The 71,237-nt window shown below is 46.3% G+C and overlaps 7 protein-coding genes across 7 annotated transcripts; 2 read left to right on the top strand and 5 right to left on the bottom strand.

Moving 5' to 3' along the window:
- Positions 1 to 7,349: 7,349 nt before the first annotated feature.
- PtA15_9A282 (uncharacterized protein) lies at positions 7,350 to 7,820 on the bottom strand (the record flags this gene model as incomplete). Its single annotated transcript, XM_053172475.1, has 2 exons — positions 7,350 to 7,479; positions 7,723 to 7,820. The coding sequence occupies 2 exons, from the start codon at positions 7,818 to 7,820 to the stop codon at positions 7,350 to 7,352; spliced, it is 228 nt and encodes a 75-aa protein (XP_053023712.1).
- Positions 7,821 to 7,981: 161 nt separating this feature from the next.
- On the bottom strand, positions 7,982 to 8,390 carry PtA15_9A281 (uncharacterized protein; the record flags this gene model as incomplete). Its single annotated transcript, XM_053172474.1, has 2 exons — positions 7,982 to 8,267; positions 8,365 to 8,390. 2 exons carry the CDS (start codon positions 8,388 to 8,390, stop codon positions 7,982 to 7,984), a joined length of 312 nt encoding a protein of 103 aa, XP_053023711.1.
- A 2,374-nt stretch (positions 8,391 to 10,764) lies between these two features.
- On the bottom strand, positions 10,765 to 12,272 carry PtA15_9A280 (uncharacterized protein; the record flags this gene model as incomplete). The annotated part of the gene is made up of 7 exons (XM_053172473.1): positions 10,765 to 10,935; positions 11,019 to 11,096; positions 11,164 to 11,307; positions 11,371 to 11,481; positions 11,542 to 11,706; positions 11,772 to 11,992; positions 12,050 to 12,272. The coding sequence occupies 7 exons, from the start codon at positions 12,270 to 12,272 to the stop codon at positions 10,765 to 10,767; spliced, it is 1,113 nt and encodes a 370-aa protein (XP_053023710.1).
- A 42,044-nt stretch (positions 12,273 to 54,316) lies between these two features.
- On the top strand, positions 54,317 to 55,940 carry PtA15_9A279 (uncharacterized protein; the record flags this gene model as incomplete). The annotated part of the gene is made up of 4 exons (XM_053172471.1): positions 54,317 to 54,739; positions 54,799 to 55,133; positions 55,228 to 55,518; positions 55,607 to 55,940. The coding sequence occupies 4 exons, from the start codon at positions 54,317 to 54,319 to the stop codon at positions 55,938 to 55,940; spliced, it is 1,383 nt and encodes a 460-aa protein (XP_053023709.1).
- Positions 55,941 to 56,398: 458 nt separating this feature from the next.
- On the top strand, positions 56,399 to 60,280 carry PtA15_9A278 (uncharacterized protein; the record flags this gene model as incomplete). Its single annotated transcript, XM_053172470.1, has 11 exons — positions 56,399 to 56,559; positions 56,656 to 56,779; positions 56,856 to 57,870; positions 57,956 to 58,095; positions 58,163 to 58,254; positions 58,324 to 58,633; positions 58,712 to 58,793; positions 58,880 to 58,935; positions 59,017 to 59,103; positions 59,230 to 59,412; positions 59,483 to 60,280. 11 exons carry the CDS (start codon positions 56,399 to 56,401, stop codon positions 60,278 to 60,280), a joined length of 3,048 nt encoding a protein of 1,015 aa, XP_053023708.1.
- A 3,074-nt stretch (positions 60,281 to 63,354) lies between these two features.
- PtA15_9A277 (uncharacterized protein) lies at positions 63,355 to 65,165 on the bottom strand (the record flags this gene model as incomplete). Its single annotated transcript, XM_053172469.1, has 7 exons — positions 63,355 to 63,963; positions 64,067 to 64,238; positions 64,316 to 64,418; positions 64,529 to 64,632; positions 64,742 to 64,800; positions 64,888 to 64,995; positions 65,073 to 65,165. The coding sequence occupies 7 exons, from the start codon at positions 65,163 to 65,165 to the stop codon at positions 63,355 to 63,357; spliced, it is 1,248 nt and encodes a 415-aa protein (XP_053023707.1).
- A 588-nt stretch (positions 65,166 to 65,753) lies between these two features.
- Positions 65,754 to 67,948, bottom strand: PtA15_9A276 (uncharacterized protein; the record flags this gene model as incomplete). Its single annotated transcript, XM_053172468.1, has 10 exons — positions 65,754 to 65,921; positions 66,035 to 66,635; positions 66,705 to 66,755; positions 66,849 to 66,941; positions 67,041 to 67,093; positions 67,198 to 67,450; positions 67,557 to 67,577; positions 67,658 to 67,701; positions 67,770 to 67,783; positions 67,858 to 67,948. The coding sequence occupies 10 exons, from the start codon at positions 67,946 to 67,948 to the stop codon at positions 65,754 to 65,756; spliced, it is 1,389 nt and encodes a 462-aa protein (XP_053023706.1).
- Positions 67,949 to 71,237: the final 3,289 nt, after the last annotated feature.

The raw sequence follows: 71,237 nt of genomic DNA, 5'->3' as shown, positions 1-71,237 counted from the left end.
CGCCCCTTTGATCCCTATTGTCACACAAACATACAGGCGTATGTTAGTGTGACGCGCAACTATTCAAGTCAACAGCTTCAAAACCAAAATAAGTCAAAAAATTAATTCAAAAAATCACTCTATTTTTACAATAGAAAGAAGTCTGAAGAGGAAAAAAATAGTAACACAACTTGGGAAGACAGCAATTCCCAAATTCCAGACCAATCAACAGTACTTCAGAATCAAACATTTGGAGCAATGTTGATTGTAAGTCAGAAATGTAATTTTTTTTATTTAAAAATATTTCTTGAATCAGGGAAACAAAAATGATGGAGTAAACCATAAATAATGTGAAAAAAATGTGATCCTTCTGGAAAGACAGTTTTTTTATAAACTTGGCATCTAATTCACTACAAAAAAAACTCACCAAACCAGAATTCACGCCTTGAGTATCTTGAAGATTGTGAATCATCATTCTGAATTGAATCAATCCATATTTTTTTTGGGTCAGCCTAAATGCACTCCAAAAAAATCCCAAAATCACTCCAAAAGTGAGTGTATGGAGTGTGCACTCCAATGATTGTTGGAGTACAGACTAGAGTACTCCAAGTCAATTGGAGTGCAGAACCGGGACTCAAGACTCTTTGGAGTGCACCACAAAGAACTCCAGTGGCCAGGAAATGTAATGAGTGCCCGTGAGTCTCACTCCATCAGATTGGAGTGCATTCCCCCAGCACTCCATTCCTGATATTTCTCCTCCTCAAAAGGGGAGTGCAGTACTGTGCCCTCCAGCCAGAGCTGGAGTGCCTACAACTTCAACTGGGCTATGTACAAACACACTCCACTTGATCCTCCTGATATCCATGACCGGTACAGACCGGCATTGAGCGGATTAACATCTCCTCTCAATGACCAGTCTGTACCGGACCGCCGGTCATTGAGGGAAATCACAGAAATCACACCTCTTGATGACTGGTCTGTGCCGGTCATCAAGGGGAGTAACATCTCCTCTCAATGACCGGTCTGTGCCGGTCACCGAGGGGACTCACACCTCTTGATGACCGGCGCGGACCGGTCACACCTCCCGATGACCGGCACAGACCGGTCATTGAGGGGACTCACACCTCGATAATTGGTCACACTGGTCATCAAGGCTAATAACACCTCCTCTTGATGACCGGTCATCACCGGTCATCAAGGTGAGTCACATCTCTCGATGACCGGTCAGACCAGTCATCAAGGGGAATAACACCTCCTCTGGATGACTGGTGTGTACCAGTCATTGAGGGGAGGTGCTACTCTCAATGACCGGTCATTGAGAGGAGGTGCTGCTCCCCTTGGTGACTGGCACAGATCGGTCATTGAAGGGACTCACACCTCTCAATGCTCCCGATGACCGGTCGGTCATCAAGAGGGCTCACACCGCTCACACCACTCGATGACCGGTGATGACCGGTCATTGAGGTGAGTCAGATCTCTCGATGACCGGTCTGTGCCGGTCATCGAGGGGAGTAACATCTCCTCTTGATGACCGGTCAGACCAACCGGTCATCAAGAGTAGCACCTCCCCTTGATGACTGGTACACACCGGTCATCAAGAGGTGTTATTACCCTGGATGACTGGTCTGACCGGTCATCAAGGAGGAATTGAATAAAACTTCTCTATTTCCGAAAAGAGAGCCAGTTGCGAGGACAAATCAGCAACAGTCTCCACCAGAACAACAACCGCGTAAAAAAAGGTAACTTCTTCGGTGAGCACCTGCACATCGGGAAGGATTCCACCATGGAGCAGTCCGTACCTGCTAGCCAAGGAAGGCTGCTCCAGGCGGACAGCAGCTATGTGTATTGGCTGGCCGGACGGCGGAAGGTGTCTTTGCTCGCCGGGCCTGGGGAGAATATTGCTCCTTGTAATTCACTTGGCTCGCCAGGCCCGGGGGGAATATTGCTCCTTACAATGCACCAGCTAGTCTACATCCTTGCCGAGGTTGCTCCCCGGCAATCACCTGCACATATGCTTGCCAAGAATGATTCATTCCCACCGGGCAGAATCCTCGGCACTTGTACATGCTTGACAATGAGACTGGCCATCGAATGGAGTAAACACTCCCTTCGATGGCCGGTCCGACTGCACATCTAGAGGAGGAGAGTCCTCTCGATGGCCACTGTCTTCTCCCTTTGATGACCTATTACATCGGCGGCCATCGGGAGGGGTAACTGAAGGCCGAGGGGGCATTCTTGCACCGGGAAGGGGCTGGGTGGGACAATCTTTGCAAGATCAGCATGTGTGGGTTCTCAGGCCCTTTTTTTAGCAATTAAAGAAGTTTTATTCGGGGGTGCGTCATTGAGAAATGTGACTCACCTTGATGACCGGAGATGACCGGTCTGACCAATCATCAAGAGGTGTGAGTCCTCTCGATGACCGGTGGTGACCGGTCATCGGGAGGTGTGACTGATGACCGGTCCGCGCCGGTCATTGAGAGGTGGGAGTCCCCTCAATGACCGGTAAAGACCGGTCATCAAGAGTAGCACCTCCCCTCGTTGACCGGTACACACCGGTCATCAAGAGGTGTGACTGATGACCGGTCTGCGCCGGTCATCGAGAGGTATGAGTCCTCTGGATGACCGGTCGTGTGAGTCCCCTCAATGACCGGTCCAGACCGGTCATCGAGAGGTGTGATTGCTGTGGGCACTCCAAAAAAAAGGAGACTTGGAGTGCACCCCAATGCACTCCATTTGGTATTTGCCAGCTGGAGTGCAAAGCCAAATCCTTCACTGAAAAGGTGGAGTGCTTGGGCTTGCACTCCATTTTTTTTGGAGTGCATCTAGCTGCACTCCCCTGTTGTGGTCAATTTTGGAGTACCCAGTTGTGTACTCAAATAAACATGGAGTGCCCATCTGGGGACTCCATGTTTTGGGAGTACAAAATCAAGGCACTCCAACTTTTTTGGAGTGCTGGCCCCCCAAAGCCAAAAATGTGGAGTGCACGAAGTAAAAGTTTGGAGTGCATTTAGGCTGACCCTAATTTTAAATGGACTGAATTGGGGATTGGCAATACATGCATTCACAACTTCTACATCATTCTCAAATGGAACTTAACTATGAAATTTAAATATGGTCTGCTTCAATTTGAACACAGGTTCAGCCACTACCAGCCAGATAAAAAAGCATAGTCTCTTTGAAAATCAGCACCATTCAAAGACCCCATTCCGCCAGACACACTTGAAGTAAAAATTGGAATTTGAAATCAACTTGCATGTCAACTCCCTCTTCTTTTTAAATCAATCACAACCAGATTTTTGAGTCTTGGGCAAATTCTTTCTGTAAATACAAGTGAGCATAATGATCTGAGCCTGAGGGGTACATATGATTCTTCTTCTCATAAATTTCCAAAGACATATCATGCTATATGTTTAAACCCTTGAAAATCTCAAAAATGGTGAGCTAGATCACTTCTGGGAGGTTGATTTTGACAATGACTCACAGCTTGTTTGCTTCCATGAATTGTTTTGTAAAGATTTCAGTCACCTTATTTTCATCCTTCATAATTGTTACCCAATCGGATTTAAGCCTTGTGATATTTTTCTATGATCTGTTCATGTAACAGCTAGCCTTGAAGAATCAGACATCCACCTTGCCAGCAAAAACTATTGTGGGTTTACCCTGTTAACCAAGGTGATCTTCTATTCTTCTTCAATTCCCTTGTGTAATGAAGCACGTCTGCTAGTTGCAACCTGATGGTAAGTTTTCTGCTTGCATCTTTTTCATTTGTTCTTGCTACCAAGCTCCTGAGAAACCTTGTCATGTTTGCTCTTGTTTTGGGTAGGCTCCTTCAAATGTTGAATTTCGGCCAAAGAAAACTCTAGCTGAGGTTCTTGGAATTCTTGCAGAGGTGATTTCTTGAAGGCCATTTACGCAAAATGTCAAGCAGAACCAATATAGCATCTGCAGGTGGGACAACTGGCATGGGAAATGATGCACATTCAATTAATAGCAAATATTTCAAAAAACTACTCCCCACATCATTCCTGAAACAATCAAAGGGGACAAATCTAGAATATGATGATTCAATATAAAATCAGTCCAGAGAGCAAAATAACTTGGAGTAAGATTAAAATGTTGAGATTGAAATTGATACAAGATTATCCACTCATCCTGTCAAGCAGACCCAACCTGGGAAATGCATACATACCGGAAAGCTGGCACAGAGAGTAATGAAGATTCAATCTCAAAGAACTGTTAGAGAGGAATTTAATTTTAGAGAAAGCACACCAAAAATTCACTGTTAAATATTTAATGCATCCAACTGTTTTCAAATTTACTACAAAATCTTTGTGTTCAGACTGAAATTCATTTTAGATAGACACTAGATAAATCAGGAATTCTGCCAAAGAGTTTGTTATCAGAATCCTCTTTTCCAAGCTCACATATCAAGTTTATCAACAGCTTGGTGTATTTTGTATGAAAAGACTCTCTGTAAGCTCCAAGGATTTATCTTGAACAATTTTTGAATCTCAGAAGGGTGAATCTCACTCTTTTGCAAGAAGTTGAGGCATACCTCCCAAACATTTGGGCATTCAAGTTGACAAGATGTTCTCATGGAAAAGTTTCATTTATCTTCAGGAGAGCCTTGGAATTCAATCTCAAGCCAGCTTGAACACATTTGAAACTTGCCTTGAGCTAAATTCAGCATTGATTCAACAATAATTCAGCATGAATTGACCCCAAGTTAATTGAGTGGTGTCAGCCACAGAGTACATGTCACAGTACCTTACATGTACCAAGTACCTGCAATTGTTCACATTACTTATAGTACATTCCTTTTACACCTTTATTACATATGTATATCATTAGATACAAGCTTAAGAATGTACTCTTGTTATACATCACATTACAGATAAACCATAGTTAAATACAGTTACCATAATGTACTGTTTTTATAAGAGTTAAGTTACGTGCAACAGTAAGATTACAATACATTGTAATATTACTGTACACGTGAAATACCCAAGACAAGTATCACTCATTTATCCCTGTTACGCCTCAGTCCCCATTTACATAATATATTGGTTATGCTATAAATACATAAAAAATACATGATGTAATCCAATTCAAAGAGCACTGAATGGAATCACTGATTGGTTATGATCAGCTAATGTGCACAGCTACTGATCTAGGATCAGTACTGATCATTACACTGCCTTGATCATTTCCAATGTTGATCCTCATGAGGATCTGCTTCCTTTGAGCGCTTCCAGTTCCCCCCTGGTCCTGAAGCGCCTTCAAGCGCCTCATATCCCCTCCTGCTCTTTCCCCTCTATATAAACACGCCCCCCAGGAATGTTTATCCCTCAGAATATTATTATAGCAAGGTTTAACACATACATAGTTAAACAGTGCCTTCATTCTCAACCATCTTTCAATTCAGGAATAACTTCAACTCTTGATTACCCTTACCTTTCTGTAGGTAAAACCACAAACCCAAGTTGAGTTATTCCTTGGATGCCTATTAACACCCTGTGTTGATCTGGATGTGCCTTAATTGAGCAAGCCTCTCAGTCAAGATTACTGATAGAGTGAAAACTTTTACAGGTCTTACCACAAACCCATTGGCCCATCCTGCGCATCTTACACTATCATCTTGCTAGTAACAACCCTCTCAGACACGGTTAGTTACCTACAGGCTGACAAGTGCAAATTGAGTGTACCTTGCTGATAGTGTTCCAGCAGAAAGTTTAAAAGGTTAAAAACATTATTGAATGATTGGAATTGCATGCAAGTGCTGAACAAGCTCCCCTGGTATAACCCCATGATTAATCAAAATATATTATATAGTAGTAATAGAAGAAACTATTGTTTTTTCCAAGCAGTTGACAATTCCTTGCAGTGTGGTTGTAAATCTGTTTTTAAATGGTTAAAGTAATTTATATGGTCAAGTTGCAGTTGTTATAAATATGATATCAGACCCTTTGCAACATGACTTCGTAAACATTCAGCATAACTTCAGCAAAAATTCAGCACAAAATTACACATCACTTGGAGCCAAGTCCTTAAAGAGATCTTAAAGGGTTCCTAAAGAGAGGGGTGAAGGCACTTGCACGCAAGTGCTGAGCAAACATCCGTGGTGTTAATTTATGATTTAAATTTATATTATAACAACTAGAGGCCAAGGCGGCTTCGCCGCTGTGGGGCCCAGAGGCCGCACAGACCAATGTTCGCCTAACAATCTACTTGAAATATATGTATGGCTATATTTTGATACTATTCATCACATTCCTGATGTTAAATACATAATTGATCCTCAACATTCATGTTAATGTCTATTCAAGTTTTTTTTACAACAGGCATGAATTTAAGCCCAAATTTTTGAGTTTAAGTAGCTGGCAGACTGCTGTTTCTCCTTAACCAAGATCTTAGCAAAGAGTGAGTGATTTGATGTCTTGGATGCCCATGCTTATGCCACATCAATTCATATTCAACTGTTAAGGTCTCAGTCACATAATTAAAAATGCCACTGTCAAATTCAAAGTCAAATGACACACAACTCTGGGTCCATGTTTTTAAATTTTGGGTGTACATGGATGACACAATAGTTCAAGAGACATGTGCAGCGCGCCGCTTTACATAAAAATCAATCAAAATCATATCAATTCATGCAGAGAGGATTCTTCAATCTGCACAGTTTGTTTTCAGTGACTGAAACAAATGTGTTTATGTATGTACTCAAATCAGGTTGAGAATAAATAGTGAACCTAAGACAAATACTTTGCAAAAACCCAAGAGGCATGAGGGTACATGTCAGTCAAATACAATGGTATGAGATTTTAGAGAACATATCTTGGAGACAATTTTTTTTTCTCACACGGATGATGAGGTTAAAGGGTGATTGGGAGAGTTTTGCGTTGACAGTTACCTGAAAAGTGTGTGCTGGGTGAGGAGGTGGCGCCGGGAAAGGGTTGGTGATGCTCACACTTGGGGGACAGATGGGCGGCGACTGCAGGGGCCGCGACGTGGAGGGTGCCAACAAGACGGTAGGCTCGGTCCGCGACACCAGCCCCACAATCTATGCATTAAATCCATGTTTTTCAAAACTGGTTTCATTCCTGCATAGAGAAAGAGAGATACATATGTTGCCTCCTAGCGGCTGATTGCAGGGATGCTTTGCCGTGCTGGCCCACCTTGAGTCTACAGATGACTCTTCCTCGCTCGCGCGGTCAAGCTAGAAGGGGAGGTTCTCAAAGTAGAAGTTTGCAAAGTTGTCGGAGGGTCTGGCGCTCCGACAAGCTCACCATCAGAAAGTACTTGAGACCGACGTGAAGAGCGGCCAGGATACCGTAGGGCACATCACATTGGGCGCTCCAGGGGACAGCGGGTCAAGTGGGTTGGAAGGAGCTGGCTTGAGTTGTTGGGTTGTTGCTGGGCTTGTCGATTGTGTGGTGAGTGGTGAGCCCGCTGTTGTGCCATTTGGACATCAACCACGCCAGATGAGCTTGGTGACGAAGCCTAAGGGCGCCCAACAGCTTGACGGCCACCGTCAGCACAAACAACCCAAAACAGGCTCCGAACGTGGCCCCGCCGGTGGACGGCGTTCAGCCGTCAAACCACAGGGGTACAGTGGGTGTACCGGGTACAAAAACCGTGTTCCTGTAACCATTGATTTACCCGTTAGTAAATGAGCCTATCGTGACACTATCGAGGCTTCACACATGTGCAATCGGGACAAAAGGGAAAGAAAATGCTGCTTACATCATCATTCCCATGCCACTATGTTCTGGTTTAGGTTGGGACATTGGCTCCATCGAAATTCCGGACATGCCATTGTGGTCCATTGGGGGTGCGGCCATGCCGGCATACTACTGTGATCCATGAGTGCGGAGCCTTAGGAAACGGGGGTGTGATTGGGGGTGTTTGGTGGCGGCAAGGTTTCAGATGGGTGGACGGTTGGAGGTGCAAACCGGCTGGGGGTTGGAAGAGTTGCAAAGCTGACGCAGGGGCAAGCCAAGATTTAAGAGTTGAGGTTGCTGTGGGTGACAATCAAGAAGAAGGTGCGAGGCTGGTCGGCAAGAAGGGCTGCGAGAAGGAAGCGGTATAACACCCATATTGAGGAGCTGGCTGTATTCAATTTGTTGACCTTGATAGAGCAACGGGGCAGGGGGGCATGATGGGGGGAGCGTGTGGTCGGGCCAGTTGAATTAGGGATAATGGTGGCGGCTGGTTGGACCAAGGTGTGATGATGAAAAAGGAGAAGGGTCCAGGCGCGGTAGTGACAACGGATGCAAAGGGCGATGCCACTAAATTGAGTAAAGAGAAGTTTAGCGGTGAGCTGCTGGCGAGCTGAAACAGGATTAAATTCTGAGTAGCCCAGCAACTGAGGTGAGTTGTTCTCACCGTGAATTGGAATAACTGTCTGCCATGAAGGTTGCTAGATGATGTATCCTCGGGGGGAACGGACGCACCTCGCAGATGGAATAGGCAGCCTAATTGGAATGGGACCCAAGCAAAGAAGGCGATTGCCGAGTTGCAAGGGCCAAGCGGGCAAAACAAGGGTCGACCGGCGGTTACTGTGACAATGGGGCGTGGCGAGCGCAATGGTGGAGATGATTTGTGGTCCATAGTTGCAGGTATGTACATATGGAGTTCAAGGGTGATTTGACGGGAGGCGTGGGTGGACGGTCAATTGCTTAAAAGGCACCAGTTGTTTTTTGATGTCCCCCAGGGCGATTGGAGATGCTGCAATTCCAGCTATCCATCTCCCTCAACCCTTCCGCTGCTGCAAGTGCGCAGTTTGAAGGGCAAAGAGTGGGCCCCCCACTGGTCTCCAGCCTTTGCTGAGGGCCGGGGGCCTTCACGTCCAGTCCTTTTGACCCGTGCGCTTGACGCGGGCTGGGGGCTGAGCCTGTGGCACAGCACTTTTGCTGATGTTGGAAGGCTATTTGAGTTAATAGTTGCGGTTGTTGCTTTCTCTGTTTATAATTTGGGGGAACCCATGATTTTTTTTTCTCACTTTTTTAAAGTTGTAGGGGGAACCCATGATTTTTTTTTTGAAATTCAGGCAAATCTGTGTCTTTAATAAACTTGGATTACTATGATGATCTTACTATTTAGATGGGTGATGGAAGCAGAAGTAATTTCTTAATATTACTGTTTATGCTGGCATGGGGAAGAAAGGGAACAAGAAGGGGCAGAAGAGGGTTCTTATGTAGTAAATAAAATGGTCTGAGAGTGGATTTTACAAGTGTGAAATAGTATACTACATTGGGATGCTGTACAGTTGTAGTGTGAAATAATAACCTATATTGGGAAGCTGTACATGATATTTGTGAAATAGTATACTACTTTGGGTTATGATCACTTGGCTTGTTCCTCTTTGGGGTGAAAACATTGTCTAAGAGTAGATTTTCCAGCCTGTGATAATGGAATCTTTCAGAAGTGTCCCCTTCAGTCCTAGAGTAGATTTGTACTATGTAATGTATGTGATTTGTATGTGAAACTAGGATTCTACTATGTATTTGATTATGTGATTAAGTAGTCTGTTACTGGTTTTCTGGGTGACAATATAATTAGGAGATCTGTGTAAGATGTTGGTTGTAATATATTTTGTACTATAAGGATTTTATTTGTACTTTATAATATATTATTATCTTAATTTTTCCCTATTTTTGATGTGTTTGTAAGTGGATTAGTCTTACCACAACGGATCCAATTTATCACTCTGGGAAAGGAAGATAAAAATGCACCTTTGCCCCTGTCACTTGGAATCCTACCTTGAAGAGCCGCTATCAAAAGAACCTGACAATGAGGAACTGCAAGGAGCATTAAGGACGTGCAGCATTCTCAGCAAGGCAATCTCTAACGCCATTTTCATGAGTGTAATCAACGACGATAATGAGCAAGACCCTTATCAGATCTGGTGCGACATTAAAATCATCTACACCACGGGCGCACCAGAACGTCTGGGGACGGGGAAACCCCGCCGTCCCAGGACAGGGCCACCCCCGCAACAATATATGGCCCATACACGGGCCCCGTGCCAGGTCTTTCGACAGCACCATGCAGCCGTCTCAAGACCCCACAAGAATTCCAACAGTCTCAATTCTACGTCACCAGACGGGAGCAGCCAACGTAAGCCCGTCCGCTTCAGCACGCCCACCAAACGGGGCACTCCCCACCAACGGCCATATCCCAGAAGTACATTGAGCACACGTCGCGCAAGCCGTTGCACGGCACAGGCACGGCATCCTGCTGCACAAACCGCAACACGCCGTGTAGAGCAAGTACACATTTCCCACATCATGGGATAACTCAGTAATTATGTAATGACAGTTGTATTTAGTATTGCGTACGCATTGGGGGAAAAAAGAAATATACACATGCCCAACACACACTACACAAAATGAAATATTCACAGTAAGGGAAACTATGTAGGAGAAACAATAAAAAAAAACTATCTACAAATGTGTACGAATTTGGGGGAAATAGGCACCCATCAAGAACAACTTTTGCATGTCATGCTCAATGGGATCCGGTGCTGGCCGTTGGCAAAGGTTGGGTCGTGTTTTCTTCTGCAATGATCACCATCTTGGCCATCACTTTGAGCTCGGTGGGGAGCCGGGTATTCTCCACGTCAAGCCAAGAGAAGAATTGGTCTCCGAATGAGTTTCAATCCAGCTCAAGTATGAGCTTGAAAAAACTGTATGCAGATAGTCGTGGTTCAGTAGCAATACAAGCGCATGAGCCATTGCGTGCGCCAAAGGTCACTCACGCTTGCCTGTAAGAACCGCACCATCCTCAGAGGTCCTGTAGTTGCTTGTCAATTAAAGCCCACTGCCGATTAATATCCCCCGGCACCCAACGGGCATAGTGAGAAATCTTCTGAATCCTCAGATAAGCAATGCACGCCCTGACCCGAGTGTTGGTGTGAAGGTCTCCCTTGGAGTTAGGCAACATCCGAGATTGCATCTGTAGTTTCAAAACAAGAAATCAGTTAGGACAGGTTAGGACATGCCACTTTTTTTGCACGGTTGACAGTAGCCTTAACTTACATCAATAATCAATTTGGTCAAGGTGGGAACTGGGTGTGTCAACGGTTGGCCCGAAGGGCTGTGAACCATGCTCAGCAACTGGAAAATGTCACAACGAGTGAGCCCCCAACAATTGCTACACACGCGACGCACGTAAACTACTTACCAAATTGCGCATTGCACCGCGCTCGTGTTTCAACCTATCACGCAACTTGGAATTGACACTCGCTACTGCTGCCGGGTCTCTATCCATATACCCGGCGGGCAGGTAATCTTGTTTAAACTTGTTTGATTGGATTCTGACATGATCCTGAATAAGAGGATGTCAGTTCAGCGTCCATCGCGCAATTATCAGCCCGTTTTGCACCTGCACCTGCTCCAGTAGACTGCGTCCCGCTGGTGGTCCATCTTGAATTGGGTCACATGAGTACACCTCCAAAAAAGGATCCATAAGGATTTCCTTTGCACGGTTCTGGACAAAGGCCTACAGAAAGAAAGTCAACTGTTGACAGCACATCAAACTCAAAGAGGCAGGAAGACCCACCCAAAGGTGACGTGAATAGGAAAACAACCGCGCCTGAACAGACAATGAGGCCGCCGTTGGAGTTGCCAAAAGGGCCATGTCCTGGGAGTGAATGAGCAACTCAACAGACTGTCTCACAGATAGAATTGAATACAGCAAAATGGCATATTGTTGCGGTCTGGGGATCTAAAGGTACGCAAAAGGTCAGCTGGGTTGTTTCTTGAATGCAGATAGGTTACTAGAGAATGAACCTGAATCAGTTCCTCAGCAAACTCAGTGTATGGTGCACGTAGGTCATATGTGCGGCCCATGTTATCAGTGAAATTCTCACTGAGGTGCTCCTCATCTACTTCAAATGGTACTATTGACAGAGGCCAAGGTCGGTTAACACCCCCGCGCGGGCCCCCATAGTTTGTGGTGGTTCCAACCAGTCGCCTTACAGGGCTGTCCTGTGCATGGCCTGGCAAATGAGCTATACAATGGAGTTAATGACGGCATCTTGAGCAAGTATTCTGGAATTTGGACTCACCAGGCCTTGCGGGACCATCAGCCAATCCTTGAGTCTGATCAGGATTTGCTTGCAAACCTTGCAGAGGCGGCGCATAGGGGGCACCACGACTAGCCCGGTGTCTTCGCGCGTTAGAATGATTCAAGGCAGAGCGAGAAGACGAACGTGATTCCGCACGGCTGGCCTGTTGAGGCGTTTGGCGTGAGCTTTGCGCTTCATTGTTAGACTGGCTGGATGAGGACATCTTGCAGGTGGTGTTTGAATGAGGATGATTGAAGTATGTACGTTGAAAGGGAAAAAATGTGCTTGTTGCGCAGCCGTGAAATCAGAAGGGCCTGGTGGGCAGAACTCCCACACAAGCAGATGCCTTTATACCCTGGCTGCGTGATGATCACCACCCTGCTGCAGTCACCAGATTAGTGGCTGGGGTGTGATAGCTGAGCACATCATCCACGCCGGCAATTGGAACTAGAGATGGCCAAACGGGTACGGGTACCCGCGACGGGTGCGGGTACCTGCTACAAATCTGTCCAATATTGGACACCCGGACCCGGACACGGCACCCGCCGACGGGTACCGGCGGTACTTGAGGCGGGTACCGCGGGTACCCGCCTCCAAATTTTCACCTCCAATTTGGAACCTCCGATCAGGCTGATGCACTGGGCAGAGGCCCAGCATTTAAGTTCACTGATTTTGAACTACCATCAAACTGGATGGGTTCATCCGTTTAGGATGCCTCCAAGCCTCGGTCTTTATGATTTTGCCCTGTTGAATACGCGATGAACTACCCACAAATTGGAGAAGTTTCTCTCTCTGTTTCCATCCACCCCATGTACCGCGCCTCTACGCAACACTGGGTAGCTCTGAGGTAACGTAGCGCCACTAACGCGCCAACGCGCGGCAGCGGGTTTTGCCGCCTGCGGGAGCGTTGTGGTGCAGGCAGGGGCTTGCCCTACGTTTCAGGCGTAGCATCGACTGCACAGTTGTACTGTTGGATTTTGCAAAATCCAACAGTACGACTGAATTGGTACTACTACAACTTTGCCGGAGCATTATGGTGCAGGCACTCTACGCGACGCTGCCCCTAATGGGTCTTCCAATGGGTAATTTCATTCCACGAGTTTATTTCTCTGTTTCTATCCACCCCATGTACCGCGCCTCTACGCGACACTGCCCCAAATGGGTAATTCCATTCAACAAAGCTCAAAAATTGGCGTGGTATATTTGCTGGTTCACAAAATCCACCGCGCCTCCACAGGAGGCCCATTCGACAATCAGTTTGTGGTTGATAGTGAGAACGCCACCTTTGGCAGCTTCAGGGAAAATCGGTCTGAGTCTCAGTGATTCACCCCAACCAAAGTCACGATTCCACTGCGATTCCAGAAATGGTGCGACATTCAAGAGCCCGGATTGAACACAAAGTGGATGAGAGTGAGTCTGCAGCATCTGCTAGATGAGCCGGTGAAGTGAAAGTTGTTTTGTTTATTTTGTTTGCGCTAGGCATATTTTACCAACGCCCTGGCAAGCAGGGTGATAAATGGTTCTGTCACCTATGCAGTGGAGGAGGGCAAGGGTCCAAGAAGGCTAACCTGCGTAAACACGAAAAGACCCCTGCTCACCTGGCAGCTTTGAGAAATCGCGACCAACCAAACCTGCAAAGCGGGCCATCAACCCCACTTCCCCAAACAGACAATATGATATGGATAACCGCTCACAATCAATCTCCCAACGGCGCCGAGTCAGTCAGCTGTTTGAAAATGATGTCTTAATCCAAAGAACTATGGACTATAATCACGCCTGCCACATGGACAACACCAATAATTTCCCCCAACCAGTCAATTCTAAAGTACTGGCGGCGGAGAAGGCTTTGGTCCCAAGGGGATTACAGGACCACCTTGCAGGCTGGCAGCTGATTCAGCTGAGCGCAATCAGATGGAACTCTCATCAGATGCTCAAGCAGGGTTCCTTTGTTTTGGTGAGTGAAATATAATTTTTTCATCTTTAGTGTGAGTTCCTGGATTTTGATTGGCTAACCCACAACTTCTGCAGGTGCGGTCAGCGGATGCAAAGGCCCAACACAATGTTGGGCGCATAGACCACGTGTGGGAGGCGAAGAAGAGGGCGCGATTTACATTTTGGATCTGCTACACCGAGTTTGAAAGGGGGGGAATAAATTCTTATTACCAAATGCGCGGCATCGTGAGGAGCGGACCACAAAAATTTGTACGTGTGAGGGTGAGTCTTGACTCTTAGCAATTTATTTGTGGGCGGAAGTGAAAATGATGTGTCCATCTATGTCAAGGAGGTGGTGTCCACCCTCAATGTGCAGCACGACTGTCACACTGGAGGGTGTGAGGTGTCAGCCACTGGGGGTGTTTGTGTTGAACGGCAGGAATCCAAAGAAAACCACGCCACCGTGTGTAAGAGGCCGCTACAGAGGGGCGGGGCTCTTCACTGGGGCAGGACTCAGGGACACAGAGGCAGGGCCTCGAGCGGTTTCTAGAACCGCGGCGGGATGAATTGCTGACTCAGGAGAGATGTCAAGACGATCTCTGCGTTAGTCTAGATAAATGATATAAGGGGAGGGGAAGAAGAGGTAGAAGGGGATTGAGCTTACCTGACTCGGGAGAGATGTCAAGACGATCTCTGCCGAGTCAGGAGGGGCGGGGGAACAGCAAGACTATAAGCAGGATCAATATTTGGAATCCTGTGATCCTGCTTGTGACACCTCCGGGGGGGGGGGGTTACACTGTGGTACACAAAGATGCAAATTTTTTTGTGGTCAATTCTGGCGAGTTGCCCAGGAATCAGGAACTCGTGAGCTGGGTGGATCTGCCGAGTGGGGAGGAAGACATCCAAGATGTCATCCCAGGGTTGGAGGATGGGCTTGCGGCCTGGGTCCGGGCTGGAGGAGCGCTTGACAACGAGGACAAAGATTCTGATCCCAGTGTGGGTCCCACAGACTCGGAAAGTGTTTGATTACTTAGTTTTTGTACTTTTCAATATGCTTTTCAATAATACATTACAACGTATATAGTACTATAGAACTAACTGGTTGCGGGGGGACCCTAATACGTGTTGTGCCGGTCCTCTTGCCCGGTGTAGCACGGGGCTTGGCTTGGTGGACGGTGTGGGGGCGCTTTCTGGGAACACCGTCGGGAGGTGGTGAAATTGCCGGCTTGGCAACGGCAAATTATTCTGGACGGGGCTTTGGGGTGTGTTGTGTGGAAGACTGGCATTGCCTCGTCGCGGGACGCCAATATTATTTCTGGGCTAATTGGGACCAATATTTGCCATAGCTGCGGCCCGTCAATGTTGAAATTTGGCCTGCGGCCGTTTGACGGCGAACTTGGAAATTTATGCGCCCGTGGTGTACGCCTCCGATTCACTTCTCTCCGTCTTTCAGGTATGGAACAAGTGGTTGGACATCCAGTTCAACAAAGACATGAACACTTATATCACCAAGATGGAAGAGAGCCTGGCCAAATTCAGCTCCTTAGGCTTGAAAGTACCCAACGTCTTGGTTGGCAAAATAACTAAGAAACGGCCCATGCTCATGCAAGCACTATTTGCAAATCTCAAAGCTCTCGCCAAACCAAAGAAAATCATTGCAAAACTTCGGGATATCGGCCGCCATGAGACCACCACCAAGCGCAAATTTGTCAATGAGGCAGATCAACCCTTGACGGCCCTAGCCACAGGAACCAGCCAAAAGCCCAGAAAACCCAGAGGCCCTATTATCAGATGCAGTGGAGGTAAACATAACCCAAGAGCGAAGACCCACACAGAGGACACTTGCTGGACCATCCATCCAACTACCCAACCACCAGAAAAACCCCTTCAGGAGAGGGAGCGTCCCCAGAAGCGGCAGCGCAACTCCTATCACACCACCGCCGATGAAGGAGATGAAGAAGCCCACCATACAATAGCCAAGCCGTCGTTCACTTACAACACAACAACCCCTCAGAGCACGTTTTCCGGCATTCTAATTGACTCGGGCACCAGCAATCACATGCTGAACTCGCTCAGCTACTTCGCCTAAACCACTCCTGTCAACATTGTGATAGTCACCAGAAGCGGCAAGTCTCAGCTGGTTGCTGTGGCAAGAGGAACAGCCCATATCTCCTTACCAACTGGTCAAACCATCGCCCTTCAGGAAGCTCTCTTTGTCCGCAACTTATCCAGAAACTTAGTCTTGTTGGTACAACTCTTCAATTGCTGAGCCTCCATCTACAAAAGGGACGGAATTTTTGAAGTCAAAATTGACGACAAGAAGCCCTTTCACGTGAACATGGCCAACAATCTTCTGGAGCTTGTTGGTGTGTCTCCCCCAACGCGCCTAGCCACCGGTCTCAACACAACTGTGGGACTCCAATTGTCAGACTACCAGAAGTGGCACAACCGCCTTGGCCACGCGATCTCTGGCCGAATTCCGCAAGCCGTTCCAGACCTCAGAACACTGACCAAGATAACCTCATGCAACGCCTGCATGCAGGGCAAGCTCAATAGACGCCCATGCAATGGACACTTCAAGGATGCGGATCCCTCAGCATAGTTCACGCCGACCTAGTCGTTCCCATCTCACCGCCTACTAATGGTGGTGCGCAACATTTTATGACGCTTGTCGACCAATTCACCGGCTACATACATACGGTCATCTTGAAAGAAAAGAGTCAGGCCACGCAGGCCATCATTGACTTTCACATCTTCTTTGAGAAGCAAACGGGGTGTGAGATGAAGACGCTGATCTCTGATGGCGGCGGCGAATTCGTCAATGGCACACTCAATGAACACCTGAAGAGCGCAGGCATCAAGCACAATGTAGCCCCGGCTTACACTCCCCAGAACAAGAGATTCTCTGAGAGAGCAAACCGGACTGTTATTGAAATGACAAGGTGTCTCTTGATGCAGGCTAACTTAGCCCCAGAATGGTGGGCTGAAGCTGTCCAAACGGCCACTGCTACCACAAACTGCCTTCCCTCGCTGGCAAAAGGACGAGCCTCCCCAATTGAATCAATGTTCAAGCTAAAGCCAAACATCAATTTCTTTTGACCCTTTGGCTGCCGAGTATGGATCGTCAAGTCCAAGCCCAAGAGAGAAAACAAGTTCTCTGCCATATCATGGGAAGGAATTCTGCTGGGGTACAATAACAACTACTCATCCTATCGCGTTTATTGTGTTGAAGACAGGGCCATCATCACCATCAAGCACCTTCAGTTTGACAAGACCACCTTTCCAGATTGCCCAGCCCTTAACAAAATCTATACCACACTTGGATCAAACAAACTCCCAAGCTTCACGCAAGACAAGTCACTCCCCTTCAGCGAGGAAGAGACTCTCCAGGACCAAGAAGAGACTGAGAGGCAACTGGAGGAAGAGGAAAATGACATCAATCACATTGTCCAAGAACTTTGATCCTCCGCCACACCTGTGCATTCCCCCAATCCAACTGCTCCCAACTTGGCCCAGGCACCAACACCCTCCACGCAACCACCCATCTATCAGAGGTATGCATGGACGCTAGCACCTCCGGCCCAAGAAATTTCAAGCTTGATTGATCCCCCAAACATCGTGGTTGGCAAGCGCACTAGGCAAGCCTATCTCATCAAAATTGAGCTCAACCCCAAGACTCATCAACAGGCTATGACCAGCAAAGACCAAAACAAATGTATCCAGGCTGAGCTGAAGGAAATCACCAATATGCTGAAACATGAGGTCTGGACCGTTTTCCCCAGAAGAGACGGAGATGAGCCAATTCCTTCCACTTGGGCCTACCGACGGAAGCTGGGAGCGGATAACAAGATACTTGAGTTTAAGGCCCACATCTGTGCGCAGGGCTTCCAGCAAGTAAACGGCAGGAACTTTCACGCAATCTACGCTCCCACAGGCAAGGCGGATTCACTTTGCCTGCTCATCTCATTCGCGGTGAACAAGGGTCTCCTCATCCATCAACTTGACGTTCAGAGCGCCTTTCTCACGTGCCCGCTGCAAGACACGGTCACCCTACTACCGCCAAAAGGCTATGAATGCCCGCCCAACTCAGTCCTTGAGCTGAAGAAAGCCATCTACGGCCTGCGGCAAGCGCCTCTTGTGTGGTACAAGAGGCTCACCTCCTATCTCCAATCACTGGACTTCCAAATCTCCAAGTCCGACCCATGCGTGTTCTTGAGACGCGAATCAAGAGGCAGGCCTGCCACATGGCTCTTCGCGCATGTAGAAAACATCGTCATCATCAGTAGCAATCCCCTCGTCTTCAAGCAGGAAATGGAGCGCAAGTTTGACATTAAATATCTAGGCAAAGCTGAATTTCTGCTAGGAATGAACATCAGGTGATTTGGCAACGGCCTCCAGATTAATCAGACTCAATATGTAGAACAAGAGCTAGCGGAATTCTTCCTCAACAAAGAACACCCCACTTCCTGCCCGCTCAAACCAAGAGAAAGAATGAAAAAGGCCACACCCCCCAAGATTGAAAACTTCAAAAAAGCTTGACGTCAATTACCAAGCCCTGATTGGCTCACTGAACTACCTTAGCATACTCACTTGGCCTGACATATCATTTGCGGTCAGCCAACTTTCCCAATACCTGGAGAATCCCAGTATCAAGCATTACGAGGCAGCCGTTCAGGTATTCAGGTACCTGTCTGGCACACAGGATGTAGGACTCACCTCCAAGAAATTGGACTTGGCCCACCTGTAGGCTTTCACAGATGCTGATTGGGGAAACTGCCTCAACACTAGGCGCTCAACAACCGGATTTCTGGTTGCGGTCGGCAACCATCTGCTCAACTGGAAATCAAGCAAACAGCCAACTGTGAATGGTCAAACTAAAGTGTATTTCTAGTAAGCAACATGATACAAGGAAATACAAAAGAGAAAAATAAAATATACCTAAAGGCAAAGACAATAATAAAAAGGGACACAAGCAAGGATACACAAGAGGACAAGGAAAAAGAAGAAGAACTAAGAAAGACAATGTTAGCCTGAGTTATTTGAACGATCGCAAAAAGACTTGTCAATGATGAACATACTGAAGTGAGAAGTCACGGTTGATTGTTGTTGATGGATCGGCGGAGAATTGATAGGAAGGGAAGTGACAGCACTAGATTATCGGCGGAGTATTGAAAGGAAGGGAATAGCAAGAAAGAATTGAGGGGATGTTTTTGAGGGAGTAGAGATACGCAAGGATGATCTCAAAGAAAGGTGTCAATTGTGGAGGAACAGCAGCGCGAGAGATGATAAGATAGATAGCGCCAAAAGCAGACAAGTAGATAGAGTTTGTCTGAGAGTTCCCCGAGGAAAGTGAGAAGCTTATAAGGTGGATGGCGAAGGTTTGAGCGGGGATTTTGCAAGGGAAATCTTGAGGGTCAATGTGGAACTACTCAAAGGGGAGAATAGAGCTTGGAAGGGAGATGGATAGCAACACTAGTACTAATGTAAGCTATGCAAGGGTGCTGATGAGGCTGCCTTCCTGACTAATGCTGAGGGGATGAGAGTAACACTAAGAAAAAGAAGAAAAAGGTGTGGCTGATTTCTGCTTGATCTTAGGAGCTAGTACTATGAGCTTAACTACTGACTACTGAGGGTAAGAGAGTTGGAGCAATGGTTGAAAGAGGGGGAAAAGAAATGGGCAATGGTTCAATGGCAATGGGTTGATGAGAATGGGCACTTATAATTTCTGTATCTAAAATTATCTATAAATTCTGCATAAGGTACAAGTGAGGGGGGAAGGACAGTTCTTATATGAAGGAAGGATGAGCACAGACAATGAGGAGTTCTCTGGCTATGGGAATAAAGGAATGTACAAATGGGGAAGAGTGATGTGAACATAGTAACAGTATGTAATGATGAGCAATGCTGAAAGGGGAATGCTGGTTATGGGAATAAAAGAATGTACTAATGGGGAAGAGTGATGAGAACATAGTAACAACTTGTAATGATGAGCACTACTGAAAGAGGTAAGCACAGATCCAATGATGTAATGTGTACAATAGGTATAGTACATAATGAGAAATGTATGTAAAGGGTTTAGTATGTGAGAATAATTATGTAAAAGGAATGTACTGTAATGATTCAACTAAGCTACTAATGGAATGAGTGTTGTAACTAATGAAGACTGTAAGGTTTCTGTAAGTCTTATATCCTCTATAACTACTGAACCATTGAAGATAAGGGGGTACTATGTATGAGTGACTATAGGTAAAATTTGGCGTAGAATCTGAATATGCAATAATAATGAGGTATTTCTGAAGGGTTATGGGGAAATGGGCAATGTGATGATGAATATGTGTAAAGGAAAGCAATAAAATACTACTTATGGTTTGGAATGGAGCACCACATCCTCCCCCAACTTATTGTCTGTCCCCAGGCAATGCACCAAAGAGAAGGGTGATCCAGAAAGAGTTGAAGAATATTGAGTCCAAGAGTCCAAAGTCCAAAGTCCAGTGTTCCTCCTCCAAAGGTGAAATCCAAAGTCCTGAGTAGTAGTCCTAATCCAAATTCCAGTGTCCAAAGCCAAAGAATCCAGTATCCAAAGCCAAATAGAACCCAAGTATGATCCAAGTCCAGTATATCTGAGTCCAAGGTATCCAAGTCCAATCCAAAGTCCAATAGTCCTATGTATCCAGAGTATCCATAGTCCAGTATCCAATCCAAAGAGTCCAGTATCCAAAAGAAGGTCCAATTATCAATGAGGGGTGAATGTTTAAGAAGATCTAACTCTGCTGAAGGCAATATCCTTGAGACAGACACATATTAGACTAATTTCCACTCTGAAGAATACAATAATTTTCCTGCCTAACTGAGGCCAATGGAAGAATGCAATGATTGATGATGAATGATGGGGTTGATAATTGTAATTTCTGAAGGTTGTGAATGATTTGGGGTTGAATGACTGAATTTCTGAGTATCTGAATATATAATGTAAAGTTCTGTGAAGAGAATTTGAAGTCCAAGGAGGTTGATAAGCTGTCCAGAGAATGTTACTGATCCAATTGGGTGGTTTCTGAAAGTGTCCCAGCTGCTACTAGAAGTTCAACTAAGCTTTTAACAGACCTAGAAAAATCTAAAGGGATGTAGGAATTATCTGAAAGCCATATGCCAGTATTACCAATTTGTCTAACTAATCCTTTATGTTTATCATAAGTAACTAAATGGCACCTGGTGATGGTGTGACCCTTCTGAAAGCAATATAAACACTTATAATTCTTCTGTTTGGGAATGGTTGAAGAGATTTGATTTTCAGGAGTGGGATCCATAGGGAAACTGACCATGATGGTGGAGAAGAATGATTTAGGAGAATGAATGAATGATGATGATAATTGATAATGGAGAAGAATGATTTAGGAGAATGAATGATTGATCATGATAATTGATGATGGAGAAGAATTATTTAGGAGAATGAATGATGATGATAATTGATGATGGAGAAGAATGATTTTGGAGAATGAATGATTGATGATTTAGAATGAATGGATCCTGTGGCAGGAATCCAGAATTCATGATGGCAGGGAATGATTGATTCTTCATGTTCAGTGCTGGCCACCTTGGAGTTCACCATTTCGTCGAAAAAGCTGTGATTTTTGTCCAGATGGGGAATGGAACCTAGGTCCATAGGCATGTGCTGTCAAAAGAGGGGTCCTGTTGTCTGAGCGGGGGCTCCATGCGGGAGGTGCGCGTGCGGAACGTCGGAAAAAAAAGAAGGGAACGGTCGACCTGTATCTTCGGAACGGCTTGATGAAAACTTTCGAGACCAAGTTCATTCGAAAGAGCCGATTCTGCAGATTAAAATGGTATATACTGGTTATTTTTAAGAGTTGAGTATTGATTGTGTAGGGCCGGTTAAAGATCCAAGCGAAATCCGCGGGCGCGCGTAGTAGGAATGCCGTGCAGTTTAAGAGACCATCTTCCTTCGCCTATAACTCCAAAACCCGTCGATGAAATTCTCTAATTACGATCTTATTGGAAAGGCAGGGACAAGGAGATGAAACTAGAATAGATTAATATTGAGATTCCTCTCGGCCGATAGGTCGCCGTAAACGTTTAATGAATGGCACCCGCGGGGCCGCGTAAATCCTTGGGAAACTTTGAGGGGTTATATCTTCTAAACAGCTCGATAGAATCGTCTAGAACCGAGTTCGGATGAAAGGAAAGATCGGAAAGATCAAACCTGAAACCGGGAATGTTAATTTTGTGGCCGGCCGAATGGTTGTTGGAGCCGTTCAAAGCATCATTATAATTTTCCGCGGTTTTCATCGTATAAGAGTTGAAAGAAGATGAATACATAATGAAATAACTTTAAGGTAGCGCCAAGGAGCTGTCCGATTAGACTCCTGACGCTGGCCAATCGATTGAAAAAGGTTGCAGGCGGAAAGAATGACGTGAAAGCGTTCCAAGAATTAATTAAACTGGGTCGAACACCAGAGTCAATATTAAGAAAATGAAAGAGAATCCGCGCAACAAGATTCTGAGCGGTGAAGGCGTCCCTAGTGACGTCATAATATGAGTAGGAAGTGGTATCTATAAGGTCCAGGTTGTCGGCCGAAGGGACATTCCCGTTATCGTCCTACATTATCCACAATGATTTCGTCCAGTGCTATGTCCACACCATTGTTGCCGAAAGATAACACCAAAAACTCGATAGATTATTCTTCCAACACGTCCATTTCCTCTTCGCAGCTCGACGAAGAAGCCGTAATTAGACCAGCGCACGAATTCCTGTTTTCTGTCCGACAAGCGCATTTGTTTGTCAACAACGTTCCCGCATACAATGCTTTCTCGAGAGATAGCTTTAAACCAGAAGAAGTGGATGCTCTTCGCCATTTTATCCAGCAGGGACTCCTCGCCTTTGCTCGTGAGGACTTCGACAACCCAGTAGCGGCTCGAAACGCCCGTCTCAGGTTATACAGCCGGTTTCACGACGCCTTTGCACATGTATGTCGAGTGGATTCTGTATGTATATAACGGAAAAAAAAACTAGACGGAAAAGATTGACTATAATACTAATACTTTAATCCCTGCTTCTATTTCGATTTGCTAGATGGATACTCATTCTATAATAGATGCCATGGTAGCGGAAACTGAAGAAAGGAATGCCCTGGAGTTGTTAAGGGTGAGGGACCAAGTGGAAGAGGAGGAAGATGGTTGGAGGGTAGAAGCAGAAATGGAGAGGATAAGAGCTGAGGGTAAGTTCTATTTTTATTCTACTAAGGTTATGCTTAAATTTTCTTTGTTTGTCTTTTGATTTTTATTTTTTTAGATAAGGAGAAGGGAAAAGAGAAGGAGAAGGAGAAGGAGGAAAGTGAAATGGAAGAAGGTGATGTAGTGATAAAAGAAGAAGAGGTGAGCTTTTGATTTTTATATTTAGTTATTTTATTTGAGAGTGTTTGAAACTGATTTTTATTGTTTTATTTCTGATTTGTTTATAGATTTTATTTTATTTTGTTTTTATGTTATTGTGTAAGAAGATGAGAAAGAGAAAAGAGAAGAGAAATGAATTGATTATTCCTTATTTATTGTTTTTTTTTTTTTTTTTTACCTGGAGTGGTATTCCTTGACATGAGTTGCAGCAAACCTTCTGGCCAATTCTGTGCCATCTAATTCTTCCAAGATGTAAGATCCTCCTGGATTTTGAGCCTTGATTCTGTAAGGGCCATTCCATTTATTTTCAAAGAGCTTGCCAAACTGAGAGTCCAAAGATTTGTTATACACTACTTCTAATTGACCTTTCTTTAGTGGCTGCCTTGATGTTTTCTTCTTGTTCCAATAGTCCACAGAGTTCTTCCTGGAATCCATGAGCTGCTGGTGTGCTTGCTGCAAGATGGTATCCCTGTTTTCAAGCTGCTGAGTCCTAGCCAATAAAAGATCCTGAGTTGATTCTACCTTTGACCAATACACTCCAAAGAAGGTTTCCAATTCTAAATCAATGGGTAAGATGGGGGGCTGTCCAAGAACTAGTTCATAAGGTGAGTAACCAGTTGATCTCTTGGTGGAAATCCTGTCTGCAAATAAAACTAAAGGTAAATAATTCCTCCACTTCTTGCCTTCTTTTCCACAGAGCTTGACCAAGGTATCCTTAATTGCCTGATGTCCTCTTTCTACCATACCATTTGCTTCAGGATAATAAGGAGTGGTGACTTTTATTTTGATTCCAGATTCCAGAAGGGTTTTTTGAAATTGCTGTCCAAATTCAGAGCCTCCATCCACTGTGACTGACCAAGGGGCTCCATATCTGTAGATCCAGTTTTCCAAGAACCACTGAGAGATTTTCTTTGCCTGAATCTTTTCTAGTCCAACTGCCTCTACCCATCCAGAAAGGTCATCTCTTGCAATTACCAGGTACTTCCATTTGCCAGCTTTGATGTGAACTGTATCCAAACTGACTCTTCCAAAGATGGTTGCTGCTCCTGTAGGTTTCTTGGGTTCCATTGGCAATTTTGAACTCCTCTTCTGGCAAGTTTCACAAGACTGGACCCACTTGGTAACACCTCTCTTGAGACCTGGCCACCAAAATCTGAGTTTAATCCTTCTGTAGGTTTCAGCAATACCTCTGTGGCCTAAGGATTCATGAAGGGAATTGAGGATGGATTTCTGAGCTGAAGGAGAGGTGACTACTATCTGGGAGAATGGTTTGTTGATCCTGTGCAAGACTCCATTGGAAAGGAAGAAGTTGGCTGATTTATGCAAAATTTGCTTGAATTCCAGGCTGCTGCATCCTGGAGGTTTGTTCATGGTTGAAAGGTATTCCTGGAGGTGCTTCCAAATTCCTTGCTGTAAGTTACTTACCCCCTCCCCCAACTTAGCTGATGTCCCCAGAAGCAGGCCAAAAGAAGAATGTTTAGTTCCAAATCCAGGGTGAGGTTTGATCCAGGTTTCATCTTCATCAAAGCTAGGACAATCATCTTCATCAGAATCAGGGGGTCTTCTTGAAAGTCCATCAGGTAAGGTGAAAGTTTTTCCAGGAGTGTGAACAAGGTCATAGGAGAATAACTGAATAAATCCAATCCATCTGTTCATAGGGGCATTGGGAAGTGAAGGGTTGTTGATCATTCCAATAAGGCACTGGGCATCCACTCTGAGTTGAAAAAGTTGGCCCCACAGTTTGGTTTGAAGTTTCTTGAGGATCTTGGCAACACCACAGAGTTCTAATTTGGATTGTGAGTACTTTGATTCCCTGGGTGAAAAGACTACTGACTCATATAACACAGGCCTATCCAATCCGTCAGAATCCTGTTGAGTAAGAACAGCACCTGCAGCAATAACACTGGAGTCCACTGAGAGTTTGATTAAGCCAGCATCAGGTCCATAGTCCAATTTCTTTAGGGTGATATCAGTTCCAACAATCCTTTTAAGGTCCTCAAAGGCATCCTGGCAATCTTCAGTCCAATCCCAAGAGGAGTCCTTCCTGGTGAGTCTTCTGAGTGGAGCAGTGAGGGTTGAGTAATTTTTAATGAACATTCTAACATATACACAGATACCTAGGAATCCTCTGACATCTGAAGGAGTGGTGGGAATTGGCCAGGTTTCAATTTTGTTGAGCTTCTTGATGGATATCCTTCTGCCTTCCTTACAAACCACATGGCCAACCAGATCCAGAGCAGGTACACAGCAAGCAAATTTCTTCCCAGAGATGGTGAGTCCAGCTTCTTCAATCCTGAAAAGAATCCTTTCCAGAGTAATGGCATATTCATAGATAAATCTTCTAATCTGGGGGTTGTCCTTTAGAGTTTCTTCATTGTAGTCAGAGGTTGGTCCTTTTATACCTCCATCATCCACAAAGATTCCCATATGTTGAGGTAGTTCATCCTGGAGTATCCACATCATTTGGGCCTGGTAAACTGCAACTGAATTGGTGGCTCCTTGGGGTAATCTGGTAAGTTGAAATCTTCCAAGGGGTGTTTCAAAGGTGGTCAAAGGTCTGGATTCTGGAGCTAATTCTCTTTCATCATATCCTCCCATAATATCACCTAGTCCATAGCAAGCCCTTCCAGTGAATGATTCAATGAGTTCCTCTGTCTTTGGTGGTAGTCCAGCGTCCTTAATGGTGACTTTGTTGAGTTTCTGAAGGTCATGTACAATTCTGAGCTTACCATCCTGCTTCTTTACACAAAATATAGGGCTGGAATAACTGGAAAAGGATTGTTCATAGAGGCCAGTGCTGAGTCTTTCCCTTACCAATTCTATAACCTGGTTCTTGATGGGTGCAGGAATTGGAATTGGTTTCTGTTGCCAAGGTTCATGGGGAATGACTGGAATAATATAAGGCTGTCCATAGGTGTGTTTAAGAAGGCCTCTTTCTGTTTCCACAAAAGCCAAAGCACCTTGTCTAATCACAATTACCCATACCAGCAGGAGATATTCTTGAGGAGAGAGCCATCCAGGAGGTCCAAAGTTGATGAGGTCCAGCCTTTCTTGAGTAGAGGTAGGAGTGAATGGTGGAGGAAATGGGCTCAAAGGAGTGAGGTAAGGATCTCTGGAGAGTGGTGGCCTTGATAATGGGGGATTGAGAGATAATGGCATTGGTTGGTTTACTGGTTTTATTTTTTTAGAGTTGATTTATATTTTGCTGAATGAGTGTCTACAGTTTGTTGCTTTTGGTTGTTTTCCAGGGTTGCAGTTGTAAGGGAAGGGAACTGAAAACCTGGTCTCAATCTAAAAAATTTAACAGTCCAGAATTGGAAGGTATGCTGGTTTCCCACTTCTGATTACTGGGGAGTATGATTGGAACCAAAAAAGTCTGACCAGCTGAATCCATGATTGAAAGTGCGTCTCCTCTGGCTCCATTGTAGTTGATGTTAGCTGAGACATCCATCAAGAAAGGCTTTCCAATAATCATCTGAACTGGTCCTTTGGCTACCCAGAAATGAACTGTCCTGACTACTTTCCCAATGGTTACCTCCACATCTTCAGCAATCCCAGGTATATCAGTAAGGTGACCTCCAATTCCTTTGAGCTTCATATATTTAGCAGTGAGTACTAATCCAAGTTTATGTGCAAGAGTTTCAGGAATAATGTTGAACATAGAGCCAGTATCCAAGAGTGCTTGATGTTTCTCTCCTCCAATAGTGATGGTGATGTATCCAAGGGGGCAGGAGTAGTGAGTAGTGGGTTGCTCCTGTGCTGGTTCTTCTCCATCCTCCATGTCTGTGAAGTTTGCTGATTTGACACCATCCAATGGGACCCTTCTGTTGGTTATCTTCTTCCTAATACAGTCAGTAACTCCTGGTGATATAGCAAAGATTTCTCCAAAGGCCAACTCCATCTTTCCTGCAGTCAACATCCTACTAGCCACTTCCTCTTCAATTCCTGGGTACTCCTTGGCCAAAGTCTTTTCCAAATAGGTTTTCTTAACTGGTTTGTCCTTAGGTGCAGTGGTTGAATCCTTGTCCTTATCCTGGAATCTGACCTGAGGGGAGCCTTTTGAAGTAGAGGATTTGGAAGTAGAGATTGCCAGTGGGTACCCGTTTGGCGGTACCCGCACCCGCTGGCGGGTACCCGCCACTGCCCTTTGAGTACCCGTCCGCGGGTGCCGTGTACGGGTCCGGGTATGCAATTTGGGCCGGACAATCACCGGGTACCCGGGTACCAAACAGGTACCCGCCAATGTCAGCAGTGGATGGCCGGCCATCGAGTGGGGTACACACCCCGCTTGATGACCGGACATCAAGCGGAGTACACGCCCCGCTTGATGGGACATCAAGCGGAGTACACACCCTGCTTGATGACCGGACATCAAGCGGGATATACATCTCACTCGATGGCCGGTGCACTCCATGACCAGCCATTGAGTGGGATGCGCACTTGATGACCATTGACCGGTCACCGAGTATACACCCCGCTCGATGAACGGTCATCGAGTGGAGTACACACCCTCAATGACCGGCCATCGTTGAGCGGAGTACACACCTCCACATCCCACGCGATGACCGGACATCGAGTGGGGTGATCACGATGGCCGGCCACGGAGCGGGGTGTGTACTCTGCTCGATGACCGGCCTACACCCCCACTCAATGGCCAGTCATTGGGTTGAGTGCGCATCCCACTCGATGGCCGGTCATCAAGTGGGATGTGCACCCCGCTCAATGTGCGGTCATCAACAGGGGTGTGTACATACCCCACTCAATCGGTCACCAGTGCGGTACCCGCGGTACCCGCCTCAAGTACCGCCGGTACCCGTCGGCGGGTGCCGTGTCCAGGTCCGGGTGTCCAAAATTGGAGAAATTCACAGCAAGTACCCGCACCCGTTGCGGGTACCCGGACCCGTTTGGCCATCTCTATTTGGAAGCACTAGGAGTGGGGGGCTGTGTCATGTGAAGTAAGTCCTCTGTATCCATGTCCATTAGGTCCTGTTTTTCCTTCCTGATCCTTTTGTCTGACTTGGCTGATTCCTCTTTATCCTGATCCTTAGAGTTGTTTCTGGTCCTCTTTCCAAGGTCTGCTTCATAACTATGGGTTTGATAATAGACTGGGTCCTCCTCTAGTTGGCCAAAAGAAGATGTGAGCTTAGTTTTAGAGTACTCTTCCACTGGGGTTCTGATTGGTCTGCTTGGAATCCAGGGAATAACTGATTTGTCTGGAAGTCTGTAATCTCTTCCATCCTTGATAACAGCACCACTAGACATGTCCTGGGCAAGTTGAGAGCAGCTGTTGGTTCCATGGGTTTCCTGATGACAATAATAGCATTTGAATGGCCAGGTCCTAGCAGGTTTGTCCATGTGGGGAGGTAGTCCTTTGCCAGCAGTGAGAGATGCAAGTTGTTTGGTAAGGAGTTCCACTTGTTTGTCCAGAGAAGTAGAAGCAGTAGGGGCAGCTCCCTGAGTAGCAGGTGTGGGTTTGGAGGTCCTAGGTGAGTTGTCCAAAGTGAATTTCTCTTCTGCCCTCCATTCAGTCCTTCTGTTGACCACTGATCTTGAGTAAACTTCCTGGTTAATGTAGGTAAGAAGAGTTTCAGTGTCTGGCAAGATATCACCTCCATCCTTTGAGGCTAGCATTTGATTGTCCTTCATCAAGCTCCTAGTAACCCTTTGATCCAGATCCTTGTGAAGAGTTTCCAAAAGAAGGTGTCTGAATTCCTCCAGGCTGGTACTGTACCCCATTCTTACCAAGTAGTGAGTGATGGTTTCAAACTTGTTTCTGAATGTGTTGAAGGTTTCCAAGGTGCTGATTCCTCCATCCTGAGCTGATTTGTAGACTAGTTTCCTGAGATCCTCCCTGGTATATCTGACCAATGGCTGAGAGGTTCCAAATCTGGTGAGTAGCTGTTTCTTCAGGGTTTCCCAATCCAAGTTTTCATGGCCTGACATGTCTTCCACTTCATCCTTAAGGTCAAACCCTTTGATAAAAGCAATGATTTGTCCAGCCAGTTCCCTAGAGTTAGCACCATCATCTCTTCCAGCACTTTCATACCTTCTAATGAATTTCTCCACAGGCATGTTGGTTCCATCAAAGAAGAGCTCCTTGTCCATGGGTTTGATCTTTACTCCTCTGCTGACAGGATCCTGGTACCTAGGCATAGCTGGTTCCCTATTTAAAAAGTGAGTGTTGGACCTGGTGGAGTGTGTTGAGTGGTCCCTTTGGCGCTGATATCTGGGGAAGCGGGGTGGAATACCTAGATCCTCTGAATCCTCTGATGGCTGATTATTGTCCCTGTATCCAGTAAATCTAGGAGCACTGGAATTCTGAGGTCTAGGAGGAGGTCTGCAAGAACTGGAGTTGGCCTGTGGAATAGAAGAACCCTGTGGACCTGGAGCATTGGAAGGAGCCTGAAGACCTGGACCAGTAGAAGAAGGTTGGTAACCTGGACCAGTAGGAGGAACCTGAGTCTGACCAGCATTGGAAGTGGTGGACTCCTGAACTGCAGCATTACTGGAAGGATCCACTGGAGGGTAAAGACTGGGAGCAACATTGGTGTTGGGAGATCCTTGGGCAGACATGATTGAAGCAGGTAAGTTGAATCTAAACCTGAAGAGTGTTGAAGGTTGATAATGGAGATGCTGATAGTGTTATTGTTGGTTGAAGTTGATTCTAAAAGCAGGAGGTTGATTTATAAAGAAAGGAGTATGAGGATGTGTAGGTAAAAGTAGTATGTAGCTGATGGTAAGAGTGTTACTAGAGCTGAAGATATCTGAAGTATAGAAAGGCCACTGTTGGGACACCACTTGTGGAACTACTCAAAGGGGAGAATAGAGCTTGGAAGGGAGATGGATAGCAACACTAGTACTAATGTAAGCTATGCAAGGGTGCTGATGAGGCTGCCTTCCTGACTAATGCTGAGGGGATGAGAGTAACACTAAGAAAAAGAAGAAAAAGGTGTGGCTGATTTCTGCTTGATCTTAGGAGCTAGTACTATGAGCTTAACTACTGACTACTGAGGGTAAGAGAGTTGGAGCAATGGTTGAAAGAGGGGGAAAAGCAATGGGCAATGGTTCAATGGCAATGGGTTGATGAGAATGGGCACTTATAATTTCTGTATCTAAAATTATCTATAAATTCTGCATAAGGTACAAGTGAGGGGGGAAGGACAGTTCTTATATGAAGGAAGGATGAGCACAGACAATGAGGAGTTCTCTGGCTATGGGAATAAAGGAATGTACAAATGGGGAAGAGTGATGTGAACATAGTAACAGTATGTAATGATGAGCAATGCTAAAAGGGGAATGCTAGTTATGGGAATAAAAGAATGTACTAATGGGGAAGAGTGATGAGAACATAGTAACAACTTGTAATGATGAGCACTACTGAAAGAGGTAAGCACAGATCCAATGATGTAATGTGTACAATAGGTATAGTACATAATGAGAAATGTATGTAAAGGGTTTAGTATGTGAGAATAATTATGTAAAAGGAATGTACTGTAATGATTCAACTAAGCTACTAATGGAATGAGTGTTGTAACTAATGAAGACTGTAAGGTTTCTGTAAGTCTTATATCCTCTATAACTACTGAACCATTGAAGATAAGGGGGTACTATGTATGAGTGACTATAGGTAAAATTTGGCGTAGAATCTGAATATGCAATAATAATGAGGTATTTCTGAAGGGTTATGGGGAAATGGGCAATGTAATGATGAATATGTGTAAAGGAAAGCAATAAAATACTACTTATGGTTTGGAATGGAGCACCACATTGAGCGCAAGTGATGACAACATTGAGATCAATCGAGCTGATGATGTCATTATAAAACAAACTGGGTGTCACGGGATATGTTCCTCTAGAGGGATATCACTCAGATATCAACACCAACCGTCTCTCTTTCAACAGCAGAAGCCAAAAACAAGGCATTGCCGGACTTGGGAAGAGACCTTGCATGGTTTGCAAGCTTAATCAAGGAAATTGGCATCAAGGAGAAGGTTGAAGAAATCCAAGTTTGCGTGGACAACAAAGGCACAATTGATCTAGCAAATAGTGAAACCTCCCAGAACAGTTTCCGGACAAAACATATGGACATCCAACTACACTTTGTCAGAGAGCTCATACACCTTCATCTGATCAACCTGTGCTATTTCAAGACAAGTGCCAACGCAGCTGACTTTCTCACAAAAGCTCTTGGCTGCTTGGTCATCCGCCACTCCCTCAACCAAATTGGTGTCACCAAAATCTCAACCTCTGCTTCTAATCTCACGACTAGAAGCATGGCAGGCTGTGAGAATACAGACCTAGGCCCGCAGAAACCTTTAAGAAAGCATGTGCGGCTACAGAAAAGCCTAGACCCAGACCCCCAGCAACCCGTGAGGAAGCTGGCGCGGCTAGAAGCAAACCCAGACCCAGCTGCACAAAGAGGTAAGCCCCCTCTTCAGTCCAGAACCTAACCCATTCTCTAGCTGACGAGCTCTGCTCAATCACTTGTAGATACGGCAAAAGCATTGGGAACCAAAATGGGAAGATTAGAGTTAAGCTCAGTGTCTAAGTATGTATACCAAGGAGAGTTAAAGTTGGAGCAACAGCTAACCAACTTTACGCTTGTAGATCCCTTGCAGACCGCATTGGTAACCAGAACCAACAATCACTGCTATACAGGATTGCAGCAACCACTGAACTTGGTGAGTAGACCTTCCCTTGAGGAACAGCAGAACCAAAACTTCAGACTGACTTGTAGCAAACAATGTTTGACAAGCAGAAAACCACAAATCTCATCCATACAGACAGGCTAAGACCAAGCTCATCAGGTAGCTGGCCCCTGCTCTGGTGAAATCAATAGATCAACCCACAAACGTAGCAGGGGAAACAAACGCTAATATTGGAGCATGTACTTGGCACTCTTGCATTGCTCCCAGACAAACCACCACCGTTGCTCTAGCTCACAGACAGCAACCAGGAAGAACTCTGCCAAAGACAAGTGCCCACTCTTGTGCTGCTTCTAGGTAAACTTCTTCCCTTAGATTCCTTTTTACTTGTCTCATCATTGTACATACAAGTAAACTTAGACAAAGGAAATACACTTCTAGTTGCTCCTAATTTTTCACTAATCAGGTCATGTAATCCGTTGTAAGACTCAAAAGCGGTTGTGAAACCCTTTTGCTGAATGGAGAAGGGGATGATGGAGGTGCAAACTCTGCCCTTCTATACTATCAGATAACAAGACTCACCAAGCTAAGCTTGGCAAGTTTTAATCAAGTGGTAGGTCTGGTCTAGTTCCAGATGAAGTTGTTCAATGACAGGTATGTGAAAGATGAGAGATTTTATGAGTAGTGGAAAGGGTGAAAGTTGACTTGATGTTTTGGGTGGGGGTTGAACACAGGTCCTCGAGAGGGTGATATAAGAAGTTGAGAGGAGTGTCTGGACTGAGAAGGGTATATGTCTCAGTCAGAAGTTGAACCAGGAACCGGGTAAATTGTGACAGGTATGTGATATGTCAACCAAGAGAGATGAGAGTTGAGAATATGAGAGTGAGTTCAGTGGGTATTGCAGATGAGAGGGATGATATGGTATTTTATATGATATAAAGTATAAAAGATAATGGCTGATGGGTGATGTCTGTATAACTGGTGGGTACTGAACTGAGGAAAAACAACTGGGGGGAAGAGAGCTCCTTATATAGACAAATGTGAGGGATTTTAGCTACAAGGGGGACCCTGGATGAGGGATTTTAGCTGGTGGGCTGCGGACAAGTGGTGTCAGAAGATACTAAATACAGGCAAAAAGTGGGGTGAGAAAAGAAAGATGATGTCATACTAATGCAAGGAGCGCATAAACAAAGCGGGGAAATATCAAATACAGGGGTACTTCATGCAAGGGGTGCATGAGTGGTGTCAGACTAATGCAAGGAGTGCAGAAATGGGGTCAGAAGACTGCATGCAGCTGCAAGGGGTGCATAAATGAGGCGGGGACATGTCAAATACAGAAGAAATGGGGTTGGTCCCCTGCATATGCAGTGGAGATAAGAGGGATAGAAAAGAGTATGTGTTTGGCTGGGGCTGAGTATGTTTATACCTAGGAAAGGGGACTTGAGGGTTGTGGCAGGTTGATGACTGGGGCTGGCCGTGTCCATGAGGGTCCAAGAGGGTGTAACTTCCAATTCAGCGGGGTTCCAGTGATGCTTCCCGTGGTGACTAGGGGTAAAATTGGCCGTAGAATCCATTTATGAGGTCCATTTGGTGGTATCTTGAGGGCTAGGATGAGTAAATATATGTACGGGAAAAAAAAATAATTGGTTTTTCACTTTTCCGTCTACCACACCATTACATGAACCACACTTACCCAGGACCATGTAATTCGTTACATGGACCAATCTGAAAACCTGTTTACCCTTTTACATATACATTAAATCATCAGCTGCACTCATTACATTGTGCTATGCACATGCCATGCAGTTTCATGCACACTAAATGCAGTCTAATACAGTCTTATGCAGGTACATGCAGACTAATTTCATAGGGGCTGCAGTCTAACAGTTGACAGATGACATCATGCAGGTGTCAAGCTAGCAAAAACCCCTCATGCAGCTTGCAGATGGCATCATGACAGGATGGCAGCATGTGACCATGACATCATTAGACAGTCCAGGCTAGCTAAATTCCCTCATATGACATCATTACCTCATGTGACCTGTTAACCACCAGCTAAAATCCCTCATGATCCTGTTCCCCTGGAGCTAAGATGTCTCACTCTTTTCTATTTAAGGAGGCTCTCCTCCTCCCCCCCCCCCCCCCCCAGTTGTAATTCCTCTTAACAACCCACTTGCACTCATCTTACCCCATAACAGTACAACACTTGCTCAATCTACAGTATTAGCCCCACTTGATTGTGGGTTTACCCTTATTACATACACATCACAGCTCTATTACATCACTCACTTGCTGGTAACCCCTCTCTCAGGGTGTTCCACAACCCCCTTGCGGCGAAACAAGGACCATATCAAATTACAACTCACTCAGCACCAGTTACATCACCTATAACCTGCTCAACATAGGCTATCTTTCAATACACCTCCACTATCACAACATTAAACCTTCCAATCCAAGATTGGGGGGCTTGTTTTAGTGTCTAGCAAACCAAAGGCAGAGTTCCCCTTGTTCATCCCTTTCTGCACTCACCAAAAGGTTCTCAGGAACACTTTTGAGCTTTAAAAATTCCATCTCTGTCCCCACCCAATCCTGCAATTTGACGCTTTCCCGCACTAGTCCGCCATCTATGCCCAACTCCTGCACATCACGTTCCCAGTCTCTGTTCCTCTCTGACACTCTCTGTCTAGCCCCCAACAGCCAGTCTCTCACCAGTGCCTCTGCCCCAGCTCCACCTGGTGGTGGAACCTGCTTCAGCTGCCCTGGCTCACCTGCTGACACGCTTCTGCTATCAGTCCCCCCATTAGGTCCACCACAGTCCAACTCTTGCCTTCCGCTCCGGTCTGCCACCCAATCCAAACTCCAGTCCACAATCTGTGCTTTCTGTGCATGTGACTTTCTGTAAGCTTTTTCTGACATCATCCTCATTGCTTATGTCACCAAATGCACTCAGAGCTCAGCCGCTTGTGCATTCCTGCCTGCACTGTTGCCAAGTGGACATTCTATCACGCTCATCAATATAAATCACCACAGTAGTCCTCTGCTCTCCATGGACAGTTAGTACCCAGATACAAGAAGTCACCTGGGTTCAAATCAACCAGCTTTATAAACATAAAGTGGCATGTGAAGCCTCTGCCTTCTGCAGGGTTTCACCAACTAAGATGTAGACATGTCACAGATAGATATGTATTCCGCACTTTCTTCCACGTCCTAGCCGGCAGAGATCCGCCTTCCTCCATCTCTCCCTTTCCCAGCTTCTTCCTTTTCCTTCTTTCTCATAAAAAATCCCTAGTTGTAGTAGTACATACTGAGAGATCTGCCTTCCTCCATCTCTCCCGGCTAGATTGTCCCCCATCTGCAATATACAGCCCCATGAACTAGATCTTGTCTCAAGCCCCCCCCCCTCTGCGCCCCACTCAACGGACAGTGAAGGACTCCCAACTGGAGTCCTTACACTTTTTTTTTTCTAGTTCCACCCAACCCGCCAATTCTTTGACTCAGCAACCAGAATTTTTTTTTTCCAAATCACAGAAACCTCACATGGACAGAACGGTGCCGCCACTGAACCTACTGCCTCCGCTACCCACCGCACTGCCCACTGCCCAACTGAACTGCCCACTGCCACTGATTCACTGAACCCACTGAAACCCAGCCCCTTCTACTGAACTGCCAAACTGCCTACTGCCTCCCACCAACAAATCTTCCCTTACTTCCCTCTTGCCAATACTTCTTACCCAACACACCTTGTCCAACAGCCCTGTCTCTGCCGACGGTTTCATCTCGCTCACTCTGACCCACCCGTGCGGCCATGTCCATCCCGTCTGCTCTACATGCCCGTCCCGCTGGCCGGTTCCCCGCCTCTGGCAAACACAAGGCCTGTATCAGACAGCTTGAGGGGATTGTGCGCCTCTTTTTAGCTGAAAGATTTCACAAAACTAGGATTTATTTCTTGATTAGAGAGGTCTATCTGGCATGTCCAGAGACTGAGAAAGAAATAAATGAGAGGAAACAATAAGTACCTAAGAGCGGGTCTTGGCCGGCTCTGGTGTAGATGACAGTAAAAGAATTTGATTACTGAGTTGACTGCGGTGCAGCTGAGATCACGTATTTGTGAATAGGACAAAGACGTCTGGATAAGTCAGCTGCTTGAGCAGTCAGTTTGAGCTCTTAACGGCAGAGCGCTCAACACGGGCCAATTTGACTAGTGTCAGCCACAGAGTACATGTCACAGTACCTTACACGTACCAAGTACCTGCAATTGTTCACATTACATATAGTACATTCCTTTTACACCTTTATTACATATTTATATCATTAGATACAAGCTTAAGAATGTACTCCTGTTATACATTACATTACAGATAACCATAGATAAATAAAGTTACCATAATGTACTGTTGTTATGAGAGTTAAGTGGCGTGCAACAGTAAGATTACAATACATTGTAATATTACTGTACACGTGAAATACCCAAGACAAGTATCACTCATTTATCCCTGTTACGCCTCAGTCCCCATTTACATAATATATTGGTTATGCTATAAATACATAAACAATACATGATGTAATTCAATTCAAAGAGCACTGAATGGAATCACTGATTGGTTATGATCAGCTAGTGTGCACAGCTACTGATCTAGGATCAGTAATGATCATTGAACTGCCCTGATCATTTCCAATGTTGATCCTCATGAGGATCTGCTTCCTTTGAGCGCTTCCAGTTCTCCCCTGGTCCTGAAGCGCCTCCAAGTGCCTCATGTTCCCTCCTGCTCTTTTCCCCTCTATATAAACACACCCCCCAGGACTGTTTATCCCCCAGAATATTATTACAGCCAAGTTTAACCCATACTATAGTTAAACAGTGCTTTCATTCTAACCATCATTCAATTCAGGAATACTCTCAACTCTTGATTACCCTTACCTTTCTGTAGGTAAAACCACGAACCCAAGTTGAGTTATTCCTTGGATGCCTATTAACACCCTGTGTTGATCTGGATGCGCCTTAATTGAGCAAGCCTCTCAGTCAAGCAAGGCTGAAACGCTGCGCTGCGCTACAAAAAAGCGGTCTTTTAGCGCAGCGCAGCGGGGAACCGCTGCGCGGTCAGGCCAAAAAGTGGTAGCGCAGCACCAGTCCCGCTGCGCTACCGCTGAAAATAGCGGGGTCCCGCTTTTTTCCCGACCCAAAAAGCGGTAGCGCAGCGGGCGTGGCCACTCCTTTCAGCGCCGCGCAGCGGCCACCAAAACAGCTGCGCTGCGCTTTTTTGGCTGGCAGCGGGGGAGCAGCTCAAAAAGCGGTAGCGCAGCGATGGTTTTGCTGCGCTACTGCTGAAAGTAGCGGGTCCCTGCTTCTTGCCAGACCCAAAAAGCGGTAGCGCAGCGGGCGGGGCCGCTACTTTCAGTGCAGCGCAGCGGCCACCAAAACCGCTGCGCTTCACACTGCGCTGCGCTTTTTGAAGCGCAGCGCTTTCACCCTTGAGTCAAGATTACTGATAGAGTGAAACCTTTTACAGGTCTTACCACGAACCCATTGGTCCATCCTTGGCATATTATACTATCATCTTGCTAGTAACAACCCTCTCAGACACGGTTAGTTACATACAGGCTGACAACTTGCGAGACTTCCAGAGCAGATGGATTCTGTTTCATCATTCAGCTCACGGTAAGTCTTCAGCTTTGGTCTGCTAGGCTCTGCAGTGAGGTACTTACCACCTGAGGTGGGTTTGGTTATCCTATCGCTGAGGCTGGAACCTTTACGGTTTGGGTTGGCATTGGTAGCAAGCGTGCTGTAAAGGAGAAGAGATCCTGTCAGCACTGCTTGACCTAGCTGGGACAATACAAAAATCTTCATACCTTGAGTTTGGTAGAGTTTGTTTGTATCGCTTAGGCTCTTTGTCTTGTGTTGACGTGGCTGAAATGGAGCAGAGGATTAGCGTTAGCATAATCCATCTGCCTGGGAGCGTCATGCATATGCATGCGCCTGGGGTCGCGCGGACTCACCTGTCCCCCTTGCGGGGTTAGGGTTCAGTTCCAAGCGCTTCCTGTGCTCAGGGCCTGAGCCCAAGTCTTGACAGCCCGCCGTGCTTCGAGCCGGGAGGATTGAAGCAATCTGAGACAAGGGTTTAATCCCAATGACGTCAAGTGCTCTGCGGATCGAGGTCCGGCCGACCGGCTTGGTGAGAAAGTCTGCAGCGTTCGCGTCGGTGCGAATGTAATTGAGTTGAATGAGCTGGCGTAGAACTAGTTCCCTGACAAAATGCAGCCGAATCGCCATATGTTTAGTTCGAAAGCTGTTCTGAGAGGTTTTGCTCTTTGCTAGATCAATGGCGCCTCTGTTGTCGACTAGGACTTGGATGTTTTGGGGCTTGGTTCTGGTTTTTGCTTCTGATATAAGATTTGATAGCCAGGCTAGCTCCCTGCCGAGTTCCGACAACGCCTTGTACTTGGCTTCCGTCGTTGACAAGGAGACCGTGGCCTGCTTGGATGATTTCCGGGCAAGCAGATGGGTACTGGCCAATACAATGAAGCCTGTTGATGAGCGTCTAGTATCCGGGCAATTCCCCCAATCTGTGTCCACATAGGCTTTCAGAGCGCTGTCAACGTTCTTGAGGTAAGTGAGTCCTAGGGTCCTGGTACCAGAGAGGTAGCAATAGACCTGAACCGCCACATGATAATGGAGAATGCCGGGGTTTTCAAGATACTGCAACAGAGAGCTCACTGCATAGGCAATATCCGGCCTCGTCAGTACACTTAGGTAGTTAAGCAAGCCTATGAGCGCACAATAGTTGATTCCGGTTTTGCAAAACTCCATGATCTCTTGCTGTGTTGCTCTTTTTAGATAAGCCTTGGGATTCAGAGGACAAGATGCCGGATGCAGCTTCTCAAAGCCAAACTCCTCCAGTTTGCGCTCGATGAATTGCGCCTGGTTGATGTGCAGCCCTTTGCTTGAGCGTTCAATATTCATTCCAAGTAAGAATTTCGCCTCCCCCATATATTTGATCTTGAATTCAGCTTCCATCTTGGCCTTGAATACCAAGGGCTTCTTGCTGATGAAAACTAGGTCATCTACATGCACGTAGACCAGAGTGTCTTCCCGACCCGCAAGTCCACAGCAATAGAAGACGCATGGGTCCGCAGTTGAAACTGCAAAGTCGATCTTCTTGAGGTATGTGGATAATCTGTTGTACCAGACAAGCGGTGCCTGCCGCAGACCGTAAATTGCTTTCTTGAGGTCTAGTACTGTATTCAGTGGGAAGTTGAGGCCCGGCGGAGGTAGTAGGGCTACCTTATCTTGCAGGGGGCAGGTTAAGAAAGCACTTTGTACATTGAGTTGGTGAATTTCTAGGTCGTTGTCTACTGCAAATGAGAGAAACAATCGCAGAGAGCATGGGTGTCCAGTGGGCGCATAGCTGGCTTCAAAGTTGACGCCATGCGTTTGCCGAAATCCTTGCGCACAAATTTGCGCTTTGTACTCCGTGACCTGGTTGTCAGGCCCCAACTTCTTCCGGAAGGCCCAAGTGGCTGGGATTGGTGTATCAGTTGGAATTTGGGGCCGTTGGAGCCAGACGTTGTGTTGCATCATGTTAGCATGCTCTTTCAGCTCAGCCTCCTTCCAGTGGAGACTGTCTGTCAACTGCATTGCCTGACGGTGATTTTGTGGATCAACAGAAAAGGTGGTGTGATACATTTGTCTTCTACTGTACTTCAGGATATTTGCAGGATCAATGTCGCTCGTTATCATGGTTGGATGTCAAGGACCAATCACCTTGATTGAACAAGAAGTTTGAGGTGGGTCGTGTGAGAGTTGAGACTGTACACCTTCAAAATCTTTGTCTTGCGCTTGGTGTGAGTCACTATTGGGCTCGAGATCTTCAGCGCCTAGCCGGGGACCCGGCGCCTGCTTGCTGAGTATTTGAGCTATGTCATCTTCTTCCTCCTGTAAGTCTTGATTGTGCCGTTGCAAGTTGTTGACCTCATCTTCTTCAGAGAATGGAAGCGGATCTGACTCGGTGAAACAGGGCAACTTGTCCAGACCAAAGACGTTGTGGCTCCTATTCATTGCTGGACAATTTGGAAAGGTCAATTCATCAAAATGCACATGTTTGGATGTAACAAACGCTTTATCCTTGGGGCGGTAGATTCAATACAATGAGAAATTGTTGTTGTAACCAAGCATAATTCCGTCCCAAGCAATGGCTTGGAATTTACTTCCCCGGTTTGCTTTTGGCTTCACTATCCAAGCCCGACATCCAAACGGTCTGAAGAGCTGCATGTTGGGCTTGATGCAAAACATTATCTCCATTGGAGAGGCTCTACTTTTGGCAAGAGATGGCAGGCAGTTCGTTGTCGCCGTAGCTGTCTTCACAGCTTCTCCCCACCATTCCGGGGCCATGTTGGCCTGCATTAGGAATGTTTGAGTCATTTGGATGACGGTCCGGTTTGCCCGCTCCGCAAATCCGTTGTGTTGCGGTGTGTAGGGAGGTGAAACCACATGCTGTATGCCGGAGTTTTTTAGAATGTCGCTGAGAGCCTTACTGACAAATTCGCCACCCCCATTGGAGACCAGCTTCTTGATGTGCTTGCCAGTTTGCTTTTCAAAGAAGGCTTTATATTCAAGAATCGCAGCCGGCGCATCGCTCTTCAGCTTAAGGATTTCAGTGTGTATGTAGCCTGAGTGCTGATCAACCAGTGTCAAAAAGTACTGGGCGACGTTGTTGGTTGCAGGAGTAATGGGTCCGACTAGGTCCGCATGTACAGTTTCGAGAGCGGATTCAGTGGACCTGAAGTGACTATTGAAGGGGAGCCGAGTGACTTTTCCTTTCATACAAGGATCGCACGCCTTGGTTTCATCGCTGGGGAGCAACTTGTTGAGCACAGTTTTGATTCTTTTCTTGCTGGCGTGGCCCATTCTTCTATGCCAAAGATCAAATTCGCTGAGCTTTGTTGTCGGCGCAGGCACGGTAAGATTTGCAACCGGCTTTTATAGGCTGTCAATTAGGCCGACAATCTCAAAGATCGAGTTAGAGGTGTTGATAGCAAGAGCATTGAGTTCATCTATTTTCACTTCAAAGCCGCAAGGAGCCGGAGATATCACTGCCGAGTTTTCCATCAGCTGAGCGAATGAGAGCAGACACCTCGTGAGATTGGGTACGTAAAGGGCATCGTTTAGAACGACAGTAGACCCGTTTTCGAATTTTAAAGTAGCCAATCCTTTAGCCACAGCAAAGAGTTCGTCTTTATCCCATTTGTTGCCCGTGGCAATGCTCATTTGGACAGGCATGGTTGCATCAAATATGTCAATGGAATTGAGCATGTGGTGGCTCGCGCCAGAGTCAAGAACCATTCGCAGCTTTCCTTCTTTCTGATTTGGGCCCGTCAAGTAGCCGAACGTCGGATGCACAATGTTGGCGGAGGCTTCAGAATCTTGCGCAACGGTGGTTACGAGTCCCGTAGGTGCTTGAGCCGTTTTTGCCTTCTTGTACAGCCCTGGATGTAGGGTCCAACAGTTCTCCTCAGTATGTGACGTAGCTAACAGATTATGCTTTTTATTGGTGCATGGATGATGGTTGTAGCGTCTCTTGCGTTGGTTGTTGTTACTGCCCGGTTGTCTCAAAGCTTGCGTGGAGAGGGCCGTTGATGCACTGGCCTCAATTGACTCTCCGCGGTTCATCGTAGCCGTGACGGCGTTGTGATGGGCGATGTCCCGGAGTTTGGCGATAATCTGCTTTGGATGTGCAAGAAGTTCAGCGTTGCTGATAAGGGTTTCCATCAGGGACGGCCTTTTTCGAGTGATCCGGGCGATGATGGTGCAGCTTAGAATAGTATCAGGTACATCGAGTCCCATGGCGGCAAACTCGGCCAACATAGCCTCAAGTTGGGTGATATATTTGTTGATATTGTCCCTGTACTGTATGTCCTCCCATTTTTGCCAGGCGTGATAAATGGCAAGGACCAATGATGAAGCATATTTGCCTTTAAGCTCCTTCCAGATAGTGAAGGCATCGTGAATGTTCTCATCAGTGATAACGTGATTGTAGATGTCGTCTTCGATGTGTCCGCTTAGGATAGCGGCCGCACAAACGTATTCTTGTTTCACGTCTTCCGAGGCGTTCGCTGGCAAGGGATGCTCGATGCATTTGAGTAGACTTTTGACGGCAAGATAAGTCTTGACCTTGCGCTGCCATATAGGAAAGTTATTGCCGTTGAATGTTGGACATTTGAAGATATCCCAATCATTGCTAGATGTGACATTGGCAAGGGCAGCTGACAACAAGCTAGAAGGATTCTGACAAGTACCGGCCATTACGCTCCGCTCTTAATTCGTGAAAATGAGATCGATTGGTTCTGCGATTGACAAGACTGTAAATCTGAAAGATTTCACAAAACTAAGATTTATTTCTTGATTAGAGAGGTCTATCTGGCATGTCCAGAGACTGAGAAAGAAATAAATGAGAGGAAACAATAAGTACCTAAGAGCGGGTCTTGGCCAAGTACTCTGGTATAGATGACAGTAAAAGAATTTGATTACTGAGTTGACTGCGGTGCAGCTGAGATCACCTATTTGTGAATAGGACGAAGACGTCTGGATAAGTCAGCTGCTTGAGCAGTCAGTTTGAGCTCTTCACTTATGAAGGCCTGAAAAGAGATGAATCTCTTACTTAAGATTGAACGGCAGAGCGCTCAACACGGGCCAGGACCCAGGCAAGCCCCTAATAGACACCCTCACGTAAATTGTTTCAAAATGATTTTTTTTGGCAAAAATGATACTTACGTAAACCTGTGAAACTTGTTTCAAATGGACACTACTGGGATTTTTTTCTTCTGGGACATACTGACGTACCCTGTTTCAATCTGGTCTTCCCTTCCAAGGGAAAAAATGACATACTTACGTGTTTTGTTTCAATTTGTTTTTGTGCTTAAAGGCGTAAACATAGTGTGCATACATATTAGTTCCTCCCTGTTCTCTCCTGCTCCCATGTTACATTAAAAGGGTTGAGGAAGGTCTGAAAGGCTTCTACAAGTGATTTTAATCCATTTTTTGTAATACATCAGCAATGTTAACCAGAACATCAATTTTGCACTTTTCTTATCCAAAACCCCCACAAATGGCTGCAGATGTTACTTACGTAACTTGTTTCAATCCACTATGCCAAAAAATTGCAAAATTGAACATACTGACGTAGTTGGTTTCAAACAGTTGGTTCTCTCCAAAAAATGAAAACTACAGCCGTTTCAAAATGGCAAATTCCCAGGGTATCACGTAAGGGTGTCTAGTAGGGGCTTGCCGGGGTCCTCACGGGCCAATTCAACTTGCAAGACTTCTTGAGCAGATGGATTCTGTTTCATCATTCAGCTCACGGTAAGTCTTCAGCTTTGGTCTGCTAGGCTCTGCAGCGAGGTACTTACCACCTGAGGTGGGTTTGGTTATCCTATTGCTGAGGCTGGAACCTTTACGGTTTGGGTTGGCGTCGGTAGCAAGCGTGCTGTAAAGGAGAAGAGATCCTGTCAGCACTGCTTGACCTAGCTGGGACAATACAACAATCTTCATACCTTGAGTTTGGTAGAGTTTGTTTGTATTGCTTAGGCTCTTTGTCTTGTGTTGACGTGGCTGAAATGGAGCAGAGGATTAGCGTTAGCATAATCCATCTGCCTGGGAGCGTCATGCATATGCATGCGCCTGGGGGTCGCGCGGACTCACCTGTCCCCCTTGCGGGGTTAGGGTTCAGTTCCAAGCGCTTCCTGTGCTCAGGGCCTGAGCCCGAGTCTTGACATTAGCCAGGACAACACCTGTTGGATCCGTGGTTGTCCATCCTGCTCCCTTGGCTGGAGCATTCCGATATTCTATTTGGGGTCTTGAGCCCCTGGTTTCTGAAGAGACTGCACACTTGCTAAAGCTCTCAGTTGTTTACTCTGCAGGATCACCTACCACCAGATTTACCTCATGCTCTCCTTGCTCTTGTCCTCCAAGCCGCTCCATCACACCGGCAACACCGCCAGATCCCCCGTCTGCTCTGTCTGCCCGGCCTGAGCCACCAAGCTACTCACCTCCGCCACCAGGCACCGGGCCACTGTCCTCTCCAAACAGCTCACCAGCAAAGACCAGGCCGCAGACACCCTCAACCACTACCCAAACTACCAAACCAGCACTATCCCCTATGCCCGTCTCCACACCATACGTTGCCTTATACAAATCGCCCCACCGCTCAACTGCCTGCTTGGCGCGATTGGATCCAGCTCTGTCTACCTCCTCGCCACTCTAGCCACCTTCCTTGCCTGCCGACTCCAACACAGCACCCACCCCAATGAAATCTTCGCCATCCAGTCTGACTCCAACCCAATCACTCACCACCTCGCTGCCAAGCAGAAGCAGCAGTAGCACCTGCCTCTGCTCAGCGCCTGGGCCACACTGTCCTCCAGCTCTCCCATTATTAGCCCCGCGCTGCGCAAGAAGCCCGTCAAGTCCATCCTCCCCGGCGACTTTGCCACTGTTCACTACACCACCCAATGTTCTCCCTTCTCCAGCTGCCAACAACCAATTGGCCAGACCATTGCTGCATCTTCCTCTTGCTCCAACCCTTAACAAACACTCGCCGACACACTTTGCAACATGCTCTACCGCACGCTCCGGGCCCCAACCTGGCCTAATTACCACTTCCCAAAGATCCTCATCACCTGTCTGCTTGCCGCTTTTGTTTCCTGCAACGTCTACACCGTTGACCTCCCCAGCATTGCCAGCTTCCCCTTGCTCATCAACCCCCCCGCTGCAATCCACTCCACTACCAACAATGGGAAGTTACTTACGTTACGTTATCCAGCGGGATTTTCGTAACGTAACTTCCCACCGTTACCAGATAACGTGTTATTGCTATCTGGTGAAACGTTCCTGCGCTTGTTTGGATAACGTAACAGAGGGGACTTTCCGCCTTGATGCCACAAAAAATAACGCCAATAATGCGCTAACCGTGTTATCTGGCCTACAAGCACGGTGAAATTGCCAAAAAAACCGCGTTATCTGCACGTTATCCTCCTCAGATTGCGGGGGATAACGTAACGGGTCTAATAAAACAGAAAAAAAGACAAAAAATAACATAACTAAAACAACGCTGCCGTTAGCGCAAAGATAACGGCACCAATTCAGTTATGTTATCACATAACTTCCCATTGTTGCCACTACCTACCTTGCCCCTGGCCTCTCCAGACAGGCCCTCTCCGTCCCCGGCACCGGCCACCTTGACTTTCCCATTACCATTGTCTATCCTAAATAGCTTGCCAATCTGCTCTGCATCCTGTTCACTGGTGTGGTAGAGGGAAAAGTGGAAAAATAAACAGTTTTTTTCTATGCCACATAATTACTCATACTAGGCCTCAAGATACCATCAAATGGATTCTACAGCCAATTTCACCCCTAGTCACCACTGGAAGCACCCCTGGACCCCCTCTAGTGTGGAAGTTACACCTCATGGACACCTATCACACAGCCAGCCCCAGTAACCCAGCTGTCACCTGCCCCAACCCAAGTTTCACAGTAGTACACTTATACATATCACAGGATACAAACATACATCTCCCTGTCAGGCTACACTCATTACATATTAACTACATACACTCCTTTATATACATAGGATGACACCATTTACACTGTTTCTGCAGCTTCAGACTTTGTGTATACACTAATTCCCCCTGTATGACAGCTCATGCAGTCTACTGTCACCTCATGCATGCGTTAGAATGTTCTTTTGTATATTCTGACATCATGTATGCACCCCTGGCATGTTTAGTCCCCGTTTGGACGCCCCAAATTCCGTTATAAGTTGCGCGACTTATAACCGGGGGTGCTCGGGGTATAGCACCTGCTTTATTCATGTTTGGTGCTGCCAATAATATTGTAAAATTCATCACCCCATATTGCAGGCCATTTATATCCCCAGCCATTTTGGAAATAGAGGTCCTGACCTCTATTTCCGGGTGATATGTGGCCATGGCCCGTACTACACAACCTATTGATGACCGGTCAACCGCTCATCAAAGAGGACACAACAACTCTTGATGACCGGTCACCGGTCATCAAAGAAGACACATCACACTCTGGATGGCCAATTGGACAGGCCATCCAGAGGATACAACCTATTCACCTCCGGATGACATCAAAGAGGACTTCAACTCTCGATGACTGGACCAGTCCTTGAGAGGGACTCTGCACCCACTCAATGACTGGTTGACCGGTCATCAAGAGGGACTCTACACCCTCTCAATGGCCGGTCAACCGGTCATCAAAGAGGACCTCACCTCTTGATGACCGGACCAGTCATTGAGAGGGACTCTACACCTCTCAATGACTGGTCCAGTCATCAAGATCTAGAGTCCCTCTTGATGACTGGTCCGGTCATCAAGAGGGACTCTACACACGTCTTGATGACTGGTCCGGTCATCAAGAGGGACTCTACACCTCTCGATGTCCGGTCAACCACTCATTGAGATAGAGAATGTAAAAAGGTACCCGTTGCTAGGTACCCGGCACCGCCTGGCGGGTACCGCCCACACCCGCCCGGCACCCGCCCAGCGGTGCCGGATGCGGTGCCGGGTGCCCGTTTTTTGGCAAAAAGCGGTGCGGTACCCGGGTACCGCCCCCAAGTACCGCTCATCCCCGGCCGGGGAGCCGGGTACTCCGGCACGCGGCCATCGAGGGGATCAATTACTCCTCTCAATGGCCGGCAGGGGAGCGTGTCCTCTTCTCGACGCCATCGAGAGGAGTTAACCATTCCTTTGATGGCATCCAGAGGGGGATGGACTCCCATTGGTGCCATTGAGGGGAGTACAAACTCCCCTTGATGGGATCAAGGTGTGTACTCCCCTCGATGTCATCGAGAGGAGCACCCCCCCCCCTCGATGTCATTGAGAGGACACACTCCCCTCCATCGAGGGGAGTGTGTCCTCTCGATGACGAGGGATTGTGTCCTCTTGATGACACCGAGGGGGGTTGTGTATTCCCCTCAATGTCATCGAGAGGACACACCCCACTCGATTCCATCGAGGGGAGTGCACCATCCCCTCAATGATCGAGGGGAGCCGAGGGGAATATCTATAGAGTAGAATCCCTCTAAATCCCTCGAAGGCATGGAGGGGATTATATCTCCCTCGCGATGCCGTAAAGGGGAGTGTTCCCCCCCCCGCCCCCTTAATGTCATCGAGGGGGTGCACTCCTCTCAATGACCGGTCTCTGCCGGCCATCAAGAGGGTAGTGAGTCTTCATGCCCTCCCTTCGGGGCTTGGGAGTGAGTTTTGATAAAAAAAAAACCAGCTGGTACCCGTGGTACCCGCCTAAAAGACCGCTGGTACCCGCCTGGCGGTGCCGGATGCGGTGCCGGGTGCCCGTATTTCTCAAAAAACGCGCGGGTACCGGCGGTGCAACCGGTACCCGGGTCCGTTTTGACATTCTCTACATTGAGAGGTGGTTCAACCTCTCAATGACTTGTTGACCGGGCTAGAAGAGGACTTCACCTCTTGATGACCGGTTGACCGGGCATTGAAGAGGACTTTCCCCTCTCAATGACCGGACCAGTTATCAAGAGGTGTAGATTCCCTCTCGATGACCGGACCAGTCATTGAGAGGTGTAGAGTCCCTCTCGATGACCGGTCAACCAGCCATCATGAGGGTGTTGGGTCGGAGTAAACATCTGTGCACTCCAAAAAAAAAAAAAAAAAAAAAAAAAAAACTCCCTTGAAAAAATATTTTTGGAGTGGAATTGGGTTCACTCCAAAATTTTTGGAGTGCATCATGGGTACACTCCAAAAAACAGGCTTTTTTGGAGTGTAATTTTGTTCACTCCAACAAAATTTGGAGTAGACTATGGTTCACTCCAATGAAAGTTGGAGTGGACTACTGTTCACTCCATTTTTGGAGTGGATGAAGTAATTTTTTGGTGTGGATTTAGCCTGCCCCTTATAATATCACACCAGGTGTCCAAACGGGGCCTTAGAATGCTCTGTTGTATATTCTGACACCATTCATGCGCCCCTGAGGGGTTATGACATCATTTGTATCTACTCCCACCAGCTAAAATCCCTCGCCCTGTTGTCTAGATTAGCTGAAACCCTAACCCACAAGCCCCTTTGGGGCTCCACTTTTGTCTATAAAAGGAGCTCTCTCCACCCCCAGTGGTCTGCTCCCCAGTTCCTCACCCAGAACTCACAAGTCACCCAACACTCATCCACACTCAAATCCTAAAACCCTTATAACAATAAATCAACCCTTATAACAACAATTCAACCCTTATAACAAAGTAATTGAAACACTTACATGTTGCCAGTCAAACAGATTTCATCTGGAACAGACCAGACCTATCACTTAATAAAACTTGCCAAGCTGAGCTTGGTGGGTCTTGTTGACTGATAACAGAAGGGCAGAGCTTGCAACTCCATCATACCCTTCACCATTCAGCAAAAGGGTTTCATTACCACTTTTGAGTCTTACACCGGTCATCTCCTTATCCTCAGACTTGTCCTCCGCCCTCCCTTCTCCCTCCATTGTTTTGATGCCTTCAGCCTCAGAATTTTCAGGTCAGGCTAGCACAAATAAGAGGAAAAATAAGAAAAAGAAGAAGAAGTCGAACTCAGCCCTACCCTCATCACCAGTGGCCAATGCCAAAACAGCGCACATATCAACAGTAACAATAGTTGATGAAGATGAAGTACCACACTCTGAGGATTCCCCCTACCAACCTCTCAATGATTCAGAATTTATCTCCTGGGACCAATGGAACTAAAACTCTGTCCTATCTTCTCTGTCTTGCATCCCTTCCGGCCACATCCATCTCTTTTAATTTGCCCCCCGTCTGTTCTGCTCATTCACTCGCACTCTCTATTCTTTCTATTGCCCCTCTTTTTTATAGGAGGGGAGACTGTGAAGCCTCTGCCTTCTGCAGGGTTTCACCAGCTAAGATGTAGACATGTCACAGATAGATATGTATTCCGCACTTTCTTCCACGTCCTAGCCAGCAGAGATCCACCTTCCTCCATCTCTCCTGGCTAGGCAAGCCTCTCCCTTTCCCTTCTTCCTTTTCCTTCTTTCTCATAAAAAATCCCTAGTTGTAGTAGTACCAGCGGTGGGCAGATACGTTACGGTATGTTACGGGTGCAATTTTGGATACCATAACTATTTCTAGTTATCCACATCTGCCCTCCGGGATAACGTACATTATTTCTTACTCTATCTTAATTTAACGTAACCCACAGATGGTTTACTGTTTTTGCAGCCATGTTAACGTAACTTTGCCGTGAATCAGGCGCGATTAACGTAATTTTGGGGTGTTACAATATTTGTAATGTCAAAAAGCCCTTTTGAGACAACTGTTGGAGCACCCACAGATGCATAGGAGACTTACGAACCCCTCCCAGGGTGGGAGTTGAACTCGCGACATTCATAGAAGCTGGCAGGCACCCAACACAGCAGGCAATCAGGTGTCGCACGCAGCCCGCAGCAACACCCGCGTAAAGGGGGTCCTCTTGGCTCGGGTGTTGCTGCGGGCTGCGTGCGACATCCAATTGCCCGCTGTGTAACCAACCCCTTGCCAGCTGGTCTAATTCACACTTGTCAGACTCCGGATAACGGAGCAACTCAACCATTACAATATCCAATATTGTAACTTAAAATTTGTTATCCAATTTTGCAAATTGGATAACGTAACTCAGCCACCAGTTATTGGTAGCTGGGCGGTAACGTAACTGTAAAGGTTACGTTACGGGCAGAGTTATCCAAATTGATAACGTATCTGCCCACCACTGGTAGTACATACTGAGAGATCCGCCTTCCTCCATCTGGAGCGGCTAGATTGTCCCCCATCTGCAATATACAGCCCCGTGAACTAGATCTTGTCTCGAGGTCCCCCCCCTCTGTGCCCCACTTGACGGACAGTGAAGGACTCCCAATTGGAGTCCTTACATGGCAACCCACTGTTTCTCCCCCCCCCATGCAATTTCCATCCTGATCCAAGGTGAATAACATTGTTTTTCTTCTGACCCATACAATCCTGATTCTGATTCCCAAGTTCCACCTCCCCTTTTCCAGGAAATATTCTGAGTTTTTGAGCCTATTCCTTGATCCCTATCTGATTCCCAACTCTCTAATCCTGCCATATTCATAGTTTGGAACTTTTCTCTGCCTCTCCAACACGGTTTGTCAGACTTATTGCCTTGATTCTCATTGAACCACTTCTGCCAAGGGTATCCACCTTGTCATCTCAAACCAATCCACCCCCATCTATGCTATCCCTTTCTTTAATCAATTTTCTTCTTGAGATATATGGGCTGCCACAAGGGTAGCTTCATAGCACCTTTGCCTCCCCGCACTGCTTATGGTATGACATTGAGTGGGAAGGATATCAGAAATATGGGATCGCCCCCACTCAGCAAAACCGGAAAAGTTGAGAAACAATCCAAGCTTTATGCAAAAGACAGTATTTGGTCCCCCAAGCCTGAATCAAACCAGCAACTTCAAAATTTACAGTCTTGCACTGCCTTTATCTTCTTTCCTCTCTTCCTTCTCTGTCTTCCAATCTGATTGCTAAAACTATCTCTCTCAAATTAAGTATATGTTAGCATATATAAACCCCACAACAGGCAGTTCCCTTTACAACCTTGGGTATAAACCCTTCATCAATCAAAGGAAAGGTTGGAAAGTCAGACTCACAGCAACTCGGTGAAGCTTGAGCTTCGATAACAATTTGTGATAGCTTAAAACAAGTCGCAGCCAAACTATCATCAGATTTGCTTGCCTAATGTCGGCCAAAACATTACTTCAGTTAGTTTGACCACGTTGAGCGAGGATTTGTGTCAAAATCTGTAGCGGCCCCGCCAGCTTAAGGCTGACTCCGATTGACTCATTGCCCTTGGTATGTATCTTTCGGAGCACGTGGCTGGGACTATCAATAGACCCTGTGACTTGAGTATTTACTGTTTGTGACGGACATCACTGGATGAATGCTCTCCCCTTGTCCTAGGATGCTGCTTCCGTTGGAAGCTGTTGGAAGTCTATGCAACTTTTCTGCAAAATCATCATCTGGAGGACTGCTTTGCCGAGTCACTCGATGCAACGCCTGCGGATGATATCACTCGAAATTACTGGGACGAAGATTATAAATACGAAGCCTCTTGCTTGCTTGATGCTTTGTAAAAATTCGCATCAATCAGCTAGCCAATGTGTTAATTCCGGACTGTCAAATCGTCGGAAGCGTAACCCTATCTTACCTTACCATCGTTAACTTTCAACCTTACAAAACAAGTATCTGAGCAGCTAAGCGCAAACGCTCCTCCTTCAAGTCATGATTAAGCTACAGTGCACAATCTTATGCATCTCTCTGTATATAATTAGAGCCAATAGTGTATCGGCAGTGCCTAGTCCAGCTTTAAAACGAAAAGGCTCCGTTTTGGGTAAGAATCGGATCTTTTGTTGCTACTCGAACGCTGAACTTTTTCTGACGTCTTGATAAACGTTTCCTCCCCCTTGGAATGGTTGCTCAGACTTCTGTGATTCTTTTGAGGTGGGTAGGCCCACGGGAAAGATTCAAAGGCCTTCATATACGAGGCAGGGACTTTCCAAATCAGAAGCTATCGAACACGGTAAAGGTTTTACCTCTTGATCAACATCCCAAGCTCGGCCAGTCCACTCACACACCTCACTTTCTGAAATTAAATAGACCAAATTGGGCCGTTAGGAAGGAGAAGTAAATATATTGAGACAAACATTAAAAAATTGAAATTTATGGACACTGCAAGTTTCAATGAATTGCAACATACCCTCACTGTAGAAATTGATGGATTCTATAAAGAATTCAACAAACAAATGCAGCCCGATATGGTTATCCAAAGGGCCAAGCTGTATTCAAGTACTGGAATGCGTTGCGGTCCCTGCTATGTTGTAGAGGAATTCATTGCCAAACCTTTGGCCGAGCAGTGGAAAAGTGTACAAACCGACTTCATGGAGTTTCTAAAGGAGAATCCTGAAGAATTCAAGAGGAATTTCAGGTCTATATACTCAGAAACCCTATTCCTTCTAGTAGACTCCATTCAGCTAAGCAAAGTGCACCCACCAGAATTTTTTCAAGATGTTCAAGATTTCAAACCAAAATCTCTGGCTGCTGCAGTTTCATGCATGATTGAAGACAGCAGTTCCCTTGGAGGGCTGCATCACCTTGGTGTTTTTTGGGGCTCTTGTGGGAAAGATTTCACAAAGACTGTGATGATGATAAACCATTTTACTAAATCTTCTGCAGGTATGTTCTCAGCTGATGAGCTGAATTTTGTTTCATGATTTACACCACTTAATCTGGCTTCTGAAGGATTGATGTCTTTGCTTTCATGTTCCTGGATCTTGCCTGGATATCTACACCTGGAATATTAAAAACTGGATCCAATGCAGGCATCTCTACCCCAGACAAAATACTTTCGCAATATTATGCCATAGCAAAAATCATGGAAATGCAATATCCATATGATAACTTGGAACTGGAAGCAGAGACTTCAAAATTCCACAAAATACACACACAGTTTATCTCAGAAACTTTTCTTGAGGATATCAAGATGATCTCTTCCAGTTTAAGCATTACCAAAGGAGATGAAGTGAAGAAAAATATGGAAAATCAGGAAACAATTCTTATGATTCAAAGTGTACTTGAATACTTTTACCAACCTCTAGAAAGATTGTCTGGAAACAGGCTCAAGCATGAATTCACAATGGCCCATCACATTGTGAATTTCCTCCATAGTAATTATCCAGAAATCATAATTGAATTGATACCCAATCTTATCAATCTTAAGGTCCTCCACAATAAAATCATATTCATGGTATACTTTGGTGAATTCCTTGAAAAATCACAGCCCAAATCAAAGGAGGAATATCTAGACCTTCACAATTCCATCAAGAAAATGCTGGAGTTTTATGAGCAAGAAACTGTGCTACAGGGATGGATTGAAATGTTCTATGAATGCTTGTGTGGGCTTGATATTCAACAGACCCGTAATTTACAGGAAAAAAATAAGATGATCCTTGGGCTATGAAATTCAGCTCAATATCTCTGTAGGCAAAACTCAACTGAAAATACTTCTAATCCCTTTACTATTTCTGTCCAACTGTTAGCTCAGAGTGGAGAACGGCTTGGGGTCTTCCATGTTGACTTGCACCAGTTTCTCAAGATTTTTTGGTAGTGTTTCATGATTGATTTTAATAATTCATGTGGGGTAGTTAATAAATTAATTGGCTCTCATCCACAGTTCAACACATCTTTTTTATGGTTTTTGATGTTTTTCATTTATCATCTGTCATTTTTTACTTTCTTTTCCTTGTTTTTCAGTGATGGTTTTAGCCACCTCTCTTATGCTACCTAGTGTTTTCCATCAACTTGAAATGGAATGAGTAGTTTCTTTCAAGTTTACATCCACCCACTTAAGGACCAGTAAAGAATGAGTCAAATTTTACGCCTCACATATTGGATGACTTCCTCACCTCTTGAATCTTGGAGCCTCCAAGATCTCAATTCAAACACCAAAGGCCCCGTTTGGAGCCAATATATGAGTTTTTTTTGCCTGACATCCTATGTAACATCTGATCAGGTCCGCCAAAATTTGATCAGATGTCACAAAATTCCAGATTATATTGTGCAATTGTATTGGCTCCAAACGGGGCCTAAACTCTTAATTAGGGCCTGTACCACATGGGCTTCAAATTTGAAACATGGCTAGAACCTGGCTTTCTGGTCCTGTACACAAAAAATGAGAACTAGGGAAGGGTTCAATTGTTGAAATTCTTCACATTTGGGATCAAGAATACCATTTGGTGATGGTCAGTTCTAGTGGTAATAAATTTTGAGAGAAATAGATTTGGCAATTTTCAATTTTCATCTCCTACGGTACAGGCCCTTGGATTTTCAGCAGAAAGCAAATTATTTTCCTAAGCCTGTAGTGCATTGCATTCATGTGCACTGTTTGTTGTTTTGGTAGGTGTCATAATTTAGGAGTTTAGAGCTCTCTAAAAGGAAGTCGTCCATTATGGCTGTCTTGCTTGTGCTTGAGGCTTGGATCTGAAAGCTTGTGTACTTCATGGTCTGTTCAACGTGGCCCAGTCTTTGAAACCCAGCCTGCCTTTTCACACAGCCATCCATTCTCCGGCGGCGGGGGGCTTGAGTTTATGCCATTGAGCTTAGCCCCCTGCAGGTGCGGCTGCTCCGCCGTCCGCCGGCGCATCCCAGTTGCGCCGGCCAGGTGGCCCGGCTCTGCCCAGCTCTCGGCTCAACCTCCGCCGATGTCCCCCAGCCTCGCCAGGAAGGTGCCGTGGTCGTCGCCGGCCGAGTTTATCGGCGTGTTCGACCTGCTCTTCTCCGCTGCCGACCCGCTCGCCAGCCAGCCCGTTGCACTCAACCACCTCTACGCCTGGTCCATCCGCTCGCCCTCCAGTCTGCCCCCGGCCATCGAAGCCACACATGCCTTACTCTCCCTCATCCTCCCACCCGCGCCCAATGTCCAGCAGCAGCGACTTGGCCTTGCCATGGCCCTCTCCCGGCTCGTCAACAGTCTCGTAGATCCGCTCCAGAAGGGCATGTATGCCCGCAGCATCTCTCAGATCGCGTCCGAACTCGGTCTCCCCCTGGCCCTCGTCCAACTCCGCCATCGAGCCACCCACGAGGACTTGCCCAGTCTGACCATCCTGCTCGAATCCGCCAACCTCGTGAGCACATCCACTCGATCATCCCCCGGAGACATCGTGCCCTGATATTTGGTTATCAGGCTCTCGATTGGCTGTATACCCATTATTGGCTGCCAAGGTTAAACGATATCGAAGGGACGGGACAGCTGAAGCAACAGACGACCAGCTCGCTCGAAGGCTTATTGATCTCATTCAAACGGGCCAGGAAAGCGGCAATACTCGATAACACCCAAACCGACTTCCTCCAACTCCTGCCTCAAATCGACCGCTGGATCGGAGCGGCTTCCCGCGAGATCAGTGGGGATGGAAGTCAGAGCAGACTCGCAGAGGAATTCGGACAAGCCGACCATCGCCCGTTGGCTGCGCTTTGCTCCATCTTGGCCCAACCTCAGATGCTCGTCCCACAATCCGTCAAGTGAGCCTTGATCTCTTTCGTCGGAACCTGTGCTACTTTATTACTTCTTTTATTCTAATATTTTCTCGTCTGCGGTTTACGAAAACCACCTTAGGAAGCGTTGTCAATCACTAAAAGATCCATTACCCGAACCTTTGAAGGAGCTCTACGAACCCTTAATCGACCATCTCGTCCAATCATATCCTCAACTATTCATCCAATCGCTCATCATCACACTCTTGGACATCCTCTCCGCGATCCCAGAGGAAGCTAGTAAGAGCAAGCATGGCGACTCTACCTATTACTATACCTGCGCTGCCTGGCTGGTTTACCTCTTGCTCCGGCCCGATGGCGCACTTGTGGGGCCAGAAGCTCTCAGAAGCCTGCTCATCAAACCAAACCAATAGTCAGTCAACCATCCATTTCCTGGGCAACTTTGTCACAGACGTCCGGTGTTTGACCAGTTCAAGTATCTTGTCTTTTATTTTGTGCAGCACGCTGTCGGTCGTTGAAAGGTTAAAAGAAGCCAATCAATCAGACTGGTTTGTTGACACCACGCTCTCGCCCTTGATCGACCTCCTGCAGAAGACCCAAGAGGACCGGCAAAAGATAGCGCATGACGGAGCTCAGCCGGACGAACTGATTGAGACCCGGATTGCGGCGATGAAACAGAGATGGCAGTGTCTGGTTGCCAAAGATGACGAGGTCATTGTCGAGGGTGGATCCGCTTGGAGTCTCGTTCCCGAGGCTAACTGGGTGCCTTGTCCTATCGGCTGTCTACCCGACCGCACCGTCCCCGATCTGTACAAATCTTTCACCTCTCCCTAGATCTTCGATCTCTTCTTCTCCCCTCTGCTCGGAACTAAGACACATATCCCCGTAGACAGTCCACTTTATGCATCTCCATATCCAATCTCACGGTCCCTACCTGCGTAGCCTGATAGACGAAATTATGAACGGATGGAATGAACGAACTTGATGCATGTAACATTATCCATCAAGTCTATGTACACATTTATGTCCGTATGTCCATAAAAAGGTTGTCCAAATGGGGTGCCAGGCGAACTTGTTATGGATGGATGGATGAACCTGCGGACTCCCCCTGGCCCTGTGCTATGTTATGTATACATATACATGTATTCTTTCCTGGCCGGGGTGCCCGAAGATTGCCCGGGGATACGGCGCGCGTATTTCAGAAGAAAAGGATTGAATAAATAGACAATTTCCTTATTTTCCGTCAGCTACGTCGTTTGACAAAAGAGCAATTACCTCAAGACCAAGACCGAATGTCAACATATTCCGAGGACCAGAGTGACGATGAAGAGATTGATTGGGAAGAGGTTGATGTCGAAGGGATTCGTGATGATCTCCTGGTCTCCGAAGATCCAACTCGCAAGGTGGCGTTCGATATCGTCCTATCCAAGGCCGGAGAACAGCAATCTACCAAGTTAAACCCCAGTTTTCCGAAGAGCTCACTCCTATCCAGTCTCCATCATAAGAAATGTGTTAATCTGACGAGTACTCTCGGCTGTTGGTTTGATAGGAAGCGTAGTGCTAATAGCGCCGTGGAGCGACAAATCCGCCATGAAGTTCATCGGATGCACACCATCACCCTGCTCACTGCTGGAGTCTTGAGGAATCAACTTTTGAATGATGAGTTACTTAAAGTAAGCACGCCTCTCAGCTTTTACGTTTAATCATATCGTTTACTTTCTCGTTATATCTCTGATTTTTACGCGACAGGCACGTCTTCTATCATTGGTTCCACTTCCGCTAGTCAATGCCTTCAACACTTTCACCCCAGAGACTCACCCGCTCGACCGAGATCGTTCCCGGTTGTTTGACTCTGCCTTGAAAGATTTGGTCTCATGGTGGTGGCAATCATTTCAGGTCAATGAGTCTTTCGAGGGTATGGTCTCACGGAGCTGGTCCGAAGCAGAAGCGTTATACCGAATCCGTGATGACGTCAATGGAAAAGGAAAAGCCAAAGATACTTGCGCAGAGGACGGATTTCTTCAACTTTTAGAATTTGGAGAGCCTATACATGGTGTCAAAAGCTTGATGAAGCGAGCACTATTGATGAAAGGCTCGAGGGATATGTCCGCTCAGCTATTTACCAGTTGTTTGAGAGCTCTAGACATACCTGCACGATTGGTCTTTAGTCTTCAACCGGTCACTTGGCGAGGCGCCGGCGCTGGAGGCAAGTCTGCGAATCCTACGACTACGGCACAAGATGACACTGTTCCCGGCGAATCCAATTCTTTAAATAAAATCGGGCCTGGAGTGATTCCTAACAAAGGAAAGGCGCGATCGCAAAACGGGAAGACCAAGTCGAAGCGAGGCGAATGGGCCGCCAAGGCTGAAAAGGCAGCAAAGGCTATCAAAGCTAAATCCATCCGAGCTGATAATCGACCTCAGCGTCTCTGCGGGACCGATGAGGGAGAAGATGAACAAGAGGGAGGCCTCAAATCACAGGCTGAAACTGTCCCAATAGCAAGTTCGTCAAGGCATTCACCAGTAATCAAGTTACGCAAGTCCAGACCACCCACCAAATCGAGGAATTGGGCCAAGAGTCCAAGTCCGGAACCACCCGAGATGAGTCGAACACCAGTCTTCTGGACCGAAGTTTACTCCAAACCGATGAAAGAATGGTATTGCGTCGATGTGACCAGGAAAAAAATGCGGTGTAAGAACATCATGGAGCCTAGTAGGAATAACCCACAGAACAAAATGAGCTACGTCATTGCATATGAAGAGGGTATGTGACTTTTTTCTTGTCTTCCTGTGAGTTGACGATTGCTTGAACCTTGCTACTAAACAGCCGTGTCCCTGATGTTTATCAGATAATTTCCTCAGGGATGTTACGGCTAGATACGCCCATTCGTTCGGTGCGACTACGATGAAAGCAAGATTACCTTCCAAAAAGAATGAGGAAGATTGGTTTGAACGCGCCGCCGCTGTCCTCAAACGTCCTTATAAACTGGTCAGTGAGATATATGCAAGATCGACATGTGGATTAGCTTAGTTAACTGGCATCTCTCGTTGAACAGGGCCGGGATATTAAAGAAGATACCGAGATAGAAAAGGCACGGGGTACCGAGGCGATGCCGACAACTGTCACCGGATTCAAGAATCACCCCAAGTCAGCGATAAAGTTTCATGAAGGTTGGAATTTTCCGTCGACTTCTGCTGACCTAACATTGACCAACAGATACGCTCTCGAGCGCCATCTGAGGCGAGAAGAAGTGATCTATCCCAAGAGGCCTATCGGTACTTTTCGGGGGGATAACGTTTATCCTCGTTCCTCAGTGATTGTCTGTAAGAGTACGGAGACTTATCTGCGAGAGGGGAAAAGAGTAAAGGGAGGGGAGAATCCTCTGAAGATGGTCAAGCCTCGGGCTGTGACGATCAATCGGAAGCGAGAGACAGAGCTCCTCAAGATGGATGGTCAGCCAGTCCCATTACAAGGCTTGTTTGCAGAATGGCAAACAGAGCTCTTAATCCCCCCTCCTATCGTTGATGTAAGCCTTTTGACATCTTTAAGATCAGCCCTTAGACATCTCACTTATTCTGATCCATTTGAACCACATCAACTCTAGGGAGTCATCCCGCGTAACGCGTATGGCAACTTCGATCTTTTCGCTCCTCATATGCTACCAAAGGGTGCAAAACACTTGCCGTGTTAGTATCACTTATCGCTCGACGCTTTAGCTATCTTGAACTGATAGCTTGGGACTTCTTTGGGAAAAAATGTGCATTCAATGTAGACAAGGGGATTGCCAAAATCGCTAAACAGCTCAAGATTTCGTACGCCGATGCTGTGGTAAGTCAGCGCTAAAACTAAATCATCTCATCATGCAGTTGCTTTCAGTCATTCGCTCATATTATCTGCCCTCACTTTTAGGTATCGTTCGAATTCCACAGAAATCGGGCTACGCCTGTGATCGATGGTATAATCGTTCCGGAATTAGAAGCAGAATTCGTACTAGACGTAAGCTCGCTTTATTCTTTCCCTTTCTTTCCTGATTAGATCTCGAATTACATATGACTCCCTTAATTGAATTAAACTTATTTCGGATGTGGACATCGATCCCAATCCAATTGCGTAACTGTCTAGGCTTACTGGACTTCTGCAGAAGCTCAGGAAGTTAAAGAGCTCGAGAAGCTGGAAGAAAGGTGCTTGAAAAGATGGAAGAAGTTGATCATCGGCCTTCGGATACGGCAGCGACTCCAACGGGAGTATGGGCCTAAGGACACCCAAGTTCCAGATTCTCAAGAACCTATCGAAGATGCTAGTAAAGTAATTTAGCCATACCATTTTCTAAAGAAATGTTGCCTCCGAGCTCTAATCAATGTCTCTGTGGTTGTAGTCACGCCCTTCCACTTCCGCCTTTCAGCCCCCTATCGCGGCTTTGAGTTCAGAGTTAAATGATCCAAAGATACCGTTTGAGTTATACACTGACCATCAAATGAACCCGATGATAGTCCCACAAGCGGAGCCTGAGGTGGATTACATCGCCATCAAAGATCTTCGACACTCAGAGCCAGCAGACCTGAAAGAGTCATCGGTAGCAGACGTGCATTCTTCGCGATCGGGCAAAGCAATAGAATTAAACAACCTCAGATCCTCGCCGAACATGACCAATGAGTGTAAAGAGTCGCTGGGGATTGATACAACTGGGAAAAGCAGAAAATCTACAAGGGTTACAAAAACTGCTCGGCCCATCAAGATCTCGAATAATTCCAAGGGCACCAAACGGAAAAGCGTATCTACCCCCGAGGTTGATCGGGCATTGCCCCTTTCCACACAGGCGTCCACGACGACCGGATCCCGGAGTCGCCAGCCTAAAAGGAATGAGAGCAGCGGCTCGATCGATCAGGATGGGTATGGCTCTAGTCCCCTGACATCACCACCTTCGGCAAGTGAGCACTCTGACTATAGCACGATCCTGAGTCCACCCAAGCGGTCAAAAATCGTCCAACAGACCACCGAACAGCCACCGCAGCTGATCCCAATCGGAAGCCCGCCCGGGGCCGAAGACGCCCCAGATTTGAACACTAAATCGGCCAGAAGACCGACTAGACGCGCGGCCGTCAAGGCCAACGAAAACATCCTCCTAAGTTCTGCCGCTCTAGGGTCCAAAAGAACCCTCCGAGCTCGTAAATAATCTGTAGCAGTTTATCTTTTGAGACTTGTCTTGTTACTGGCTCGCACGGTGCGCTGTTTTAATGTAAGAGGTCCCAGGATACAAACCGAAGGCTCTGCACTTACACAGTTGCAAATTACACATTTGGGCAATCTACTCTTACGGCCCTGTTGGGCTGCCACCACCATGTCATAAGCTACGCCCAGAACCTGCAAAGGATCCAAATGTTCAAATGTCCGCACCCAGGAACTCCTGCCTCAAAAAACACTTTGCCTAAGTACACACCCAAACAGGCTGAAAACTTCAGGAATACTTTCATGTTCCATATTATTTATGCCATGAAACTCCTAACAATGGGGTGGCATACAGACACAAGATATAAAGGGTGCACAGAGACCTTAGTAGGAAAATGACTGCTTACAGTATAACTTTTTTTCACATGTTACATCAGTCTCAGAACTTTAAATAATGATTACGCATATTAGGGGGATTCAAAGTTGGCCATGCATGGCTTGTATGTACTTTTGCAATTTGGTGTTCAAGGCTTTTCTTGAACACCAACATTCAAAAAAACATTCAAGCAGGGTTGGGGGGTGTGATAAAATGTGACTTGCATGCACTTTTGCAACTCAGTGTTCAAGAATTAACTTGAACACCGACTTGCAAAAGTGCATGCAAGTCGCATCTGGCCAACTTTGAAACCCCCTATTATATGGGTCATGAAATTCTTTGCCATGTGGTCAGAAACTGAGATACAGTCAAACCTGTGTAAGGGCATACCCTTTTAACTGCATAATCTGCCTAACAGCATAAAAAAGACTTCCCCATATTCTTGATTGCCCTGAAAAATCACCATATCTGAGGGCACAACCTGCCTAAAGTCATACCAAAAGTCTTCTCCCAGAGGGTATATAAGGTGTGCGCAGTTGTCATAGTACCTACTAGTGCACATCCGTTATATCTCATGGTCTGATGTCACCCCATTGTTAAGAATTTCATGGTACAAATAAGATTTAACATTAAATTATTCCTGAAATTTTGAGAAGGTTTGGGTCTGTAACCAAAAAGGTATACTGTTAGAAGTTATTTTCCTACTAATTCCATTGTGCACCCCTTAAATCACATGTTCTGATGACACACACTATTCCCAAAAATTCCAAGGAGTTCAGCTTATGCATAATTCTCTGTTCTCTCAAGTTACAGTGACAGGGCCAGGAAATGGATTATGGAGTGGAGTGTGCAGTTGGAAAAGGACTTTTGCAGATCAGAGGCATGGACTGACTAGTAGAAGTGCTTCATTGTGTGAGCCAGTGGAGCTGAATCGGGTTCCCCTGGCTGGTGGGGCTGGGGCAGAGGTTCTGGTGACTGTGAGAGACTATGGTGGAGGCTAGGCAGATGATTTGGGAGGTCAAGCATTGGAGAGGTGTAAGGCTGGGAAGCAAAGTGTGCAGAGGGTAAGGCAGATGTGACAGGGATAGTGTGGGAACAGAGGATTGATGTATGGAGGAAATCAAGGGGTTTTTAATTCTCTTCTCATTTCTTACTTCACTTACTCACTTACCATTTTACTTACTAGTACATTAATTCACTATTACAGAGAGAAAAAGATGTTATTTTTACCTACAAACTTATTGCTTGAGATTAATTTATGGAGTGTGACTACTTATGTGGACCATTACACCAAAGATCAGGCTTGTGTAGAACTGAAGATTATCACAACATTGCCATTGAGGAACTAGCCATAAACAGACATTCAGCCTGTTAACAATCTTGAAGAAGAGCAGAGAGGTCACTTTTATCAGGACATCACAATTTTTGATTTCTACACCAATCATAAGTTTTCCCGGTGGGTCACTTCTGGTGGCTTAAAATTAACCTTAATTTTAATCTACACAGCGTGTGCAACATTTCTGGTGGGTTAATTAAGATTTTCTGGTGAAAAGCTATCACCTATGAGCCCCCCTAATAGTTCACTTAGAATTTTGGTCTTTTTTATCTTAATCATTCAAATAATCTTATTTCTCAGTCACTTATCTTATTGCCTTTAACTTTTAATTTCTTTGTGGCCTGTCATGTATTCTGCTCATTTAAATCTGCTCACTGCTTTGACATTGATGTCATAGAAATATACCCAGTTATTGTTCTTTGAGCTTGGAGAATCACTCTCCTCTTTCCTACTCAATACTCTTTCTTGTTCATTTCACTCTCAACCACTCATAGCTCTACTGGATCCAAAGATACACATATCACAACTTCAAGTTTCATGCACACAAAACTTTACTTCCGTTTGTTTTGTTTTGTTCTTTTCATTGTCCCCAACCACAAGTTGGCATAATTCAAACAATGGACATGAATACACTTCTAGCTAGCAAATCATGATAAATTGATTTATACATATTGTGTTTTCCAAGAAGCTTGGACAATTTCAGTAATTTTTTGTTTCATGTTATGGATTTATTTTCAGCTTCCAGATAGACTTCGGGCTTAAATATCCCACAGCCCTCATTTGATTGTAGCGTGTGTAACAGTCCTGAGCTCGGTCGGTGCAGAGGGCAGCAGCCTAGCTACATGGTGAGGGGCAGGGAGGGTAACAAAGCCTCTCCGGTTCCGAATATGAGCTTCGTTTTTCCAAAAGTCTACTCCCTGACCATCATCTGGAGAATGATGGCTCAGGGATTAGATTTAGCCTTGGGCCTCATCTGACACCTGTCAAGACTAAGCGTGGAGTAAACATAAAGATATGGGATCTGCCAGGATCTACCCCCAATAAAATTTTGTGAATGTGTCCAAGCTTCTTGGAAAAGACAATATTTGCACACCAAGGGACTGTATTCCCTAATTTCCAGCCCCAAGCCTGCTAAATTGCATCAGACATGAGGTCCCCTGGAGCCAAATTTTGAGACCTAGATCCAACGAGGCTACAGATGAATCTGTAGTGCACGAAAATGCGAGTGGTCCTTAAGGTAATTAACACATGGAAGCAACTTGCGCAATTCTTAGGGAGATGTAATTAACACATGGAACGTTGATTTGTGACAGCGGCATCTACATCCGTTTTTCCAAAAGTCGAAGTTTATAATTAAGTCATTGGGTGTTCATTGAGACTTGGGCAAAGGCAACAAAACAGCAAAAGTAAGAAACGATGTATGTCCTCGTGACATCCCCGCCGGTTTCGAGGTTTCCAGGATGGCCGTCTGCTGCACCTCGGGGAGTGATTGATCAGTTGTAGTTTCTAGTGGGTTGGCATCTTCTTCTGGTTTGGTCTCTTCTACTGGCTTTGTATCTTCTACTGGTTTGTTATCTTCGATTGGGTTTGTATCTTCTACTTTAATCGTGTCCGGTTCCTCAGATTTGATACAACCTGCCGACAGATCGCCATTTTCATCGCGGGATTTCTTCAGGTTCGGCTCTTCTGCGGCATCAGTAACCTCAAGGCTTCTTTTCAAGGGTTTAGCTGTGTGTCTACGTTGCTTAGATTCTGAGATTTGTCGTTCCCGTCTAGCTTGTTTTTTCATCTCCACTTCCTTGATCCGTCGCACAGCGTCATTCACCTTGGGCATCGTGACTGACACTGGTTCGTGGGTCCGAACTAGGGTCTCAAACATGATAATGTCAGAAAATCCCAATGACTCCAAGGTTTGACATGTCTTTTGAACTTGTTCGATGCATGGTGAAAAGCAACAGATACGCGAAAGTTGAGAGCGCTTATAAACATGATAGGAAAAGTAGCAAGATCTGGGCGTTAGTAGTTATCGATGTGCAAGGAGTTTTATGTGCAGCTGCAGCAGGAACGTTGATGTTACTCACGTTCATGACACGTTTCGATTCTTCCAAAGCATCCCAGGGTGCCGGTAAATCTAGGAACACTGAGTCGACTTTAACATCAAGATCACCAAATCCATCTCGAATCACGTTTCGATGAGCTAGTTGGATCGGTCCGCCTACTGATGAGATTAGCCCGTGTGCTTGAAATTCCGCACTGGAAAAGGGGTTTTATTGTTGTCATTGAGCTGCTGCATTCAACGAGCTTTGTCATTTTAGGCATGGTCCACCTACGCTGCTTTGGCGTGCCGCTCTTCGTGAAATTCGAATGAAAACAATTTGCCTCCGGGCCCGATCGTTCGGGCTATCGAATGCGAGAATGAACCTGAACCGGTACCTGCAAATTAAAGAGCTGCAGCGTTGAATATCTTTACATCTCAGGAAACCCCGCTGGGAATAGACAAGAAAAAAACATGATAAGGACGAGTGGAAGGGGCAAGAAATCACCTGCTTCTATAACATACGATCCGGGCTTGATATTCAGCTGTGAGGTAACGAAAGATATGTCTGGATGATAAAGGATTTGGGTCCGATGTGGCAATGCTAGCGTCCTGTGAGTGTCAATCGTCCAGGTCGAAGGCCGAAAAGAAAGCAAAATTTGTAGACAAGGCGCTGGTCACTCCAACCGTTCATAAACGTGACCTTGAATTCTAGCTTTACCATAATTCTGGAGTCGGTCTGAGCAAGTACGTGAACCCGTTCCCTTTACGACTTGGACACTATTTCGTCAAGATGTTCAGGAAGTATCAGCGAGAGATCAAATCCGAGCACGGATGGTCAATGTGGAATCAAGCTAGACGACGGACCTTGGAGCCAAATGGAACACCGATCATGTCAGAATGAGGGAACTCGCCAAACCTGGTATTGAGTTGCTGGCCGGGGGTGACGACAATGGCTGTGAGGTTATCTCTGGACTATCAAAAGTTAAAACAACTCGTTATCGACGCAAAACCAAAGAATTTTCAAGTCCGAAACGAGACAGGTCACTGACTTGATAAACGATTACCGTATCGCCCGATTGTATGGTGCATGATCGGATGTCAAAGATTGATGAAGAAGAGCTAGCCTCAACAGTCTGGGTCATTATGGAGAAGTATGTGAAGTGGTCGAGAGCAGCTGGACCCGGAGAATTCGACTGCAGCCCACCGCGCAGGTATGCATGTACATACCTCCGGGCCACATTGTGGTTCCGACGGAACACAGCTTGAGAGCAGGAAGGCTCTCTCCTCATCCTTCCACAAACCCACTGCACCTGGGTTCTGCAGTTCAGGTAAGTTTTTCTCTCTTTTCTTTTCTTGTCTTTTCCTTTTCTATGCAATGAAGCTCATCCTTCCACGAACCCACTGCACCTGTGTTCTGCTGCCCAGCTTCATCGCAATACCAAGTAGCTACCAGGATGTGTACTCTCCGTCCAACTAGGTCTGACATCACATTGAGCAATGACCACTATTATGCGCATAGAGTTTTTCATTCACAAAGTATCCCCAAGATGTAATAAATAAGACTTACACAGAACCAAAAATGATCAAAGGAAAGGAGGCAGATATCAAATAAAAGATGGAAATTGATTTCATGTTCACAACTATCTATCCTTATCTTCACTGCACTCTCAATTCTTGGAACAAAAAAACCCTAAAATCTGCCACAGTCTTTTGTCTGGTTTCTTCTGCATCTACCACAGTCTTTTTTCCGGTTGCTTCTTAATGACTTCCGCGTGACTTTCTTCTAACGTCAGACGATCGCGTTCGCATTCCATCAGTTGATCATCTAATACTGCTGAATCCGATGTTACTCTCCTTTCTTGCTTCGAGATCAAGTGACTGTCATATCTTCGGGCAACCTTCGTAAAAATAAGTCGAAACATTAGAATGAAGCCATGGGGAAGGGAGGTTCAATTGTCCGAGGTCAATTCATGTTATCACGAAAGAAGCAAGAAAGAAGACTGAAACATACAAATAGCATTATTGTCAAAGAAGCCCCGAACATTCCTGAACAACTTCCAATGATCATTGCCAACATGGGTATTGCTTTCTTCCAAGGGCTCCTGGTGATTGTGCAGAGATATCCAGCACCTAAAACACGCCGATCGAGATCTTTCCCCGCCATGTCCATCATGATCGCTAGGATGGATTCCGTTAGGTTGAGATAAAGCGGCATCGGTGCGGGTAAGAGCTGAACTGCAGTCAAAGTCGCGATGGGTGGAATTGGTCGGATTCCTCCAATACCAACGGCGGCAATCTGCAGCCCGGATTTGCCTCCGTTGAGTAGGTCGAGGGTGCCCTGGTCGAAGCTTGTCGGTTTTGCCTCTTTGCCAGAGATGTAGAGTTTTCCTTGCGGTTCAGGTTGCATATAAAGATACGAGTGATTGAAATCATGATAGTGTTCCGCCAGAGTGTAATTGAAACCATCCAACCAGACCGACCATTGCAGGATGTCACGGTTGCCCACGTCTTCCTCAGCCAGGCTGTTGTTCAGGTCTTTGTAAGGTGGAAAAGCGGTGCCCGGCAATGTATTCGCGCTGAAGTTGAGTTGGGGGTAAAATTTTGAAATTCCACTAAGTAACTCCGACAGTCAGTAATGGATTGTGTTTCATCGCTAACATCAAGAATTGTATAGGGCTTACAAGATTTGCGCTTGTAGGATATTTTGAACCTCTTCGGTGAATCTCGGTACCCTGGTAAGCCAACAAAACCGGATCAGCTTGTACAACCAGTTGGTCGACAGTGGGCCTGGCTTATTCATCCGAAAATGTAAAATTGGTATGTACGCTCTATCCACAATTGAAAATCTCGTTTCGAGACAGATGAAGTTGTCCGCTGTGTTTTTCTCCACACTTGGAGTTACGCACATCGCCCGCATTCTGTATTGCATGTCATGATGATTGCCATCAGAAATTCAGGCTATGCCTCTTGTCTCCAGATGACACCGTGAGTTGAAATGGGAGTTTGTTGGAACTTACGAATAGGAGAAGCTTTGTACCTGAAATTCATAGGTCAGAGAGATCCCAGTAATCTGTACCGACATGCGAATAAAGTCAAGTTTGGATCAAATTCACTGTGCACCAAGTTCAAACTTTGTATACTACAATTTCTTCAAAAAAAGAAAAACCAGCCTACATTACATCTTAGTGGACTCTCTTGATAATAAAATCCAGTCTCTCCGGTATCTCGACCTTCGGGCCCTCGTACTACACTCTGAAGTGACCAAGAGAATGATCCCCTCTGCTCTCCTTCTTCCTTGTCTATCTCGCCATTATCTTCCAAATGAGTAGGTCGCGTGTTGGTGAAGTATGAATTACCCATTACCATCGTGGCGGGTTGACATGATAGGGTATTGTTTTTGATGTACCAATGGCCTCGCAAGACGGATCTACACCCAGCCAGATGTCATATGTTTTGACCAATGAATTTTCTATTCAGTGCTCAGATCACTGCTTTTTCATTCGAAATGATAAATAATAAAAATGAATACAAACTCGGTCTGGGAGACTGAACCCCTGGAAAAAGTGGGAATTATACATCGCGCTTAGTTCTGACATGGCAGCTGGGGATAAGCATCGGTGAGTCAAAGACTTACTGGGTGAGTACATTAAAAGTTACCAACCCCGCAAGTACCAGTACCTGTTACAACCGCCGCAAAGTATAAGGTTATTAGCGTAAAACGTCCGGGTCAGTTGGGCAGAACGCACTGAACAGATAGTGACTGTGTGCCGGAGGAGATCGCCGGTTAGGTCAAAAATCAAAAGCATTTAACATCAGGAGTCGAGAAAATCTTACCCGTCATTGGGATGCGTGGGTCCTTGAAAGTACGTGTGAGTGGATACTCAGAGAATAAGCCGAACACGCCGTTCAAGTTGAAAAAGCCCATGGTTAACGAAGTGATTTCTTGAGCCGTCCGCGAGGAATGATGTATCAAAACGTCGTGACTGAGCCCTTTCTCCGAGAAGCAGGATTTGGAGGAAACTTACTGTGCTAGGGATTACAAAGGCTGCTTACTTGGATTAAACTTCTAGTTAATCAAGTGGATACATAGAGCTGATAGCCATGGGCGGGTTCCCCCTAGACAAAGTCAAACTGGTGGCAAGTTTAGCTAGATACGTAGACGGGACACCCCCTATGTGTAGCTTCAGAACATTTCCGAGTGGTATGATGAGGTTATAGGGTACAATTTTAAGCACCACTGCAGAAAACATGTGTAAAAGCCGCATTAGCAAAGTGCTTGCGTTATCCCTTGTTGGTTTCAATACATACTCTGATCATCCAGTCTTCCCCCATCCCACTCGTTTGCAGGTATCTGGTGATCAAACTCGCTCAGAGTAGATGAATACGTGCGTTATGCGGCTATGTGTATGTAACTGGAAATTGTTCACACATGGGAAACCATTCGACTACATAGAAAACTTGTTTCAAGTGGGTCAAACGACCAGTTTGAAGCGGGTCAACAGCGTCAACAAGCAATCTTTGTTCTCTTTGATGGCCGGGAGCCTGGGAAACTGCCCGAAGTGAAACCACCTAACCCATACTCTCGTAAGACAAAGGAGTGGCATTTGGATGTTTATCTCGAATCGGAATTTGGAGCGAACTTAACCAAGTCCCTCGCTGCTGCGGAGTGTAGGGACGTGTAATGTTTGCCAAGCAAGCCTTTTGGGACTTCCGGGCCCCTTTTTGCGCGAGCTCAACTGGGCCTCTCCGAGGAGGCGCGAAGCTGACTGATCACAAGTCCCTCGCGTCGGGCCCTTGGGCTGGCGCGAAGCGCCGAGCTTAACTAAGGAGGAGGCGCGAAGCGTCTCCGAAGGAGAGGCTAAGGACTAAAGTCGGATTCTTGGCCTGAGGCTGACAAGGTTTTTTGAAGAAAATGGGCAATTTTGTATTGTCTTTCCCGTTAATCTTGGACCCGGCGCTCTTTTTTTATGGATTTATGCAAGAGGATTTAAACACTTGAAATTGTGTTTCTGCCTTGGATGTCTCACGGCCTCCATGTTCCCTGTCAGGTCGGAAAGCGGCCGGGTTCTTGGTTGGCCCCTCCGTTGGAGCAGAGGGCAATGAGTTGGAAAGCTGAGGGATGGGTACCAGGTTCTACAAACTGCCCTGGTTCTGAATATGAGCTCGGATTTTCACTGGCTCTACTCCAACATCATCTACTGGAGAATGGTGGCTCTGAGGGCAATTTCCAGCGTCGGCCTTGTCTGACAGATGTCAGGATAAAACCCCGGAGAAAAAACAACTGTATGTCTTATGTCAATACCAAGTCAAGGCAAAAGAGGTGCAAGCTTTTCAGTAAAGACAATATTTACATTTATTTTATGATTAGCTCTACGGTTTTACTCCAAATCCCAGCCTGTTGTAGCCCTTGATCTCAGCTATCTTGTACATATTTTTTCAAGTATTCTCAAGCCCTTCTTGCTGGGGCTGTTTCTGAGCAATGTGATGGACCCATTGGGCCACTCACTGGTCAAGATTGGACAGGTTCTCACAATTTTGGCTCACAAGACCTTCCAAGGCAGTTTTTTACATCACAATTACTTCCAAGGGATGAGGATACAGCTTTGATGGAATACATGGCAACATGTACAACAAGGAGCTGATTCTAATGGTACTGGAGGCTGTGAAGAAATCAGAGGGGTATGTGGTGATATGTGGATTAGAAGGATTTTTTGGCCATTTGGCTGGGCAGCCTCAGGCCAAATGTTGGACATTAGGCACAAGTCCCTCCCGCAAGCGGGAAGGTGCTTGTGCCCTGCAAGCACAGGGAGGGACTTGTGTTAAGTTTGGCAAAGCGCAACCTCCGAAGACTTGCAGGTAATCACAAGATTTTGGTGTGAGGGCTTTCACCCTTTTGGTGGGAGTTTTTTCCTGTTGCCCTTGCCAGAGTCTTCCCCCTACAATTACTTCACACCTGTGGTACCAGATTAAAGGCCTGAATCTTTTGTTCCTTTTGGTGCCAATCAATTTTTTTTCCTCCTCCCACTGTTATTCCTTTCCCATGCCAAATTTTCTCATTTTTGAGTGTTTGGTCAGAAATGTGTATGTAAATTCCCCAAAATTCCATGTGGATTCAATTAAGATACAAAATTCTACCCTCCAACCACCTCCACTTCTGGGGGATGGCGAGAATTCCCCTTTGGTGTACTTTTCACCATTTCCAAAGTACATTTTAGCTGAGATGCTCAGCTATCCTCTGCACTTCAGCTCGCTGACTCACAATGAGTGTGTGTTGTGTAATGTCGATTTGATTAAAAAGTTTGCCAAAAGCCACAATTTTCCTGAAGCTCTCACACGGAAGAATCCCAATAACTCATAAGCCTCCCATTGGGAATGAGAGATGCTTTGCATTGGGGTGCTCTGCACCCCCAGTCCTGGGAGGCTTAGTTAAGTCAGGCTCAAAGCACCCCCAGTCCTGGGAGGCTTAGTTAAGTCAGGCTCAAAGCGTCTCCAAAGGAGAGGCTTAGGGGAGGACCCTGGAAGCCCCCTATGGAGGTGGGTAACCAAAAAAACGGAGATTTGGCCAAAATCAATACATTTTCACAAGGCATTCATATTGTTGGTGGCGCACCTAGGGCATCCCAGGGTGGTGCCAACCCGACCAAGGCGCAGGGGGGGCAACCTCAGGGCGCAATGGCTAGATCTCCTGCGGGCGTCCACGCTGAGAACCTTGTGACATCTGTCAGGGGGATGGCCTCAGAGCGCCTATGGGGATGCAAGGTAGACGTGCTCTAGGACGGCATGCTCCCGCCTCTGGGGTCACCGGGGTGACATGCCTTGAGATGCCTTGGGGTCCACCGTGGGCTAGCGGGCAGGCACAAATGTGAGGTGTCGATGGAGGCCACAAAGATTGTCCAGGGGGCAAGGAGGGGGTGGGGGTGGGACCGCCTCTGGCTGACGCTAGGTCATCAGTGATGAGTCTGCCAGGCGCAGCTCTGGTGGCAGGGTGGCCCCCTGGGCGCCATCTTGGCATGATGCCAACAGCGCCCATAGCAGCTGACTGGGGTGGCATGTGTGGGGCAGTGTGGAAATATGTGGACACTGGCACGCGGGCATGCAGTTTGGCCAATGGGTGGGTGGGCCTTGGGCAATAGCGCACAGGGTAAACGTTTGGAGGTATCTCTTATAATTCTCAATAGTATATAAGTACAGGGACATCTACTTAGGTACAGATA

Source organism: Puccinia triticina, chromosome 9A (genome assembly GCF_026914185.1).
Source record: "Puccinia triticina chromosome 9A, complete sequence".
Taxonomy (NCBI): Eukaryota; Fungi; Basidiomycota; class Pucciniomycetes; order Pucciniales; family Pucciniaceae; genus Puccinia; species Puccinia triticina.
This window is presented reverse-complemented; position numbering and strand designations above follow the sequence as displayed.